This window comes from Eurosta solidaginis, chromosome 5, assembly GCF_040869045.1.
Source record: "Eurosta solidaginis isolate ZX-2024a chromosome 5, ASM4086904v1, whole genome shotgun sequence".
NCBI classification, from domain to species: domain Eukaryota; kingdom Metazoa; phylum Arthropoda; class Insecta; order Diptera; family Tephritidae; genus Eurosta; species Eurosta solidaginis.
Window position 1 is genome coordinate 5,042,270 of NC_090323.1, and position 72,089 is coordinate 5,114,358.

Below are 72,089 nucleotides of genomic sequence, written 5' to 3' on the forward strand. Positions count from 1 at the left end.
TTACTTTATATGTGTTTTTAATTTAAAGTTTTTTTTTCAACAGAAAATATAAAAATAAAATTTTAGTCAATGGAAATTGGCCACATCACTCAAGCAACCAATCATTATTGGTGATTCTGTTACTTTTCGATTTCTGGAACAAAGTACTGAAGTGTCGGAAAAATTAGTATATCAACTCACGTCTCTCAGAGTTTCCAGCAGCTATAGCTTTTAGAAACATATCTTTGCTAGGTAGTTCATGGGAAACACACCGGTACCACGTTTTTAAACTTTTTTGGTCTATATTATAGGCTTTGAGCGGATAAACCCAAATTAAATATATATGAGTTTACATTTTAGTCCAGCGGTTTAAATAATGGAAATTTTCTGGATTAAAATGTAAACCGAAATGTCACGTTTTAAACTATGCGAGGTCTGCATTCAAAGAAAACATGTTTATGTTTGAACAAATTCATAGGGCAGTTGTGCACAACGCCGAAGAATTTTGGAATACAGAAGTATTTTTTTTGTGGTAGCTTGTGTTTATATGGAGAAAGTTTAAGCATAGAACTTACGTATGAGATGTTTATTGCTTGCTTTACTGAATATCTATCGCTGCGCTCACACGACATGTAGTTGAACGCCGAATAGTTTTCCGAAACTCTCGAGTGCACCTTGAAACATTTCTCTTCTATAAATTTTAAGTTAGAAAAGTTTTTCAACTCACCACTTTACAAAACAGGAATTCCATCCGTGTTTGTGATTATTGGGTCCAAAAATTCTTTTAATAATATCAAACTGATTCAAACAATTAAAATAAACAAAACATAACAAATATTTTTTTGTATTCGCAGCCATTTTTCTTTCAATTTATGGGCAGCTGGTTTATTTCTGTTTTAATTCAAATATATTCTATATTCTTGCTGCAAATTCTAAACAATTGACCGTTTTCTTTATTGTATTGCATGTTCAGTTGTTTTTTTATTTTTAAACATTTAGTAAATTTATATTTTATTTTAACGCAGCTTTTAGTTTTTTCGTGGGCAATTAATTTTTGTTACACTGTTTTTTTTTAACTATTTATTTAATATATACTATAGATTTTTAATTTGAGTTATTTTTTAGATTTTGATATGGACGAGATTGTGCATTTCAATGTGACAGACTGTTCCATTAGTTTTTGTTTATAAAGATTATAATCTTTATAAAAACCCAGTTTTACATATTTATGTTTGTTTGTTTTAATGGTGTGATCAATTTGTGCTTATTATTAAGAATTCATGAGCTTAACACCGGCTTATAATAATTGAATATTGTTTTTCCAAGAGAAACTGAAAAGAAAAAAAGAAACATTTAATGGCATATTGCGATGGTACCATTTCGAAAATCGCCACGAATTCATCGTCAGGCAATTTCGTAATGTTATCAGAGGTTTCACCGAGATTCGAACCGCGAATCACACGGTGAAACTGCAGTTGCCTTAACCACTAGGCTATCCTGCTTCCCGGTTCGAATCTCGGTGAAACCTTTGATAACATTACGAAATTGACTGACGATGAACTCCTGGCGATTTTCGAAATGGTACCATCGCAATATGTCAGTAAATGTTTCTTTCTTTCTTTACAGTTTCTCTTGGAAAAACATAATAATTGAATATTCAATATTAATAATAAGTACTTTATAAAAACCTTAATAAATTTTAGAGAAATTTTATTGATGTTTTCATATGGCGCAAAAAAGGGAGTTTTCTTTAAGTGGATTTTGCATGCTCTAAAATTTGTTAATTTTAAAACAATTTTAAAGTCACCGCATTTCAAACGTGATTTAACAGCCAATGGATTGCAAAATTCACAGCGCTTTTAAAGGCGCACGCTTAAGTGTTTTTTCAAGTTACTTTTTTACTGCTCCTTACTTAGCGGTTGAAAAATTAGCTGATGAAAAAAAAAATATATTTATTACCTCATAAAAATATTTAAAAATGTTCGAAAGTATTTGAAAATAGATTAACAATATTGGGACATTATTTGAAGTTTACGCTGTCATCACCTTATTTTTGTTTAACAGTTTTTCGTTGATTAGCCTTGGTTTTTTTTTTTGTTTTGTTACATATACTTATATATACACGTTTTCGTATATGTATATTATGTACTATGTACCTTTATAGGTTATGTATGCATGTATATGACGCAAATATGAATATATATTTATGTTTATATGTATATTGCTATAAATAATCATATATGCTTGTATGTATTGTATGACACCTACTGCATGCTACGGACACTGAGAGAGTGAGAAGTTTGTTAATTTGTTTTATTATAATTTTTTTTTCATTTTTATTATTGTTTGCTTAAAAAGTTAAAAATTTTGTTTCAGTTTTTATTTTGTATTTTTTATTTAAATTTATTTTAATACTTTTAAATCTACCTAAATCATTGCAAGTATGCATAAATATTTTGTTATGTTTGTATAATATTTGTTCGTGTTTTATTTCCTTGTTTTCTTTGCTTGATTTAATAATAGACCACCTAATTTTTTCTTTTTTTGCTCTCAGATATTACAATAATTTATTTATTATTATTTGTAGTTTGCAATTTTTGCTGAGTATTTGTTTTGGTTTGTTTCTCTGTTTTGTTTTAGAGGCAAACATTTATGCGTGAGCTTTCACTTTCGCACAAAATCTATTTACATACATTTGATAAACATGCACGATTTTCAGTTACTTTAACAACTACGCTTAACAATATTCAATATTTCTTCTTGTTTTGTGAAGTATATTAAGTCTTTCTTGTAAGAGTTACCAGAGATTAGTTTTTGTTTTAATTTTTAGAAAATTTTTGAAGTTTGTATGTTTTTGTTGTGATTTTGTTGTGTCGTCATAAACGCAAAGTCAGCACGCAGCTTTAAACCAAATTTTTGATGAAAGGTCCTCTTAAAGCTGTTTTTTTTTTTGAAATGCATAATGGCACAATTTTTAGGAATTAGCTCCAAGTTGTTAGAATAAAATTTCCGTTTTGTTTTTATTAAGTAGTTTTTTTCTCCTGTTATCTAATGTTTTGTGTTTTTTGTTAATATTTTATTTAAAGTACTAAATATTTTTTTTTTTTATTAAATATTTTCAACGTACACAGAGATTAAATTTAAAATTCTAAAGACACACCGAGAAATGTTTGTTGAACTTGTTGGTTATTTTGTTTAAATAATCTTTTTCATATTTTGTTTACCTATTTTATTAAGTTAAATTAATTTATTATTTATGCTTCTGCATACTTACAAGTAAATACATTAAACGATTTTTCATATATACAATTTCAAGCTTTTTTGACGAATTTGTTATTTCTGTAGTGATGTTTTGTAGTGTTATTTTTTCAAAATGTACAAAAGTAATTCTAGAGAAATAAAAAATTTGTATGAAGTAAAGTTGTGCCAAAAATTTTATATTTTTAAAAATTAAATACTTTTGTATATTTCTTTGTACTTTTGTAGGCATAATATATGTAAACCTAGGAGAATCTACACGAGGTTTATTTCAAAAATTGTTTATGGCAGGCTGCTTGTATGAATATATTTGTATTAGAAAATCAAACAACTTCAAAGTTTGTGAAATAATTTTACGAATACCTGTGGGTTTAAATTTCTTGTAGGGGATGCAGCGAAGTAGTCTTGACGTTGTTCCAGCAGTAGCCATTGCGACGTTGATATGAAGCTTAAAGCTTAGCGAGCTTTTACGCGATAGTGAACTCTTTTTGTGTGTCATTGTTCTTAAATTGGCAGAGTTCATTTGGAAGTGATGGTGTGGTGTTTCAGCTGAACCAAACACGACAGCATTTTATATGGCGGTGATCTGATACTCAATACTTGGCTGAAATTGCCTGGAGCTGTCAAGAAACTTTCTGCAACGCATTGTTTTCCAGTGGCAGCATTTAGATTGTTTGGGCACGGCAATGATGGACGAAGAAACTTGGTAAAAGCTCCTACTATAAAATCTATGTGAATATTTAGATAAGAGGTGCTCATAGATAACCAACGTCTAAAAAATGTGCATGCATGCCAGCTCGACAAATTTTTCGAAAGGTTCATAGTTTTATTATTTAAAATAACTTTCTTTACGTTAAACGAATCTGATAAAAAAAAAATGATGTTTTAGGGCGCCGAAAGCTCTCAACCGATCTTTATGACTTTTTCTCAATTGGTTCATCTGCTAAATACGTAATAACTACGTTCAAAATATGCTTGTTCATATACTTCTATATTGCTAGCAGTGAGTCGAAGACAAAGAAGCGGCAAAGAAATGGGAGAAAGGGATGATAAGGAACTGTGCGTGGGGAGGTAGGAACGAGTTAACGTATGCAGCGATTGATCCAGCAGCACTTAATTTTCTAACACAGACGCTGAACGTCTGTTAAAGAAATTTTTGAAGCAAACGGTATTAACAATTGTGCAACGAGCTTTTGTACTGTCAGTGTGAGGCTGTATGCAGGAAAAGCTTTCACAGGCGCGCTCGCCTTTTATGCTTGAGACCCATTGTCTGTAGAATCAACTCTTTGGTAATCCACGATATTAAAAATAAACTAGTTTTCAGAAAGTCATTCAAATTTGAAAACCGGCTGGAGCGATATACTATTTCCCTTTATTTGACAATAATAATGATTTTTCGCGAAACACCATTGAATAGAATAAGGCCGAGATTCTGTTGCTCTTTGTGGTGTGCTGCTTTTCAGTTTTTCGTGCAAATTGTCCGACCACCTTTTTTTGTGCCGACTTCAAAGGCTTTGAACTTAAATAGCCATTACTGACTGACTTCGATAGCCGAGCAAATAATTGTTGCATGCTTTTAGGCGCCCCAGATGTGTTCTTTAAAAGACGTTGCTAATTTTTTTTGGGAAAAACTGGGTATGATCGCTTCTAAAATTAAGATTTGTATTCTTTCTAAAAAATTGTTCGATATGCTTTTCTAAATAAGTAATAATGATGAGAGGAATATCATTTTGTTATTGTCCGTCATTGATGTCACGCAAATTCTTTTTAAATTCATTCTTTCTACAATAGAGTTACACCTGCCTTCTAGGCCTTACAAACGCAAATTCACAAAAAGTGTACAAGGCTATTCACACCTTCAGCAATAATGTTGTAATTCGTTGTGCAGTAAACTCGACTTTGTTTATATAAAATCTCATAACAACCGAACAGTATCTTTAAAGAAATCGTTCACATACCTGTGCTGTGAGTACAAAATCAGGGGCCAAATCGCAACATCCGTGATCGTATAACTCGTCACGTAAAAATATGATTTTCGGATTATGACATACGTGAACGTTCTACTTCGATTGTAATTTTGGATCGCAACATACGTGACGAATGGCTGAACGTACACGTAGCGTTCCACTTTCATTCGAACACAAACTGGCGATCCTATGCATACAAATTTCAATGAAAATGTAAGAAAATTGTTAAATCAGATGAACAAGTAAAATATAATAACAAATTTCAAACTCTTATTACTAAAAAAGGTCGAAATCAAACAAGCTTAATCCAAGCCAAAAGGAAATATTGGCGGAATTCTTGGCGAGACACCCGCTTAGGTATCGGCGTGCTTCAAATTTAACTTCTCCAGAAAGTAACTAAAAGCTTTTTAAGTTAAGCGAAATCTCTTCAAGAAACTGCAATAATTTTTTGTTACAATGATATAATACATAAATGATATGCTTGCGCTTTGTTCGATAAGTCCAAAAGGTTACTGCACTCTCTTGACCGCCTTTGGACTATCTTTTCATCGCCTTCGCTATTACTGGAGCTCAAACAAAACAATAAAATTTGATCCATCGCAGTTATTTACCTTATTTTTTTTTATTTCGGCAACCAATTTGACAGTTCAAAATTTATTGTTAGCTAAAAATACAATCCAACCTAATGTGGATCGTAGAATTTATTGTGAATTGAAAATAAATTACGTTCCGTTTGCTATCGTATGTTATAATCCCATTTTGTTTAAACGTTTGACGTATCACGTAATTTTCTTTCGTATGGTTGCTGATCCGTGATCGTATATTACGATTCGGGCCCAGCTTATTCATTACTTTTCTTCTCGAAAGTACTTTTGCAGTGTGAACGCATAGCGAGCAACTGCAACTTTGCCCCGCCTGCCGTGAATACCACATACTTAGGTGTTTGAGCATTGCCGATGAATTGTGAGTGAAATCAAAGAAACCAAATCAGCGAAATATGAGTGGAGCGAAAACAAACCAATGTTTACTAAACGAAATTTATACATAATAAATAAATAAAAAACACAAAGTGATTTTGTTGCAACATAATACGTTTTTTGTTTTTATTAAATTTTTTTTTGTGTTGAAATTTGGTTTTTGTATTTTTTGTAATTTTTTTGCACAATTTTTTGTTTGTTTACATTTTGCTTGCCGTTCTTGTTATGAAGTTTGTTGTTCAAGCCTAGTTTGTTGTTGTGTACTATTTGGAATTTTTTTTTGTTAAAAGTTTTTTCTTTTGGATTTTGCTACGCACACAACAAGAGTGAAAATTTGAAAAATTATTTAATAATACATAATTATATATAGATAATATTTTGCATACAAATGTAATAACTTATTTAAATTGTTAATAGTAATTAATTGAATTGGAAAAAATGCCTATATAATCACGCGCACACGCATACAAAATACAAACTGTTTAATATTTTTAATTTGATATATATATTACATAGTTAATTCTTTTTACTTCATCATATTTTTTTATATAAAAACAAACAACTAATATGTATTACATGCAATAATACAATTAAAAAATACAATAAAATACTATTTATGTTTATTTGTATGTACTCGAAGTATGGTGAAAGTTTGTTAAACGCTAATGGTGAGAAACATTTTTTGTGTTTTTTGTTAAATTATTAATTTTTTTCATAATTTTTTCATATTTTAGTTTTAAATATTTTTCTTGTTTTGTTTAAATTTGAATTATCTTGCTCTGTTAATATAAATTACATATATCTTGATATATATTCAATATAAGTGTGGGTTTTTGTGTTTTTGTTAAATGTGGACGTGGTACATAGAAGCTGAAGTTGGGGTGTCTAATTTGTGTATTGAAATTTTGTATGGCTCATTCCAGGGTAATCTAAATTTTAGAGGAGTATTTGAATGGTTTAAAAAATGTATTGAAACTTAGCCGTCACAAATTTCCATCACTCTTACGAGGGTAATTTGAGGGCAGTGCGTTGCCATATCGTCCGGCTTTACGTAACCAAGCCAGTTGCTGCTACTAAGATGCAACCCCGGTGCTTTATTTTATGAAGTAGTTAACTTGAACAAAACGGATAGCCCAACAGCGGGAGTAAGAAGCACGAACAGGTCCTTGCTTGAAACTATTTATTATGTCCTTAAAACGAAATCTGTTAAAAATTTATGTCACTACTGTCACAGCTGAAATACTGGGCAGGATGGATATTTTATGCATTCGTAAAACAAAATGTAAAACCATTGGTAAAATAATTTTATAATAACCTTTTTTTCCATGGCAAATGTGTCACATCGGTCATATTTCAACTTTTTATATTATTACTGCTAAAGCAAAATAGTATGGCGCCTTAATGCAGAGCAACTGTGATACAGTGTGACAAATTTGTCACATCCGTCACACACACGTAAGTCATTTGAAAAAATATTTTTGTTTAAGGTTTGTTTCTACAACGGACATCTGCCATAAGTTGAACTCTGTATGCAATTTTTTATTCTATTTTTTAAGTAAAACCGCATGAAATATGCTGAAGCATCGCACTCTTCACTTTGGGATGAACCTTATTAAAATATGTATGTTTGATAAAAAAACTGACAAGTATAGAAGATTTAGAAAAATTTTCGAGCCGCGTTTTTTGAAAAAAGAGTTTTTACATTTTGAAAGTTTCTGTAGAAGTGGTTTTATAGTGGTTTACAGAATGTAGATATAGTTTTTTGAAATTGTAAATGCATGACTTTTTCTTTAATAGTCTTGAAAACATTTTTGCTTTTGTGTGTATTCATTATTTGTTCAAATTCTGCACTTTCACCTACTATATGTTCAAATATCTTACGCTGCAGCGCCCTTGCTTTTGCAACAATTTTTTTTTTTTTTTTGAAACAACTTTGCTTTCTAAGTAGGGCTTAGGGGTTCTTCTCATAATTTGTTTTGAGTTATTTTGTATTTTCAAGTTTGCTTATTTGCTTTGCTCATAAAATCTAATTATGTATTTAAGTATTTATATATATTTTTTGTTTCAATTTAATTAATCAATTAATTATGTAGGTAATTTCATATTCTAAGCTTTAATAAATTAATTTGAATAATTGTTATTCAATCACATGGTGGGATAATCGTTAAATATTGTTTTAACAATTGTTGTTTAAGTTGATTACTAAATTTTTTTCATATACACACATATAATTTATTGTTGTTGCTTTTAATTGTTTTTATTTTTTGTTTAACAAAAAAGTAAGCTTAATAAAACAAAGTTATTTGTTTATTGTTGTTGTTTTCTGCGCTATGTTTTTGTAGTGGATTAATAATTATTGTTTTGCGTACATACGTATTTGCTACACTGCATTTGGATTTTCGTTTGTTTTACTGTTATTGTTGCTTTAATGCATATACCTATGTACTCAAAAATAAAAAAAATAGGCTATTGTTGTTGTAGTTTGTTTCGTATATATTTTTCTTGCTGCTAGTTGTTGTTGTATTCTTTGAATAAACAGTAATTAGCGTATGAATATAATTAAAAATTAAGCAATGTGTTTGTCTATTAATACTTTGCTGCTGCCATTAATTGTAATTGTTTTTTTATGTTTAATTTAAAAAATTTGGGTTTGCTTGCTAATTTCCAAAGTTTAAAACACACAGATTTATATATATTTAAATAGACATACAAAGATAAGTTTGGAATATTTTTTTAAAATACTAATACTTAGCTTTCGTTCATTAACTGCAAATTTTTTTCTTTTTTTTTGAATATAAGGAAATTATTTTTACAATTTCTGAATTTTTTTTTAATGTCTGCATATTTCAACGTTTTGTTTCGTTGCATGCTTGATCTTTTTTCTTATTGTTTTACAAAATACTTTGAGGAGCACTGGACGTGATAGTTTTTTGTTTTTGTTTTTTAAGCCTAGTTTGTTATTCATTAATTATTGTTAAAATTCTAATGCTAAAAATTGCGTGAAATGAGTGTTGAATTTTTTCAAGTGCATGTATCCTAAATCAGAGAAATTCGTTGATTATATGTATGTATTTTTTTTTTAATTATGCAAAGTGAAAGCTAGAAAAGCTGCGTTGAAGATTAAAAAAACAAAATATTTAAAGCAACAATTCAAATCACTCAAAACACCCTGAATGCGTTTCATTATTTTTTTTTTATAACTTGTTTACTGCAATTTTTAAACAAAATTAAGAATTTATTTATTGCAACATATAAAGCTTTTGAGAATAAAAAAAAAGTTCTTAAACCGCCAAAATGGCACTGAAGTGCTTTAGCTCTGCATTTTTTTTTTTTGGTTTGCTAATTTTTTGTCGAAAATACAAAAATGATGCCTCAATAGCGAAAGCGCATCGTGAAATTTACAAAAGTAGTTTTCCCGAATTCGCAATTGATAAAAGCTAAAAGCGCATGTTCCTTCAGCGTAAAAGCTTTCGTTACTGCTGCGTGCTTACACGAAAAGCTTTTGCGCTCTGCAAATAAAGCGCAAGTTTACCGCAAGGAAGTATGTTTGCATTTTCACTTTTATTTTTGTATATTTTTTTGTTTTTATGATAGTTTTTTTTTCACACTAGGCCTAATTTAGTTTATTTGCATCAATTAATAAATACATCACATTCATGGTTCTATTTTTCGCTTCATTTTAATTAATTCACATTACATTTTACATTTAACTTTTGTTTGTAAGTATGTACGTGTATGAATTTTAGATGTGTGTGTATGTGTTCATTTGTAAACTGTTGTGATTATGAATTATTAAAAAAATGTTGTGAATTTTTCTTGTTTTAAATTTTATTGCTTTTATTTCTCAAAATGTACGCTTTCATATATTTAAAAATTATTGCAGTTCGAAAAGCTCAAAAAAGTTAAAAATTAATAACTACATATACTAACTTAATTTTTAAATCTATTTCAAATTGGAGATCTTTTGTAAAACAAAGTGTCTATGTGGAAAATTATTTACTTAATAGCTAAACTAATTATTTTAAATAATTTTTATATGCAATTGTGGTAGCGAAAGCTTATAAAAGCTCAAAATAAAAAAAGCTTACTCATGTGAAATGTGCTTTTTGTTTTATAAAACTGCTCGAATTCTCAAATATTTTAAGTTTAAATTCACATGAAAATGTGGAATTGACAGACATTTGAAATTTGAGATCTTTTGCAAAAGTAAGTTTAAATGTGGTAAATAAAAAAGTTGGAACGAAGTTATATAAAACAATGTTTAAAGTAAACTTAAGCTAATAAAAGCTTTAATCTTGAATACAGCGCTTCTCTTTTCAATTTGAGTATCTAGTAAAAACATGTGAAATTAGATTTTTTTTGAAGCTTCGATTTTAAAGAAAAAATGAAATTCGCTTTTGCATATAATGCTTAACACATTGGTTTTAAATTAGAGCAGCTTTGAGCTTTTCGTTAAATAACGTATATTCGGAATTTGTATGCACTTCATATCGTTCGTATTAAGATTACACAATTTGAGCAAATTTGCATTTGCAAAGTTTTAAAAAGCTCATAAAAAATTTGCATACGTGTGGAAGCTTCTTCTGAAAGCTACATTTGTTTTTATATCATTGATATATTTATATTTATTTTAAAAAATAGTGAATTTTAGCCAATAACTGCAATAACTTTTTAGAATTTAGTATTGCTCACCTGCACATTTTTCACGATTTTGCCGGATTTATGAAAGGATGTGTGTGTGTTTGTATATTTTATTGCAGTTGTTGTAGTTATTATTGATTATTTGTTACCTATATAAAATGCATATTTAACTTACATTAAATATTAGTTAGTTTACTTTGTTTTTGTTATTTTATACACTAACTATATCATATATCATAATTTAAATATCCTAATTTACATATGTATGTAATATAATTATTATTATTTAATATATATATATGGGGTATTCCATCACATTTCGACCAATTTTGAACCCGACCCCTTTAGAATTGGCTGAAAGTTTGAAAAATTTGAAAAACTTCTGAAAAACGTCTTTCGTAAGCTAGAAAAAGAAGAAGGGGTTGGGTTCAAAATTGGTCGAAATGGGATGGAATACCCCATATATATATATATATATATATATATATATATATACTCATTATTTGTTAGTTAATACATTACTATATAACACAGATGACTTTATCTTTTGCTTTCTTTTCTTACACACCTTGCCGTCGCTCTAAGAATTTCTTTCCATTTTTGTTGTAATTTTTTTTGTTTAGTTTTTTTTTTTTAAATAATTTTTTATGCACAATAAATAAAAACACCATCCTACATATTTCCATTAACAACCTGCAGACATCCTAAACCTTCATATTACATTCCTTATTGATTTTTTTCGGACTCGCACAAATATATGTATATTTGAAATTTTTTTATTTTTGTGTTTTGCTGTCCTACTACACTTATTTTCACTTCATTTTGACGATTTGTTTGTTTGTTTTTTGCTTAAAATTAAGTTTATATATACATTTTTTAAATGTGTGATAGTTTTTTGTAATTTTTTTTCAATAGTTATTTTTTGTTAGCTTAAAAAAGTTTGATTCTCTCATCTCATTGGTTTATACTTATGTAGGTATGTATGTATGTTTAGTTATTGAATATCTTACTGAGCCGTGTTTGGTCTATTGTTAATTTTAGTAGTAGATACAGAGTTGATATTTTTGTGAATATACTATTAATTGTTTTTTATGCATTGAAGCTATTGTTGTTTATATAAGCTATTGTTTTTTGTTTTAGAATAGTTTTGTGGCTATTGGAATAGTTTGAGTTTTCGCTAGTGATTTTTGTAAGTTCAATATATTTATGTGCTTTTTCGTCTTCTTCGTCTAATTTAAATAGGCTAACATCTACGCTACACTACTTGCGTTATACAACTACATACACGCATTTAGATTGATTGAGTTTTTTATTAAATATAATATGTTTCTTTATGTTTGTGGGTGTGTGTGTGCCTCAAATGAATGATATCAATTTAGTACTTAACAAATGTCAAATTAATTACTAAATTTAGATTTTGCCAAAATTAAATTACATTTTAACTACATGCCAATTAATGTGCGAATCAATGTTCTGACTATAAACTAGGTCACGAATTTTATTTTGCTGTGGGTAATTCCACAGATAATTACATTGCGCATGAGTGTCTAAAACTATATAAAAGCGCTGAGTTTAATAAGTGTGGGGCTTTTTAAAATTGAAAATTTAAAATTGTTAAAAATATAAATGCAAATAAAAGCTATTTGAAATAATAAATTTATATAAAACTGCATGATTGAAGTTTGACCAAAGTGTGTAATACTAGAAGAATTTCTGAAATATATAGCGCGTTGTTGAAGCGTGAACTTGACTGAATTATACAGTAGGTGTTTCGTGTAAAGAGAGAAGGAAGAAAATTTATATTAACCGAAAACCCGAATAATAATAAAAAGCTTTGATTCTAAGAAACCTCACAACAAACTTTCAGCAATGCTATATCTCACAAGAATTCACAAAATACCTGCTCTTGAAGTTTAATGTGCCTACGAACTTCGCCAGCCAAAAAGGTATTAAAAGACTAAGTAAAAATAGGAGCTTTAAATTATTTATTTATATGATATTTTACTCCATTAATCAGTTCTATTATGAGGCCAAAATGTGCGAGGAATGTTCTACGATGTGGCAGAAAAATAAATCAAAAGCGGTTCAAAAGAGTCATAATTGAATGTTTTTTTGCGAGGATTTGCACAAGACTCATATAAGATCGTTCTCTCAGTACATTTTTGGGAACTTAGTCGAATTTCTTCGAAGAAATTTAAAGCTCATATAAGAGCGCTTTTTTAACAGAGTTGTTCATTTTTTTGTGGGTTGTTTGTGCAATGTATTTTTGATTAGTTCTTGGGTATTCTTTTTTTGGTTTTTGTACAGTTTCTTGAATCCTTATTTTTTGAGTCATATTGCAGCTTTTCTTGTTCTTTTTTCAGAATCTTTGCTTGCAAATTTTTCATTCTCATAAACTCTTTTGCTTCATGTTGACATATTGTTAGAGAGCTTTTTATTATTTGCTTGCTTAAGTTCGGTTAATTATTTTTTAAACTGGAATCGTAAGCAAATCGGTTTACTTCTACCTACAAGGCTGCAAAAAATACCTAAAAAATAAGCAGGCTCTTTAAATATAACTCTTGATGACAGCGTCATGGATGAAAGCAAATATCTTCATATTGAACTCTCCTAAATATCTTGTATTTTTTATCAAAGAGAATGGCTTGCTGTAGTTTGTGCAGTACCCCATAATTTAGATATTAATTTGCTGCGTTGTAGCATATTTTTATACTCAGCTGAGCAGAGCTTGCAGAGTATATTAATTTTGTTTCCATTGGGTTTATGTCAACTCTGCTTCTACTTTTTTCCCAGCTGCCGCGCCTTTCGTCATCGGCGCTTGAAAAATTACTCTGCTTTGAATTTGCATTAAAAAAAATTATATTTCAACTTTACACTAACTTAATAAAATTCGTACAGATAAAATTAACATGAAATTCGTGTTTTGAAAAGTATTTTTGTGTATATTTTTAGTTTTAATTCTTTTTTTTTTCTTATTATCAAACATTTATGTATTAATTAATATCACATCGACTTTGTTTGTTTTTGCGTTTTTTGCAATCGCATTTACTTAAAGTTTTAAAGAGTTTTTTATTTGCATTTTTTTGATTTTCCCTTTCTCAAAATTATTAATAATTTTCTTTTTTGAGTTTTATTCTTTTCGAAAAAGATCGCTATTAAATATTTTCACTGTATAGAAAAAAGAAATAAATTTAAACAGATTAATAGTTTTAGTTTTACTTTGTTTTTGTTCATATAATACTACCGTTAAATACAGTGCTGAACGCGTAGAGAAGGCGTTTGCTTAAATTTTTTTTGCATGGTTTATAGAAATTTTTGAAAATTTTCTTTGTATTTCCTTTAACGAATGCAGTTATCCAAAAAATAGTTATCAACACTAATTTCACTGCTTTTACTATGCTGTGTGTCAATGAATGGTTTGAAGACCGCTGATTTGTTGCGCCGCTGGTGTTTCGTGTGTTGTTTGTATGTTTCCAACGTACGCTACATACTCTAATTTTACTGCTAGGCCTACCCCTTAGCTTGAAGTGTACTTTTTTCGGTTCTCTGTTGTCTGTAATTGTTGATTCAGTTGTTGTTATATGTGCTTGTGAAGTACTTGCTGTTGTTTATGTTGCTATTTTGTAATTATGGTTATGATCTTTGTTTAATTGCTGATTGTTGTTTTTGTTTGTAATACGAAATTGATTTAATTAATCATTTCCACTTATTTAACGAAAGAAATGACTTGAATTTCTATATTTTTGGGGTTGTTTTCGCCGTTTTCCATATTTTGTTTAATTTTCCTTAGCGGTTTCATTAACCTTTCTTAAACTATCATAATTTGCTTCCATTTGTTTGTTTTTTTTCTTCAACATTTTCTTACATTTTGTTTTGCCTCTTTTGACTTTTTTAATATACTTGTTTGCTTTTGCTTTCTTGGTGTCCAGTAAAAATAATGAAATTCGGAGGGATTGTTGAGAAAATAAAGTATTCTCATTATGCGTTGTTCCTGCTTTTTGTTGTAGTACGTGAGTACATAATTATTTTTAATGATTTCATTTGTTTAGTTGTTGTATGTAGTTAAAGCCACGCCCATTTCATTAATATATTAAGAAAATAATAAGTATGAATAGCACATTTGTACTTTTATTTACGTTGGCTATTCCAAAGATAGCAATTGACCAAATTTTGCTGCCCTTCGTTTTTTCTCAGGTTTATCGCAACTTTTATTGTCGCTTGTACATTCAAGTGGCTGCATACAGTAGAGAGTTAAATGAGATCTCTGGGTAGGTATGTATTTATGTATGAATGTATTAAAAAATTAATAATAATAACTCTCTTCTAGCAACCCATATAGCTGGAACTTGCTTAATCGCAGGAGTAAAGCTTGTTCTTGGTCAGCGTGAAATCGGGGCTTATCAAAATGGTATTGCTGCGTGTTAAATTTCTGTAATGAAGTGTATAAAACATTTTAGGTTAGACCTTTGTTTTGAGCAAAACAGCATTTGTGCTGCAATATTTCTCCTTACGTACTTGATAAATTGTGGTAGTAACGATGTCCAGCCGCTTTTATCTTGCTTCAGCGTGAGATACAACTCGAAGGTGGAGACGGTGTAGTCGTCCACTTTGAATGAGGCAATACGTCTGCAAGAAATAGAGATTGAAATTTAGTGTTAGGAGTAAATTGCTAAAAGCATCTGTGATCTTTTTTTTTCTGTGGGATGTCAGATGATAAGGACCGCCTTTATTTTGCACCGCGACCCCAACCTAAATCTGACCAACTTTTAAAATGAGATTTTTCGTTTTTCTCAAGTTATGAAACTTGCCCTTTTTAAGTACCAAGTACCCGTGAAGCTCAATGTGTTATCATGCACAGGTACGTCTAGAAAGCTTATGTCTTTTAATTAACTAGCGCTCGCCCAGAGGTTGCAGATAAACTTCAGAAGAGGTAACTTTACCAGAAACAAATAACAACAAACAGCGTCGTCGACTTCTTGTCGGCGATAACGGAAACTGACAAGTTAAAGCTTTATTATCGACTTACTGTTGAAAGCGAATATTAGCGGCGAGATATCGGTTTGTTATCAGCTTCTTATTGGTTTCTCATCGGCTTGTAATCGTCGGGTTACAGATGTGTCATCGATTTCATATTGAAATTTTGTCGATAGCTGTTTCATAACAAACCGATGAGTCGTCGTTAACAAATCGATGACCCGCCTATGAAAATTGGTAAAACTCCGATAAGGAATTGATAACTTTTAATTACAAATCGGTGAATTTTTTTAACCATCAGATAAATTTTCGACAATAAATCGATAAAATGCCATAGTAAATTAATAAATTTTTGATAAAATATCGATTTACTGTATAATAAATCGATAAATTTTTGCATAAAAAGCCGATCACATTTTGATAACAAGTCGATAAACTTGTTTGATCAAAATACCCTCCTAAAAGGTATTTTAAATACCAAACGAGTTGAAATCTATTATTTGAAAATGTTTGAAGAAAAAGTTTCGTCTAAATGGTTGACATTTTCCCAAACATCGAGATGCATTATTTTTGGGATGGATTGAACTGTCCAAACAAACATGTTAATTGCATTTACTTTGATTGAATTATTCTAAAAAAAGTGTCGATAAAATCATATATATGTTGCTATTTTAGTCTTGCTTCTCTTCTTGTAGTTATAACGATACTCCCCGAAGGTTTTGGGTTGTATTATTGATGTTGATAGTCACTTATCCTAGCATCATTACGGTACTAGACCGACCATTTTGGAAACAATTTGACGTGACCCCGCTGAATCATCTGGATCACCTCACCCTCGGTGGGGAACTTGGTCCCTTTATTTTTTAAACGAAACCTGCGTCCTTGAAAAACTTAGTCGCTATATTTTCTGAACGATTCCTGTGTTTACTTTCTACCTCAACTTGTGTGGATGATTTTGATTCTGGTGCGGAATATCTTTTGTCCTGTCCTAGAATATAGTTTTGAATAAATGTCCGTGCTGATGTCGTATTTTAGAACCTGTACAAGCCCACTGTGCAGCTCGGTTAAGTACAAACAGAGCTAAACTAATTGGACCCTATTGAGAATGAGTATCCATAAAAAATTTACCGCTCTAGACGAATCCAAAATTTATTTCACATTTCACCTTTGCTGCTTAAGCTGTCCAATGAGGTTTTCATTTGGTAATAAATATTTTAGGCACGAATGTTCATTTCGATCACATGCAAAGCGTTTTGTCCCCACCCCTAATTACTAGTTAATTGAATTTTCCCCACTGTAAGCTAGCTCTTATCATAACCCTCACACCCCAATCCTTTATCTTTTGTTTAATAAATTAAATAATTCAAATTAACTATAATTTTATTATCTATTACTTACCTCACATTGTTCGGGTCACATTCGAAATCGATGTATAAAGAACAGCCGCGCACGCCACACGGTTCACGCTCTGAAGCTTTGATTATTTCGGCCGCAATACGCGGCATGAGATCATATGGCAGCGACACTTCAGTACAATCTAAATGACGTTTCTTTGCATCACGCAACTCCGTTTGTACTCGATGAGCTAACTCATTGACAGCAGCGATATCAACATCGGTGGTAGCACTACCAAAGTAGCTGCCAGTTGTTGGTGTGCCACCGGTTGGTGTAATTGCTGCTGTCACTGGTGGTTCATAATAGAACATATTATTGTTGTAGGTGGCCTCCATTGCTGTGTGTTTTGTATTGTTGATTTGTTGCAGTTGTTGTGATTTATGTGTTTGTTTATGTTGTTGCTCAGTATATTGCTGTTGATTGTAGTGTTGTTGATGATGGTAATTGTTGGCGTGTTGCTCTTCTTCGTGCTGTTGGTTATAGTGGTGCTGATAGTCTTTATTGTGTTGGTGTTGGTGGTGATAGTTATTGTGGTGGGTGCCACCGTAATGGTGATTATTATAATAAAAATGATGATGTCGCTGCTCTTGTTGATAGTAATGATGATTGTAGTTGGGTTGTTGTTGTGATTTTTGTGGTGCTGACCAATTGCCCCCGTCAACACAATCACTGCCCCCTATAGCGTCTTCTCCGTACAACTCGTCTATGTGTTGTTGCTGTTGTTGTCCCGCCTCGTCGTCGTGGTTTTGTGTTGTCGCCTGGCTGTCGCTTCGATTGCTGTTGCGTTGATTGTGCACAACGTGGTCGCTGGTGATATTATTGCTGGTTGATAATTGTGATGATGATGGTGGTGGTGGTGGTGGTGGCGTTAATGGACTCGTCCAGTCTGCTGATTAGAAGAATCAATAATATTTAGAATTAAGACAAAAGTTTAAAAACAATTGACAAGTTTGTCTATTGAAAAATACAAAATCAAATTCATCTTCGAAATATTTCAGGGATGGAAAATAACTGTTATAGGTCAAAACATAAACCAAAGAAATCAGACTTAAGAGGGTACTGCCAATACTTATACACAGCCTATCGATAAATAGATTGAGTTGTTCATTTCTTTCGGAAAATAACAGTTTTTTGAGTGTTTTATATTTCTCAGAAAATAAAAGTTTGTTTCTTATTCTTTTTCTCTTTTTTCAAAAAATGTTATTTTCATAAGCAAATATGTTTGTTTTAGAGACAGGGATCTTTATATCTATTCGATCAACTTTTTGTACGTAAAATAAAAAACTCAAAATTTTTTTGAAAAGTAACTGCTACTTTCCGAGCTTAATAAAATAAAAATAAATAAATAACAAAATGTTTTAAAGTAGCTGAGAGAGGAATCAAGAACTCAAATAATAACTTAAATATTTCGAGCAAAATAAAAAAATTGTTTAAATTACTGTTATTTTTCGATCGAACTAAAAAAGTCAAAAATAACTTCTATTTTATGCGAAATAAAAAACGCAAAAAATTACTATCATTTTTTGACAGAAAAAAAAAATTAAAAATAGCTGTTATTCTTTCAGCAAAATAAAAACATACAAAAATAGTTTGAAAAATAACTATTATTTTTCTAGTAAAATAAAAAAATCAAAAAAAAAAATAATAAAATAACTCTAACTTTCGGTGAAAAAATGACTATTATAAAAAGCAATTTTTGTTATAAAACTCATAATTATTACAATCCCCGATAAAAATTCTTTCGAAAATTTTGTTGTACTTTTTCTCTGTCCACGGCTTTATGTGGAAAAATCTATATGAAACCTCATTACTTTCAGTTTTTCAACTCCGTCAATCATTATATACACAGTGTGTATCTGCCGGCCGGCTAATAAATCTATATAAATATGTATATGAAAAACAAAAACAATTCAACAGAGGAGTATCTAAAGGTCAAAGTAACAGCGCATATAAACACACTCACACCACACAACAGCAAATTTATCTTGTTACGGATAAAACTAAATAACAGCTGTTAAAAGAAAGAAGAGAAAAAGTCAAACAACAACCGACCGAACAGCTGATAATCAGTGAAAGTGAATTAAAAGTGCAGCGGCGATACCTCCCCAAATAACACATTTTAGACGACTTTGAGTGAGTTACATGAGCTAAAGAATAACAATAAGCTGTTATTAGCAGAGTGAGAGAGCGAGCGGGCAAGTGAGAGTGAGTGCAATTTATTATAGAGCGCAGGCGCTGCAATTACAGTGCAACGTGCCCCAAACTGTTACAGTTATATATGTAGCATTGAAACAGCTGTTTCATGAGAACAGCTGAGTTGCTTAATGCTTATGTTACGTCTACGTACGTATGTATGTGTGTGCACTTGCTTAAGCGCCTATAAGCAAGTCATGTTTCTATGCACTTGCGTGTAACTATGCACATTTATACTTATGCATGTATGCATGTAAGCATGTAAGCATGTAAAACAAAGTAGTTGCATAAATGCCGGGCGGCGCAATGAGACGAAATCACCTGGCAACTCAGCTGGAAATCAGCGGATTTTTTGATGGCGTGCCAAGTCATGGGCTGTGCGTGACATTCGCTGATTTGCACATATACAAATTTACTCGCTCGTTTGCTTACATATATGCAGTGTGTGTATTATTATACGTACATATTTGTTTTTGTAGTCGCCATGTTGTATCCACTAAATAAATATTGAAAGTGAAGACGAACATTACTCGCGCGCATATACATATATACATATGTAACTATTACATTCAAACCTATCTACGTGCTTACATATGCAATTATATTTATAGATATGTATCTTTATGGATACCTATTAAATATACATATTCTAAATCGTAAAGTTTTAGAATCAATGTGGGAGTGATTAATTTTGAGCATGTACTGGTCCTCGTAAAAATTTAAAAGTATCTAGCAGAGCTAGGCAGCAACTTTTGTTCCGAAAAGTGATGTAGTGAAAAAATTTGTTCCTACATTTGACGAAGTTTTAAAATAAAATCTTTCGTTTCATGACTTCGCGGAACGCAACATGGTCTCCCTGCAGTCGACATTAAATTCTATAAAAAAGTACATTTGACCATATATCTAAAACCACGTTTACATATGCACTAATCTACAATAAATCCTCAATAGATATCCTACGTGTTTAGATATATTCCATACCTAGGAACTAGATTACTATCTACAAATTTTCTCGTTTCTATTTTATTTCGTACTTCAAATTAGAGATTACACTCTAGAGGTGGTAGTTTTTCTATGAAAAAATAAAAATCTTAGTCTCTAAAACTTGTTCATAACTACCGATTACCAAACGGAAAGAATTATATGGAAAATCTAGTTATTTAATTAACGATTAGGAGTTAAGTGCGAAGGTATTTCAATATATCGAATCACGTGAGATATACGAATTCAGTTGTTACCGAGCTAGCCCAAGAATTTGGTTTGTACGAAAAAGTATATAAAGTATCCAAGTTTCGATATCCAAACATTTAGCTTAAACCCATGCTCTAGAGAACTTTTATACCTTAGAAACTCATATACTTAGAGTCCGAAGCAGCTAAGTACGATGCAGAAGAAGCGGCCCCATAAGAATAAGCCCAACCTAGTATAAATACGTAGATAGGGAAGTAGGTGAATTGGGCACTTAAAATCAACTCGACTTTCTTCTTTACATATATACTCTTGTTGCTGCAATATAATAGCTATCTCTAAAAGCTAGTTAAAGCCTTTAGTGCTGGTTCAGCAGTCTCATGAGTCATTTGATAGCAATTTTATAGCTCTCATCAATGTCAAATGTGTTGCATGTGTATGAATGGGATGTTTTTAGTAGAGAACATAATTAACTACACATAGATATCTCAATGAAATTTTTTATCCTCGGATATACAGCCGAAATTGCTTTTTTAATTGTAACTCCACTATTTGACAAGCCATTTTTAAAATTGACACGTGATTAGTTTAAACGTAAGAAGCTCTATAAGGAATTATGTATTTTTGTGAAATGCAGTCGTTTTTTCTTAGTTTGCAAATCGAGAAGTATATTTTAAGGAGCTACAGCCATTTTAGCACCTAAAACTTTAAGCATACGACTTGAGAATTCAAAAGAATATAAAATGGAAATATAGACCTTCTCAATGCTAAAATTATGTAACAGTAAAAAAACGAAAAGTATAACAAGACCCCTTAGACATAAGCTTGAAGGGCTTTCTCTTAAACACTGAACTCTCCTGTGGCTAGAGGATCCATAACTATAGATATTACACAAATAGATCATCGAACGTGTTTTGTATATGATACTTATTCCAAATAAGTATTGTATTTAAAAAGTAGACATTTCAAATTGCTGCATCATGAACGCAAGAAATTTTTTTCAGCCTAGACCAAAGAGGATAAATACAATAAGAGCCGTCACTCGTTATTTTTTTGACATTTACTCGATGTATACTGAGAGGTAGTCGCTATTTTTTTTTTGGGCGAGATGTTTATAAATGTCTTCTGTACATTTTCGTGGGGTATTTGTGTTTATTTTTCGACTGTATTTAATTAATTTATTTAATTCTCTTTCAAAAATCACAGTTGCCCAAGGGACCTACACGGCATGGATAAATGCGAGACAATTAAAAATGTCTCTCTCAGAAAACATTCGGCATCAATTTTTTCAATTTCCAGCGAGATACTCGCCACAAAATAACGAGTGACGACTCTTATTGTATTTATCCTCTTTGCCTAGACTAGTGCGGCTCTGCAAGTATATTTTTATGGAAAATATATCAGTACCACATTTCGGATGTAGGCTATGGATATGAACTGCGATGTATTAAACATTGTTATTTACTTATAATTTTATTACCTCATGGCTTTCTTGATACTTGAACAAATTAGCAATATCAGTATACAAAAAGGCTTGCACATTATAAACTATTAATATAGAAAAAGATGCTACCCAACTTGGAATAAAAAAAAACACTTGTCCTTTTTTTATTTGCACTTTTTTGTTTGAACTATTAAATCACTTGTTGTCGTACCGGCGACTTGTCCATCACCCACAACAGCCGACCACCCACTGTAACCTAACATAACGCTTCCACTTGTTAGCGCACTCATACTACACTACATTAGCAACTATTGCACTCATGCTACCCATACTGTCTCTTTTTAACTGCTCTCATTTAAACACAAATATATAACAGTGATGTCTATATTATATATTCTACTACTTCTAAGCATTGCTGTGTTGAAGGCTCCAATGCAGTTCATTCACTGTAATGGCAATGAGCCTAAGCAACAATTACTACAACAAATATCCAAAGCAACAAAAACAACGAGGACAGTGTGCAACGACTGCAAAAAATACATTAAACCACCAATGGCACCTTCGTTAGCAACAGTCGCCGAAAGAATCAAATGAATGCAAAATATAAGAACAAGCAGTTGCTGCAGAAAAAAAAAGAACAAATATGCCTTATTAGGAGCTGAAAAGTTTGTTTGTTGTTGTTTGTTTTATTGGCTGTGTGTGGTCTCATCACATATTCAACAACATTAATAGCAACAAATCTGCATTAAATAGCGGCCCCAACATACCAACCAAGCAATAATTTTCGCGACGACAAAATGAAGGTGAAACTTTCATTAGACAAAGCGGCATTTGCTTTGTATTGTTGTTATTATTGCATGTTTACTGTTTTACTCATGCATTAATTTAGAATATCTCTTTGTTGGCAATATTTACATATTTTTTTTTTAATTTGTTCCTGTTTTAATTGGCAACACACGTTAAACACAAAAGGAGCAAATAACAAATGAAATAACTTAGGGGAAAATGAGGGTAGGGGAGAGGGGTTTAAGGAGGTGGCTAGTAGTTATGCATGAAAAAGGGGCTGACTGAGGGGTGTTCCCATAACAGCTCAGAGCAGGCAGTTAAACAAGCGTGCATTGCCTATCGAAAATCTTAAGCGCTGAAATCAGAGTCAAGTACAAGGAAATTAACGTACTAGGAATATTGCGGAGCTTTGACAACGAAACCAAAAGATTGTAACTTAGGATTGATTTTGAGTTCTAATTCCGATTTCGATTACAATATTTTTGAATCGGCTTTACATCTTTTAAAAAGTTTAAAAAAAGGTTAATTAATTTATGTCCGAGTTTTGATGTGAATGCGTCCGTTTTTCTATATTTTAAGGAGCTGGAATATATGGAAACTACTTCAGAGCTCAAAAAGACTGTAAAAAGAAAAAAAACGCTTCTCAAGATAAAAAAAAATATATATATATATATCTCTGTTTTGAGAACAGCACGTCAAAAAACTAAGTAAAAATTAAAACCCAACTTTGAGGATAAAACATATATATCTTTACCTTGTTCCGAAATTCAATTACATTTCTGTTTTGCACTACTATCCCAATAATTAAAATTTTAAAAAACTCAATTGGAACCTCGTTAAACTTACTTCCGTAACATGCCTAGTATGCCATTATCTATATTTGTAAAAACATGCATACTTCTACATACTTGATGGTATCTCTGGTATATTGCCATCGCTAACAAATGATGATATGCCAGAAAAGTAGATTCAACAACAACAAAAATGGAAAATTAACAAACAAACAAAATTGAGGCGAACAAAAATTTAGAACGAACCATAAAAAAATCAGAAACAAAAAAAAAAAAAAACCATTTGAATGATTATTGCATCACGTCACGTTCACACATTTGGCGTACAGTGTGTCGCTATTGATTAGAAATAAATTAATGCTTACAAAATTTTTAACAAAAATCCGATTTATATCATGCGCTTAATACTAGAATATTTGCTAGTGTATGAAGTGGATACAGTAAGCAATAAATAATCCAAACAATTTGCTTCAATAAGCGATTGAAAGGAAGTAAGTACATATAAATATAAAATATCGTATCTACCATGAAATTAATTTTACTATTGGTTTTAGTCACATAACGAATATTTTCAAATAAATGTCGAAAAGCATGTCACCATGATTATCAGTTTATCTGTATAAGAATAATTACTGACCAGTGTATTTTTTTTTTATAATAGAGCCAATAATCTGATATGCATGCCTACGTAAATACCAAAAATGTTTTATTATTAATTAACAAATAAGAAATTTTCAATCAAAAGGAAATATCGGCACGATGCCGAAGCAGCGCTAGAACCATGCCATGAAATTCATCCCAGAAACACTCACAAAATGAGCCAAAGACATTAGCGAGATATTCATATAGTATTTACGGACATTATCAAAAAAGTAGAAAAATTCAGGAAATTATTCCAAAATAATGCTGAAACGACAACAGTATGGAAAGATTTGTTGGTTATATTTTTTTCCAAAAATGGTGCAAGGGGATCACCTGGATCGCTTCCTGGGAACAGGTACTTATGAAACAATCTTTAGGTGTCCCCGAAGCAGACTCGAAATTTAGAAGTAGTACATCTAGTTTGGAAGATATTCCATAAAAGGTTCGGAAACTATTCCTGAGGTTGGGAAAATGTAGTGAGAGAGGGGGGAAGGTGGAAATCGGGGAAAGAAAGCGCCCATATTATGAGTTCGATACCAAAAAATTTTCATGAAATAAATGAGCCCCAATACTCATCAAAAATAAAAACCGTTTATAAAGCTTATTAATATCAGATTTCCATACGAACTTAAAATTATAAGAGCTTCATGCACCTTATTTATCTCTTATTATTAAGGGGTTAGGTTTCGTTTTCTTATGCACACTTTAAAATTTATCTGTTTCTTGTGAAAAAAAATAAATTAAATTTTAAGGTTCACATTAGGAAACGGCTCTTAGTGTTTTGGCGGGTGAGTGGTGGGTGGCTCTGTTCACTTTTTCTTGACCTAGGGCAATATAATCAGACTGATTGAAAATTAATTAAAAAGTTACAGTTCTTAACGACTAAAATATCAAATTTATTTAAGGGGTTGCCAGCGCAATTTATAGCTTCTCCAAAGCAATTGTCAACCTCATCTACCCGTGACAAATCCTGTTGCCTTAACAGCCGAGGCTCTGGCGACCCCGATTTCCTCATGGATCTAGGGGGTGGGAGGGCGGTATGACATAGATCGTTTCATGTGGTCATACTAAATCGTTCCAGAGATGGTCGGGTTGGTACATTAATGGTGCCGAAACGTGCCAGACCTGCATGCGGTAAAGGACATCGATAACAATCCCCAAAACCTTCGGGGAGTGTTCGTATCGCTACAACAACAACAACAGCAACCGTAAAACCTCTTTCACTTTTTAAATAGTTGATTTAGAGTGTCGCTCATGCCGCTTTACATGATTGGTCTATATAAAGCAAAATTTCCGAAAATTTTGTCAAAATCGTAATCCGCGTAACGTGTCTAATTTAGTTTAATGAACAAAAAAACTTAAAAACACAGCTCTCATATTGAGAGTTCATGCAATGTTCATTACAAGAAGCCCACATAAAGTTTGATCTATTCACCCATAAAACTTTTATCTATTAATTGTAATTTATATTTTTTGTATGTCCCCGCAGCTTATTTGCAGCACTGTGCAGTGTAAGTTCAACGAGCGCTGCGCACCAAACACTTCAAACAACAAATGAATGAGACACGCGAATGCTGACTAAAAAAGTTAAGTAATTATTTGTATATAATATGTAGAACACACATACATACATACCTCCAAAGGGGACTGGTGGGTGTGCTTGCTGATGTATCAAAAAAAAATTTTTTTTTCATATTATAAATAAATCCGCATAAGCTGTCAAGATATTGCATGTATATATATGTGTGTGTGTGCTGACTGCGATTTCGTTAATCTTTTTGGCACGAAACATACAAGACTTGACCATGACTGGAGACGGGGGGAGAGCCGTGGGTGCTTTAGCGGCAAACGAAAAACTTACTTGCGAGCTTAATTACAAAATTTTCAAAGCTAATTCAACAACGCGAAAAAATCGCACCATCAAAACAACAAAACTGTTATAAAACAAAGCAAAGTACTAAGCAACAAAAAAATGTAAAATAAACAAAAGCAAAAAAGTCCAATTTAAAATGCGCGTAGTTGTGTGCTGAACAAGAAAAGTTTAACAAAAACTCAATAATTGAGCTCCGGCGCGAGTTGCGTTGTTTGGCAGCAGCTGCTGTGCGCACAGTGGGCTGATGATGACGAGTAGCTACAGGGAGGGGTGGTAGTGATGCAACGCAATATAAAAATCGGCAAACTCAAAGGACCAAAGTACTAAAGCAATGACGTAAAACAGCACAGCCTGGTTATGATGGAAATGAAAAGACAAACGAGAGAGGAGAAGGGGTGTTTATGAGCGCTAAAGCATTTGTATGCAAATGTCCTTCAGACGACACATTCTATTTTTATTTTATTTGTTTTTTTTTTTTTGTGAATGCGTACACTCGGCAATAAATTGTGTAATTTATGCGGGTAACAACGTGTTCATATACATATGAGCGGCTGCTATATGCAAATGCCAAGAACAAATACAAAAAAAAAAAAACAGAAAAAAAATGTCGAAACGTTTTCAAAGAATGAGAAAGGAAGTGGAAAGTGTTTGAGGTTGAAAGGCAAGAAGGAAAAGAAAAAAGTTGGCGTGGACGCAGTCAGACATGAAATTAAATTGACTGCAATTTTCAAAACCACAAAAACCCGGACGAAAGGAAGCGCAAGTATACGAGGAGCTTTAAGAGGTGACAAAAAGATAAGCCTTACATGCGCATACATATACATACATTCAAATATTTATTAGTAAGTGTATGACTTAAGGAAGAGGAGGCACGAAGAGGACGACTCGTTGGCACTCAGCTGATTTTGCAGTGCCAAAGTTGACACAAGTAGTGCTTAAGGATGCGACCAACTTGGCAACAAAGCCCATAATCGTATAGACGTATATGTCAATATATGCATAATACAGCAACGCGACTGTCGTACTTGTAAACCTATCCATATTAGTATATGTGGATGTATAAGTGAATGTATGTGAATATACATAGATGGAATTTCTTTTCTAACCAAGCAATACAAACAGACGGAAGATGAAGCGCTGTGGCAGTCAGGCGCGAGTTTTGCTTAGACGGCATAAAATAATGGTAAACGAAATAGCGAACTCAAATATTTTTTTGCTTGGTAAATACTTTTAAGTTAAGATGAGGAGTAAATACCGCATATCTGTTTTTTTTTCAAAACATAAGTTAGTTAAAATAAACTAACACAGTAGCTCCCTTCTTAAAGTGTCTACATGACCCATTTTCCGAAAATAAGACACATATTTATTTACGTAGGTGCTCGTTAGAGGGTTACAATTTTGTGCAGATTTGTCCCCCGGAAATTTGTAAAATTGGTCTTCTCACACAATATTTTTGGCAAAATCTTACAGAAGGCCCCATAATACAAAATAACGAAAATGCGCCTTGAATTATGGTACACCTTTATATGATTTCTAGTATCGACATTCTTCTCATTGCCTATGACAGTTACTTAGGTTTTTGTAAAAATAAATTGCATGCTTTAAGGCGGTTTACTTATTTTGTTGGCTCTGTGGACCTCCAATACTTTGTGTAAACCTTTTAACGGTATCTGTTACACGAAACGTTCTAGCGACCATTCAACAATCATTATATTTCGCCTTTGAAATTTGTGTTGTACAAACGTGTTGATCTTTAGTTTTTTCACTGGCTTTTATTGAAAAAATGGATGCATTAGTCAAATTTATTCACGTTGCCAATAGAGATTTCAAATTATATGACATACTTCAGACAGACTTCTCAGAAGCGTTTTTTATGCGAGCTTTGTTCGCAAAAGATATCAAATTATAGTGAAAAAAATGTGCACCTAAAATTATGCAACAAATTCTTATGCTTTCTAATGTTGGAATTTTATTTAAAACTAATATACCTTTTGAATTGAAAACTATGCCATCAAAACAATAAAAAAGACACATTGCTATTAAATCTACCACGTGGCTTTCAAAGAAGAGAAAAAAATTATCGAAGATCGGAAATATATTTGGGTGGGGTACTACAAGTTGCTAAATGATACACACCCCAAGGAAAACATTCGGTTCAAAGACTAAGTTTTTTTCTTGTAATATGGCCTGCCATTTCTAAATTCTAGCTTGACTTAAAAATGTCTTCGAGGACGTGGCGCTAGCATACGTGAATATGCTCCTGTGCACACCGCCTCACACCTTATATGCCCACTTAGGCCTTTTTGAATGCTTCTTCTTTTCCTTGTGTGTTAGGATTTGATGTTTTGCCAGCTTTTCGGTATAGATTACAATTGCCAACAGCTTTTATACACCTTCTAAACTTGATTGTAAGTATGTGTCTATGTGTGTGTTTGTCTCAGTATTTCTGCGCTTTTATTTTGCTCTTATTCTTTTACAGCATATCACTTCAGAATTTTATTTGAAATTTCTTTTTCGTTTACCGCTCGTTTTCATAAAAGTTGTCGTTTGTGTTTATCCTCTTTGCGAATTTCGGTGTATGGTGAACTATCCCACACACACACACACATGCACTCATGTCTTTATAACACGGCAAACTATTGCATGCGATACTGTCTCGAGCTCGCCCAAGTGACAGGATTAACAGGAAGTTGCATAATCCCCAGAGCTTCATGTCATATTTGTTTGGCCACCGACTTTATAATACCAAAAAGCTCTCTGCTCTGTTGGCGCGCATAGAATTGCGGTGCAAAAGTCATACAAGGCTTTGTAATATGAAGCATCCACTAACTAAAATTGTCTTTGCTTTCGGTGCGATTTTGGTATAATACACACAGCTCCACAAAAAAAAAAAAAAAAAAAAAAAATTCTAAAAGTGCCACAAAAAGCCGCTATTGCAGTTGTTGGTTGGCTAGCTAGGAAAGTATATTCGGATGTCACTCATATCATTTAATTCTGAATTTTTGATTTAGTTTCGTTGCTGATTTTTAGTGGCTTTTAGTTTTATTTTTTTATTTTTTATTGGTGTGGTTGATAAAATTTTAAAATGCATTCAGTTTGTCAATGTGGCATGTGCTGTGTTTTTGTTGGGAGTTATTATAATGCTTTTGCATATTTATGTATGCATATCTACACTGAAAGAAATGGTGCTAGTAAAATCAACAAATCGGTTCTGTTGTTCTTGACTTAACGGTGATTCGGCGAAAGTGATCGAATTACGGTTAATTCGACCGAGTTCTTTGTCAAACGAACAAATTAGTCTAGTCATTTCAAAAGAAGAGAAATTGTCGCTCTTAAGTTAACAAAATTCTGTAAAATTTACAGATTCCTGTTCAATCTAACTGATTTTTCTGTTAACACAACTGATCTCACTGGTCATTTCAACAGCGATCAACAGTCAATACATAAGGAATTTTCAAAGAGAATTTTACGCTCACTGCGCTCTCTACTTTGTACTTATGACGATGGTGCCACTTGTTTAAAAAAATACCAAAATAAGAAAGCCACCAAATCGAAAAAAACACAAAATGGGAAAACAACAAAAAACTAGTTTTTCAGTTATCAATACAAAACGAAAACCCCTTTTTTGAATTTATTGTGCAAAAAATTATGAGATACTGGGACACCTATTTATCAGATACAATTTTGCAACTTCTCCAAGCGAAATGCAAAATTGCGCCCTCTTGTTGCAAATTTTTGTTTGAAACGAACAGGATTTTTCCAAAGTTAGTAACATTTTGTTCAAATTTTTACGAATTTTCACTCACGCGAACGAATTTAATAAGATAATAAAAAAACATCCTTTTTTAATGTTGATGTTTCCGACAAAATAAAAGTTTGACTTGTTTTGGAATCGTTTCAACTTAAAGTGTTACGAATTAAACTTGCCGAATCACATGTAAAGTTACTCCAGTGGTGAATTACCTTCTAGCGATATGATTCTTTACTTTTCTATAACTTAAAAGTTCTCTATTTAAAATGTTATGTCAAACATTTATACAAGTTTTGTTCGAAACATTCAAGTGTGGCAACTAAATGCGAGAGAAGAAATTGAGAATGAGCTGAGCTGCAACCGAAAGAATTGAGAATCAGTTTTGTGACTACTATTTTCATTTCTATTTGCAAAGCGAAGTTCAAAACCATACATTAAATAAATTATAAATATAAAATTTGGTGCAAGTGGGTTTACTAAAACAAAATAATAAAGTGTATAATGTTTAATGTATGCCAGCATATTTGATGTAAGCCCAATTGACGTTCGGTTAGTAAGTGCCACCGTGGTGTGATGGTGGTGTGCTCCGCCTGCCACACTGTATGCCCTGGGTTCGCACCCCTGGAAAAGCAACATTAAAATTTTAGAAATAAGGTTTTTCAATTAGAAGAAAATGTTTCTAAGCGGGGTCGCCCCTCGGCAGTGTTTGGTAAGCGCCTCGAAGTGTACATCTGCCATGAAAAGCTCTCAGTGAAAACTCATCTGCCTTGCAGATGCTGTTCGAAGTCGGCATAAAACATGTAGGTCCCGTCCGGCCAATTTGTAGGGAAAATCAAGAGAAGCACGATGCAAATTGGAAGAGAAGCTCGCCCTAAAATCTCTTCTGAGGTTATCGCGTCATACATTTATTTATTTATATGGCAACATAGGTACTTTCGTACAAAGTTGTTGCAACAACTTTTTTTGTCCATTTGACTACTAAAACGGTCAATTACGAATCAACGGTTTGTGCGCAGTTGATTCAACATTTTGTTGCGATGGATAAAAATTAACAGAAATTTCGGTTGAATTGACCCGTATTTCGGTTGATTTTACCAGTCTTTTTCTTTCAGTGTATGTATGTTGCTATGTAGATGAATTTATGTAAATATTTGAAAACATTTTTTAACCAAATTAGAAAGACAAGAGTTAATATTTTTCAGAAATTTCATTTTAATGCACACCACTCAAGAGGAATTTGGCGCATTCTTGATGCATTTTTTTCTACGAAGTACTAAATATTCGAGTAGATGGTGCTGTGCTGAAGCTTTTATTAGCATGTGTGTGCATATTTTTAAAGCTTATGAGTTTAGTTTTGTTTTCTAGAAGTGAAATTTTATGATCAGTATTAAAATTTTGATAACAATTTTTCTAAGTAAAAATAAACTCTGAAAACGTATTGGAGCAAATATAAAAATGTACGAGGTGGAAGATTTATTACTAGAAATATGCGTTTATTTACTAGAATCAAATGGAGCTGAAAGGTGTATTCAAAATTTTCTTAAATCTCTATATTATTATGAAATAAATTAAATTAAATTCTATATTATGAATAAAATTACGCGAGATAGAAAAATAACATGAGATAAAATTGTTGTTTTTTTTTTTTGGAAAAATTACATGAGATAAATTTTATTTTTTGTGTGAACAATTACATGAAATAAAGTTGTTTTTTCTGGGAAACATTGTTTTTGACCAAAACATTGCACGAGATCAAATTCGATTTTGTTTTGAAAAATTCAATAAGATAAAATTGTCGTTTACATGAGATAAAAGTGTGCTTTTAATGAAAAGTTAATGGGTTTATTTTTGATTTATTTTGTTGTGTTGATTTTCCGACACGGGTGGGTAAATGATGTATGTATATTGGAACTATTTATCGTTCCAATATACATCAGAGTTTATTTTTGATTTTTTTAAAAACTTACAGTTGTAAATTTTTTTCTAAAAAAAAATTACATAAGATAAAATTCTTTTTTTTTTTTTGAAAATTTCCATGAAATACAACTGTTTTTTATGAAAAAATTACATGAAATAATTTGTTTGTTGCTTCCAAAAAACTTACATGCGATAAAATTTTGGCTTTACTTGAAAATTGACATGAGCAAAGTGGTTTTTTTATGAAAAAATTAATAAGATGAAATTGTATTTTCTTGGAAAATCTCACAAGATAAACCCGCCCTTTTAAATTATATGAGATAAAATTGTTGTTTTTTCAGCGAAAATTACATGAGATAAAATTTGGAGGTATTCTGCATAATTAGTGTATTGTTTTTAAAACAAATTGCACGAGACCATTGTTGTTTTCTGTTGTAAAATTGCATGAGATAAGATTGAAAAAATTTAACAAAATACAGACTTAGCGCGATTTAGCTTCGGGGAAATTTAGGCCGAGATTCTTTTACAATTCGCCCCGTTTTTTTTTTTTTAATTTTTCGTACAATTTGGCCCCCTACAAATTTTATGCCGACTACGTACGACATCAATGAGAAATTTTTGTTGACGAAAATGGACACGGAATGTTTGCCAAATCACTGCCGAGCGGCGAACTCACTTAAAAAAACGTTTTCTAATTGAAAACACGTTTTGCAAAATTTTTCCATATTGCTTACAACCGGACTTGGAACCACGAGCTTCGGTGTGGTAGAGGAGACTGCTATCACCACAATACGGCGGCCACCCATCACACGAGATAAAATTGTTTCCAAAAATTTTGCTATTTCATAAATATTTATAGATAACTAAGAAAATACTGCAAAATTTATAATAACAGTATTTGTCACAATTTCGCTGACAATTGTCACCAAATTGTGACAATAACGACACAACAATATTGCCATGTCAGATGTATATCTATGTATAGAAGGAAAATTTTAAAATTGAAAGTTGAGGGAAAGCTCTCACATTAAGTAAATCTAAATGCAAAAACTTTTGTTTCTTGTTGAAAATAAAAGCGGAGATTGCGATTTTTTTTTACTTATGAAATCACCTTTGGTAAAGAAGAAGAGTATCAACAAATGTCTATACTATAGACAAATGTCTATAAAACAAATTTTTTTAAAACTTAAATTTTTCTATGAAAAAACGAGCATAGTTTGCGTGTAAAAATTGTTATTATCAAATTCATGAAGAACGCTCCCGCTAAATTTTGAGCATAAACTGGAAACCACACTATAAGCAAGTTTTCTCAAATAATTCAGATTATCTAAGTATTATGGTCTGACAAATTGAAAATAAAATTTCTTCTAAAACATTTTCAAAAAATATGCTTTGGTTGTTGGCGGGTTTGCTTAAAGCGCTTATATTCTTAGATCTCTATTTTCCCATCACGTCTACCGAAAAATGGTAGTCTACCTTTAGGCGCTTAAACTAGGTAGTTATGAGTGTTTTTTTTCGAAGGCGGTTGAAAAAATTTATTACGAAATTCTTAGGGGAAAATATAAATCATATATTCCTACTTAGCTAACTTATAAATACAAAATTTTCCAGCAAGGGCGATTGCATGCAAATCATGCGTGAACATTAAAAAATCCGTGCATACGTAATGTATATGCGCATTTGAGTATATAAATATTTAAACAGGCATTAAATGAAATTTTTACGATATCAATTTAATTGTCTTGAATCGAATACCGTCATGTTTTTCTAAGTTTATAATAAAAATAAAAATTTATAAACAAATTTAATTGCATTTCAGTTGCTACGCATAAATATTTATTAGCAATTTAGAGAATTCACTCGTGTCATTAACCAAGCAGCCTTAAATTTTTCGACTGTTAGTTTTCAACACAAACAGAAAAAGGCCAAATAAATTTGTATCCCCAGGAGGCACGTGTCTGTTTTTATTTAAATATTAATGTAGCTCTAAATATACAAAAAATGTAGATATGTGTGCAGATACTTTGCACATATATTTGCATACTAAATCCCATGCGATTATAAAAAAATTAACAGTTTCAACGAAAGACCAGCAGCAAAAATAGCTCAAAAGTTTGTTTTTTTTTTGTGCCGAATTTTCACTTTATACTTATTAATGCCTTTTTTTTATAGCTTTTCATAGAATTTTTGTAATAAATAAACTTGATAATTATCAATTTTTAGAAAACATAGCCATGCGCCATTTCTATAGTAACACGCGCTTAGTAACATTTAACAATTGTTGAGTTATAAAGTAAATAACAACAACAAACACAAACAATGTGAAAATTTATAAAGCTGTCGTCTGGCTGGTGCTTAGCAGCAATTAGGGATTTTCGTGGAAAAGAAGTTCCAAAGCGCTGAATTTTATAGACTAACAGAAGTAATGAAATACATTTTTATACTCAGCTGAGCAGAGATCACAGAGTATATTAACTTTTTTCGCATAACGGTAATCCGTAACGGCATAAACTAATCGAGATAGATATAAACTTCTATATATCAAAATGATCTGTGCGAAAAAAGAAATTCATTTAGCCATGTCCGTCCGTCCGTAAACACGATAAATTAAGTAAATTTTGAGGTATCTTGATGAAATTTGGTATGTGGGTTCCTGGGCGTTCATCCCAGATCGCTATTTAAAATTAAGGAAATCGGAATACAACCACGCACACTTTTTCGATATCGAAAATTTCGAAAAACCGAAAAAGTGTGATAATTCATTACCAAAGACGGATAAAGCGATGAAAATTGGTAGGTGCATTGCAATCTGTAATTTGGCAGTCGTTAAAGATATCATGACGGAATTTGGCAGGCAGGTTACGCCTATTGCTATATGTGTGCTAAATTAAAATTAGCAAAATCGGATGACGAACACGCCCACTTTAAAAAAAAAAAAATGTTTTTAAGACAAATTTTAACAAAAAATTTGATATCTTTACATTAATAAGTAAATTATGTCAACATTCAACTCCAGCAATGCAACAAAATACAAAAATAAAAGAAAATTTCAAAATGGGCGTGGCTCCGCCCTTTTTCATTTAATTCGTCTAGAGTACTTTTAATGTCATAAGTCGAACAAAAATTTATCAATCCTTCTGAAATTTGGTAGGGGCATAGATTCTATGACGATAACTGTTTTCTGTGAAAATGGGCGAAATCGGTTAAAGCCACGCCCAGTTTTTATAAGCAGTCGACCGTCTGTCCTGCCGCTCGGCCGTTAACGCGATAACTTGCGCAAAAAACGATATATCTTAACTAAACTTAGTGCACGTACTTATCTAAAGTCACTTTATCTTGGTATAAAATATGGCCGAAATCCGACTATGACCACGGCCACTTTTCCGATATCGAAAATTACGAAAAATGAAAAAATGCCATAATTCTATACCAAATATGAAAAAAGAGATGAAACATGGTAATTGGTTTGGTTTATTGACGCAAGATGTAACTTTAGAAAAAACTTTGTAAAATGGGTGTGACACCTACCATATTAAGTAGAAGAAAATTTAAAAGTTGTGCTGGGCGAAATCAAAAGCCCTTGGAATCTTGGCAGGAATACTGTTCGTGGTATGACATATATTAATAAATTAGCGGTACCCGACAGATGATGTTCTGGGTCACCCTGGTCCGCATTTTCATCGATATCTCGAAAACGCCTTCACATATACAACTAAGGTCCACTCTCTTTTTAACCCACATTAACACCTTTGATATCACATTCTAGAGTCACCCCTGGTCCACCGTTATAGCGATATCCCGAAATGGCGTCCACCTATAGAACTATGGCCCACTCCCTTTTAAAATAGGTCCATTTTGCTAAATGGTGATTTTCCCTTATTTTGTCTCCAAAGCTCTCAGCTGAGTATGTAATGTTCGGTTACACCGGAACTTGGCCTTCCTTACTTGTTTTTTAGCTATTTTGTTTTTAGAATTTTCCCGGTGCAATTAACGCAAGAACAAAAGCTTTGCCGAAGTGAGAAAATAAAAAAAATGTTTTGTGTGTTGTTAATTGGTGATAACGCTTGTGTAAGCAATATTTTTAAACAAGTTAAAGGCTGTACTATATTTTTTCAAATGTAGATACATTAGGGCATGACATTTCGCCAGACAAATTTTTTCCCACTATTATAAAAAAAATGCGGAATGCTTTCATACATAAACCATAGTTTATTATTACCCCATTTTAGCACTGCCTTTTATAAATAAATGTAAACGTAAGTGGCCTTAAGAGTTCTATGAAAAAAGAAAGATTTCTGTGGTAATTCAACACTATTCCTCTATTCAAAGCGATTTCGTGCTATGAACAACAGTTCACTAAGATCGGTAATCATGTCAGAAGTACTATTATTGAATCCAAATATAAACAGTCACAAAATGTTGTTCCCATATCTCCAAAATATAACTTTCAGAGCCGTCGGCAATTTACATATCTACCCTTCATATAAATCCCAGAATGTATGCTACAAAACGGCCTCATGAAAGAACTAGACTGCTTTTGATAATCACTCAATAATTTACAAGATTGAGAAGGGAGAGCTGACATATTTAAGAAAAAAATAATAAAATAAAAATAACAAAAGTAGATTTTTTAAAAAGACCCTATATAATTATAAATGGTTTTCAATATGTCAAAAAAAAAAGTAAAAAATTGCACAGATTCAGGATATTTAAAAATTTAAAGTGGTAAAGTTTTTATTGGAACCTTTATATGTTATAAATACAAATCAGAAACAAATTCATGATTTTGTCTTCTCAAATTTAGCAGTAGTGGACAATATGTTTTTAACAGTCTTTCGAGGGATCTACAGGTCAAGTGATTTCTAGACAATGGGCGTTCGTATACAATATGCAGTGAAATCAGCTTTAAAACTAGGAAAATAATTAGGATTGGAACACAAAAACTTTCGGGAAGAGTTGACTCAATCGATTTAGCTCATCAGTCTTACCTGATTTCTGTTCAAACGAGTTTCCGTCATCGCTTGCCAAGTTAGTTCAATATTAAAACTACATTGCCCGCAAATAAAATTTGAAAAGGTATGACGAAAAATCGCTTCAATATTCATCAAACCTGCATTCTATCGGAAATTTAACAGACCAAATTCTGTATCCTTACTTTTATCATATTAACAAACAAAAAACAAATGTTAATATACCATTTCATTTGCTTAAGTATAACTGACCTCTTCCTAAGAAGTTCACATAAACTAAACGTGTTCATAGTGTTTCCATGCAACCCAAAAATGTCACACCCTAATGCACATAACTGGCTCTTTGTGCTTTTGTTTTATGCTTTTATTGTTAGTGGTGCTCAAATTTCACCAAAAGTTACGCAAAAAGGAAGCTAACCAATTTTAATAACTGCCGCTAACAAAAGGTTATGGAAATGTAAATGAAAAACAAAAATAAATCGCATGGAACAATGAAATAGAATATTGTCAAAATTGTAATAATAAACAAGTAAGGAAGGCTAAGTTCGGGTGTAATCGAACATTACAAACTCAGCTGAGAGCTTTGGAGAGAAAATAACGGAAAATCACCATTTAGCAAAATGAACCTAGGGTAACCCTGGAATATGTTTGTATGACATGTGTATCAAATGGAAGGTATTAAAGAGTATTTTAAAAGGGAGTGGGCCATAGTTCTATAGGTGGACGCCATTTCAGGATATCGCCATAAAGGTGGACCAGGGCTGACTCTAGAATTTGTTTGTACGATATGGGTATCAAATGAAAAGTGTTAATGAGTATTTTAAAAGGGCGTGGGCCTTAGTTCTATAGGTGGACGCCTTTTCGAGATATCGCCATAAAGGTGGACCAGGGGTGACTCTAGAATGTGCTTGTACGATATGGGTATCAAATTAAAGGTATTAATGAGGGTTTTAAAAGGGAGTGGCCCTTAGTTTTATATGTGAAGGCGTTTTCGAGATATCGATGAAAATTTGGATCAGGGTGACCCAGAACATCATCTGTCGGGTACTGCTAATTTATTTATATATGTAATACCACGAACAGTATTCCGGCCAAGATTCCAAAGGCTTTTGATTTCGCCCTGCAGAACTTTTTCATTTTCTTTAACTTAATATGGTAGGTGTCACACCCATTTACAAAGTTTTTTCTAAAGTTATATTTTGCGTTAATAAACCAATCCAATTACAATGTTTTATCTCTCTTTTCATATCTGGTATATAATTATGGAATTTTTTTAATTTTTCGTAATTTTCTATACCGGAAAAGTGGGCGTGGTCATAGTCGGATTTCGGCCATTTTTTATACCAAGATAAAGTGAGTTCGGATAAGTACCTGAACTAAGATTAGTAACGATATATCGATTTTTGCGCAAGTTATCGTGTTAACGGTCGAGCGGAAGGACAGACGGTCGACTGTGTATAAAAACTGGGCGTGGCTTCAACCGATTTCACCCGTTTTCACAGAAAACAGTTATCGTCATAAAATCTATGCCCCTACCAAATTTATACATACAAGGATTGGTAAATTTTTGTTCGACTTATGGCATTAAAAGTATTCTAGACAAATTATATGAAAAAGGGCGGAGCCACTCCCATTTTGAAATTTTCTTTCATTTTTGTATTTTGTTGCACCAATGCAATGCTGGATTTTTTGTTTATTGTCAATTACTCTGTTTGACATTCCCAAGTGCTCATGGTTTATTAACAATTGTTTTTGTTTTTATCGGACTATTGATAAATCATTGAAGGTTCTACTTACTATTCCAAAAACAAAAATACAATTTTTCAAATTTAGAAAAACTAAAAAAATAACAATAATTATCATTAGAAAAAAATTATTGTTATGGCCTTGAGCTCGTTTCGAACCTTGAATGATTTATCAATAGGCCGATAAAAACAAAAACAGCTTGCAAAACTTTTAAGTTACCTTCTTTTAAAAGTGGGCCCATTGTACGAAATTTTACTACTTTCTATTTTGCGTCATAAGGTCAACGCACCTACCAAGTTTCATCGCTTTATCCGTCTTTGGTAATGAATTATCGCACTTTTTCGGTTTTTGGAAATTTTCGATATCGAAAAAGTGGGCATGGTTGTAGTGCGATTTCGTTCATTTTAAATAGCGATCTGAGATGAGCGCCCAGAAACCTACATGCCAAATTTCATCAAGATACCTCAACATTTACTCAAGTTATCGTGTTTACGGACGGACGGACGGACATGGTTAAACGAATTTTTGTTTCGCCCAGATCATTTTGATATATGTATAGAAGTTTATATCTATCTCGATTAGTTTATGCCGTTACGGATTACCGTTATGCGAACAAAGTTAATATACTCTGTGAGCTCTGCTCAGCTGAGTATAAAAAAGGTTCTTTAACAGTCACATATGGGCGAATACATGTTCGAAGGGCAGTATAGTGCGGCACGGGGATTCAGTTACAAATAGTATGTACATATGTATGTGAAGTGGTGGTCATATATCATTATCATTTAATGGGCGCTGCGAGCAGCTGAAGTCGAGTTGACCCTGAAATTTAAAGTCTCCATGGTATAAGCACATACACATACACATACGCCAAATATACGCTGAGTAATAAATAAGCATTGTGTATAAATTCAAATGAACTCAAAAGCGAAAACAAGTTGGTCGCAAACCGCGTTAAGCAAAAAGGGAGGAAGGGAGTGGCCGTAAGACAGGCTAAAAAACTATTAGAAAAAGTAACTTAGACCACTATAGGCAAAAAGCGAGAAGTCTATAAAGTAAGAAGTGGTTTGTTGGTGACTTCAAATGCTCGATGAATGTATGTATGTACATATGTATGTTTGTAATATATGCAGAGATATGTTTTTGTGTATAAAACATATGCCCTTTGTGAAATTATGTGTGCGTTTGCTGTCATACAAAATCCATGTTTAAGTTATTATGCCATGTTGTTAATCAACCGAAAAATTGCTGCCTAAAAGTTTACACAAATTTGACTTCATCAGCTAAAAAAATATAAAATAAAATAATTACAAAATCCGAACATGTAATTAATAATTTACGCTTGAGTGGACTAAACGAGTTAATTCATTTTTGATTTTAGTTTAGTCAGCAATTTAATTAGGTAATATCATAAATAACATATGTACTGTTATAATATTTGTGTAATTTTACTCTTATATGCATTTAAGCGTTGGCATAATGCAATTTAAAATATTTATGACTCCCATTATAATAATGGATTTTGTTAGGATAAAAAAAGGTTATTTTTAATAAGCGTATGCAATAATAAATTTTTTGCTTTTTTCATACAAAAATTTATAAATATTTTTGCAAAGTTCTTCTAACAAAAAAAAAAAAAAAAAAAAAAACAAGAAAACAGTTTTTGAGCCACACACATTGTATATACATTTAACCAATTGACTTTTTGATTTGCTTATTTAATAAATATTTAAAACAAACAGTCATTGAAGGAAATTTATATAGTAAACTCAATTTTCTGCACTACTTCTATTAAAAATAGTTTCCTTAGTACAAGATTTGTAAAATTATTCCTGAAAATATGCTGTACCTAAAACTTTTACTGAGACCTTCAAAATTTTAGATAAAATATTTTAGAAAAATGTTCTACAACCACTTTCAAAGCCTTAGCAAAAATTTCTTCATACAAATATTTAATTCCCTAAAAAATTGATTGATTACTAATTTAGTTTTTTTTTTTTTAATTCAGAAGCTCACAGTGCCATTTCAAAACAATTTACAACTTTTAGTTCCTTTTTTAGTTATCAGGCCCATTTAGCCTTGCAAGCAAAACAAGAGCAATAAAATTATTTTGTGGGACCTTGAGTAAGCTTTATCTGGTAGTAAATTTAACACGAGATATGAGCACCACAATTGTTAAGATAAAACTATTTGTTCATGTTTGCCACTAAAAACTTTTTAATAATGACTGGAAGAGATTTCGAGTTTTGAAATCAGGACGTAATGTCATATAGAGAATATCCCATTAACAACATTGACTCTGCACTTTCAATTAAGAAAAAGTTGGAAAGTACCTATACGGTTGCAGAATAAAAAATAATACAGCCTTATGGAATTGCTTAGTTATCGTTAGGGTTGTGACGAAAATTAAAAAATTTTTTTTTTTTTTGTTATTTTGGGATACTGCAAAGTGAATTTAATAGTTCAAATTAAATTCACTCATAATACTTGCAACAATTCTGGTAATATGCAAATATTGAATATATAAAAGCTTTTAAGGTAAAATAAAGTATTTTTGTGAGTGAAGACCATTTGATGTACATTTGATATAATTTAGTGGGAACCATTTAACTCCCGCACCAAAAGTTTCGTTGGAACTAGCAGACAATAAACCTCTCATGCTTTACAGTAATCAGGTTTTATTTATGCACCTCAACATTCGAACGATGTCAAAATTGGATTAGGAAGCTGAACGAAGAGCCAGCCTTAATTTTTCACAGACCCGTATATGAAATTTTATAAAATTAGGCTTGGAAAAAAGTTTACTAATTTTATTTTTTTAACTTGAAAGCTTGTGCGCCAACTGCCGATTTTTTTCATAACTTTTACTATAAATTGCGCAGTCATTTTGAAATTACAATGCAGTATTTATTTTCGTTAAGAGCGAAATATTGCACTGATTTCGTTTGTCAACAAAACAAGGAATGACGGAAAATCAACAAAGCAAAACGAATCATCTTTTTAAACACATCGAAACACAAAGCTCATTTTACACAGAAACTTAATGGAATCAAAATTTTTGTTAATGAAATAATTCATTTTTCTTTTCACGCAGGGCCACCCGCTTCATTACCGAACATTTGTTCGTAGCCCCCAAAAATTATTACGCTTTTTACAAAAAATAGTTAAAATACAAAACCTTAACTTGCAAATTCTGCAAGAATAAAGTTTGCATTTTTTTGGCAATTTCCCATTTTTGGTTAATTATTTAAATACATTTTTTTTAATGTCATTTGTTACATTGACAATAAAATACGAACCAGCCAGCGAAATCGACTAACTCCATTAGGCATTCAATAAAGCAATAATGATATAACTAAGAATTTGTATATTGTGTGGAAGACTGAGTTTAAAAACCTGACTAATTGTTCGATGAACTTTCTGTGTGAAGTTGGCATATCTCACATTGATTCCATGTTTGGCAACTATGATTACTCTTGAGACATACAAGATTTATCAAGTTTCTAAAATTAAGCTATTCTTTTCTTTTTTTTCAACATTTTAAGAAATAACTGTTATGAATTTTCCACTGAATCATTGCAAACCAAACTCTAAAACGTTTACGGGAATTCACTTAAATTTTACGAAAACTTCGAAATTTTTGAAATTTACCGATTTTTTAGAGTATGCAGTTTTGTAGTCAATCAATTTTAATCTAACAAGTTATAGGCCGCTCAAAACTCGCATTGGTTTTTAACACTTTTTTTCGGAATGGTGTTTTATATTTTCTTCCATTTAAAAAAATGTTTCATACTTTGAAATTTAAAAAAAATATATATATATATACTTAAGAATGCTGCAAAAAATTCAATAACTTCTAAGCTAACATTTAACTATTCCAAAACATTCATTCACCCTCAGAAATTGCTCCTTATATGAATTCCTTACGGGTCCTTATTTCGAAGCGCCTGTCTTGGTTGGCAGATTAACCTTCCGCACTATATTTATAAATTTTTTTCTACCAAATCATTCGACTCAAAATTCTAAAGACAAAGCTGTTTGGACATTTTTTCTCCACTTTTTATTTTGCTTTATAATATTTTTAAAAATGTTCAAAGTGCATCTATTTTGTGAGTAAATCTTCAGGAGTTTAATAGTTTCAGAGAATTTTGAGTATTTTGTTGAATGTTTGACTGTTCATCTAAATAATATTTTGTTGTAATAGAATTTTACTACTAAATTTCGCTATTGTTGAATACGTTGTCCTGATCATCTTCACTTAAAATAATAGATTTTCGATTTCATACTTGAAGCACACTCAAAAAAATTATCATTATCACATCAACTTTACCTTTTCCCTGTACACAATTCAATTTATTTTAAAAGAAAGGCCTGAAAAACACGCTCAACCAAGCAACACTTTAAATAAAATGTTTGTGGAATTTTTAGAGATCAATCAACTTTAAGATTACTTTTCGATAAACAAAAAAAAAGGAAACCATTCCCTTTTACCAAAAATGGCAATATGAAAGGACTCAAAAATTCTTGCACAATAAAAATAAAACTTAATACTAGTTATAAATTCTTAAAAAACTTAAAATAACACACAAAATTTAAAAATAAATTTAAAATACTCACCTTTAACTTTGCTCGAACTAATAACACCAAATTGTCCCTGATATTGATTTTGTACTGACAGCACTTCCATCTTCTGACGCAACTCCTCAAAGACTTGATCGATATGGCGTTGACGTTCCAGCTCGGCCTCCAGTTCGATTTGTGCTTCGAAATCGCCAAGCGCTTTATCACACGCGCCCTCTACTGCAGACAGTGTCAATTTGTCGTCGTTTGCTCTAAACGCTTCAAACTCAGTTTCAATTACGATTTCAGTCTCGCTGTCGTTGTCAAAGTCCCTGTTTTTGTTGATATTGTTGGCGCTATCTTCAACTTCTCCGTCGCACTCAACGCCTTTGCGGCTCTGCCTGCACGCTTCCACCTCGTTTTCGACTTCACTTTCAGGCGTTTTCTCAGCCTGCGTCCTTTTAGTAATTTTTCTGTATGCCGCAACACGCTTGCTAACAATGCTTCTGGCGCTGTTGTTGTTTCGAAAATATTGCGCTGGTCGCGCTCTGTGTTTTTGCTGTCTTTTGCTATTAGCCGCTTCGTCCAAATAATTTGCGGTCTGATCGACTGTGGTTGCTTCAATGGCTGTTTCCGTAATCGGACTGGGCGGTATATCGACAGCTGCACTAACGGCGTTAGCGGTACTAACAAGCGTAAATAGTTGCTTAATGCTTGTTGTTGTGGGTGTGGGTGCTGTGGTGGTTGAGTTGGTGTTGTTGGTGGTGTTGACGGCGCTAAAGCCGTTCGCGTATAAGTTTGTGATGTGGCGGTGATTAGTGGTGGTTGTGGTGCTATTAAATGTGTTGTTGGTGATGGCGTTCGCTGTGATCCCAGCTGCTGCTGCTCCAATTGCTGCTTCTGTTTGGTTGCTTGCACTTGCAGTTGTAGCTGCTGTGGATGTGCAATTGTTGTTCCGCGTTGTTGTGGTGTTGCCAATTTTAATGTTTTCTAGCGCTGCAGACTTAACTGCAGCGACGACGTCGGGTTGGCAAAATACAAATTAAATTTTGATGAAATGGAAAGTGCGCGTTGCAGCTGATCTGAGTTGATTTTGTGTTGAACTATTTTTATTTATTTGTTTGTTGTTTTATTAATTTTCAGAAATGCACTTATTTTAAAAAATTTTCAAACTTAAATTAAACACTCAATTGCACGTAACACAAAACTGGACAAAAATTGCTGTGATCCTTCGTCTCTGGCTGCTGCTACTGGAAGTGCAATCATGCGACTGGTTTGTCCGTCTTCCTTCGCCTTGCTTCTTGCGCTCAGTGGTTTTCCGCTAATTAAATTTTTTTGTCGCCTGATTTACGGCACATTTTTGCATATTTTTCCTTTAAGTGCGCTTTCGCCGTTAAAACTGGGTTGCTTCGTAGTTTTTTTTTGATTACTTTGTTTTTGCGTAGTTTTTTTTTTTCTTTAAAAAGCAATTATTAAGAAGTGTCTATTGGTATTTTTATATCAATTTTAAATAATTCGTATTTTACTGCACGAAATCGAAATTTTAAAATAACAACTAATTTCAATTTGAAATGGTATTTGCTTTATTGCCTCCACTTTGCTGTTCTCAATTTGTTATTCTAATTGTATTTTTTATAATTATGATGTTTTATTAAATGTCTATTTTTACTTAATTACTTATTATTATCAATAAGAATTTATAATTTTTTTCTGTTTTTATATATTTTTTGGGTTCATCTATTTTTTGTATTTAAAATTTGATGTATGCAAAGTTTAGTATTTTTAAATTATTTTGTTATTTGTTTGCTTAGTTTTCTATTGATTTTAAAAAGGCGTTCAAAAAGGAGTAGTTTTTTATTTTTTGTTGTTCATTCTGTATCTGCTTGCTCTTTACGTTTATTAAGTATTAGTCGCAAAAAATTTTCTGAATTTAGAATTTCAGTTCGCGACCCCACAAAAGTTTCCAAAAGTATAAGATTGTTGTTTTCACAGAACCTTGTTTTTCGCGTTTTGTTGTTCAATTGCCAGTTTCCAATTATCTAGAACTTGCTTTAATTTTAAATTTAGTTTTTATTATTTTTTTTTAATGCTTTATTTTATGAATTTTTTGTTTTAGTTGTATTATTTTGAATTTAATTTTATAATTTATATTTGTTTTCTTTTTTTTTTAATTTTTTATAATAATTTACATTTGGTTTTTTTTTTTAAATTTTTTTATTAATATTTCTTAAAACAAAATGAAATGATTTTTATCCCTGAACTTGTTTGTGTCGTTTACGCTAAAGCAAAAGTTCGCTACGCTTGTCTTTGCTGCCTGCTGACGCTTGTTGTTTCTTCCTTTTCAGTAATCCTCCAACCTCTGCTAAGTTTTCGAAAATTTCAAATTAATGCAATTTGTTTAATGCAATTGTCTAAAAACAGTAATTCCAAAATTTTTTAGAAAACCGAATTTCTGACGCGAAATTAGCTTTTACTGTTGCTTTTTCAAAATTTCGGCATCGGTTTTAAAATTAAACAGCGTTTTCTGTTTTCGGCATTATTTTTCCTTTGCCACGATATTTTTTTTCTACGCTTACAGCCTTTTCAAATTTCCTGATTTTTTCTGCTTGTTTTTTTGTCAGCCTTTCGTTTTGTTGGCTTTCTGCTTGTGGGTGTTTCCTTCCACTGTTTATTATTTTTTTTTTATTTTGGGCTTTGGTAGGCTTCTTTGTCGTCTGTTCCTCGCCTGTTTCAACAAAATCCAATTTCAGTTTTATTTTCACAGCACTAAAATATCACTTAATTTATTTTGTTGCATTTGTGTTGTGTGGATGTGCTTTTTTAACCTTTTTCACATTTGCATTTATTGGTTGCTTTTTTTCAACAAATTTTATTCAGCTGCTCACTCAGCTGTCTGCCTGCCTGCGCTTTATCGACTTTTTCTGCACATTTGCCGGAAATTTTTCGTTGTAAACTTTTTTGTTGTAAAATATTTATTTGCCTTTTTCCGTTTCTGTCCCGTTTATACTTTTGTGCTTTTTTCTCGCCTATTCTTTGATTCTTGCTGTTCTGTGATTTCTACTGCGTATTTTCCTTCTGCGTACTTTTGCGGATCCTTAGTTGTTGTCTGTGATGTCTTCTTCATTAGCTCTATTTGCAGTTTTCATTTCTTATTCGTTCTGCCCATTCATTTCATTCATACATTCATTCACTTTTAGATTTTTTGTGGGTTTTACCAATTTTTCTGCTGCTACCACAAAATCAAATGGCAAATGCGTAAAGCTCTGGCAAAATTTCTTATTGAATTCGTGGCAAGTTTTTTTTTTTGTTTGTGAGTTTTCATGAAAAATTTATTGAATTCCTAAAATTTCCACTTCCTTGTCCGTTTTGTAGCTTTTTTTTTTATTAATCAATTTTTCTTACCGGCTGTTCATCAGTAGCTTTTTTTGCTGTGCTTTGCACGAGCTCCCCTTACGTCGACGTAGTTGTCGCGTTTTTTTACCGTTTCACCAATTTTACTAACGTTCTTCACTCCACGCTCTCTCAGCTGCTACTGACTTGGTCTATGGCTGATACTTGGCTGCTAAGCTCTTGCCTGTCATTACAACTGCTGCTGCTGGGGTTGCTATTTGGCTCAAAAGTTTTTGCTATTACTGTGGCTGCTGCTGCGCTATGTGGGGCCTGTTTGCTGATTCGAGCCTTCTTTTATTTTTCTTGTTTCAGCTCTGGAGATAATGAATCAGTTGCTTTGTTGTGGAGCCTCTTACTCGCAGCTATTATGTTCTTTGAGTCTGTTTATGGGCTGCAACTGCTTTTTAGACGTCTTTTCACTTATTTACTGTGGAGCTTGTTTGTGTTGCTGGTCTCACTTCTGATCGATTTTGAGTGCATGCTTGTTTGTATGGTTGAAGTTGTTGTTGTTTTTCTTGTTGTTCTTGTTTGGTAGCTTCATGTGCTGGTTTTTGTGCTCTTCACTCGTACTTGTACTCTCTGTGTTGGATTGACGGTTGCTTGTCTCTGGATTTTGGAGCAAACTTAAGAACTTAAATTTTTCTTTTGGTGTAAAAATTTAATTTTCGAACTTTTTTGTTTGTTAAATAACAAGTTTTCAGTTTTAAAGTTTCAGCAATTTTTTTTATTTTTGTATGAAAGTTTTTCATAAGTCTTTTTTATCTTTTTTTTTAAGTTCTTCAATAAATCATTTCGTGCAGTTTTTAAGTGTCTATGAAAATGTCTGCTTCTTCTTTCTACCAAATAAAAACTTTTACACCATAAATATTTTTGCAGTCATTCAACAAAACTTATTGCATATGTCAGCTGTTTTGCTGTATGACTGTGATTGTGTGTGTGTATTAATTTGGTACGCATATGTGTTTGTGTGTGTAATTAATGGAAAGCTCGAAAAACTGGCTGGTTTTACTTTAACATCTGCAGGAATCGAGTTTTTGGTTTTATTTGTCAGTCGTTTTGTTGTTACTTCTTTTGAGCTGATTTACAAATCTTTGCAAAATTTATAAAAAAATTTAATTTCAAACTTTTTTTTTAAGTTTCAAAAAATTCTTGGATAAACAATTTTTTTGTATGAATATCCAAGAATTTTTCGCCCAATATTTTTAAGTGAATATATTTATCTGTCCTTTGTTGGGTTGTCCGTTTGGGTTCTTTTTCGTATGCAAGTTTATTACAGTTGTTGCCTTACTTAGTATGCATGTACGCCGTACGTCTGTGTTACTTTTTAATTCTTAAATGTTCCTCTTCTTCTAGTTCTTGTTCTTGTTCACAAACCAATTTCCACGTTACGTTTAACCAGCAGAGTTGTTACGAAGCTACTGGATCCGACCGGCTCAAAGTGCTGCTATTTATAGGGCTAGCCAGGCCGTTTCAATCAACGATTTTTCCATGCACACAGAGACGGGCCAACCATAGAGCAGCAAAGCAAAAGCAACCCAACCAAACGAACATTCAACTACACATACAATTAACCAACAAACTAACGATAGCAAAACTAACAACAAACACAACGAACGATTTGTATCTGACAGATCCCTACACGCTTACATTACGCCAAATGTAACACAGTTACATACTAGTTACCTTTATGTGTTTGTATGCCTGCATACATTTATTTAATTTGTACTTTGAGTGACTTCTTGAATTTGAGTTGAGTGAGGGCCTTTTTAGGTGAATCTCCCTTTTTTTGGGGTATAAGTTCTATAGCTACATAGGTCCTCTTTGTCATGCGCTAAACCTTGTCTGCTTTGAGTATACATATTTGTTAATTATTGCTCGTACTCATTTGTTTGTTTCGTAGTTGTTAGCTGATGGCCGTGGTGGTGGCGTATGAGTATTCAACACTCTCTTTAACAGCTGAAAGCAGCATGGAAACATCTGTTTTTGTATGACAGTTCGAGCAATCAGCTTCTTTTTTGTTCCTCAACTCTCGAAATGCGCACGCACAGATGTTTTTCGTGGAGTGATGAGCGTGAAATTGAGTTGGAGATGCACAAATGTTGAGTTGCTTAAGATAAGCACTCAATTGGCTACACAGAGTATGTGCAGAGAAAAAAAGTAAGTGCTCAATAAGTAGAAAACAAATTAAAGTAGGTATATCAGAGAATTTAGTTGGGTAAAGAGAACATATACTAGAAAATGTAGGCACTTTAACTGTGTCTAGCTCAAATTGTTACTCGATTTCTATTCTCAAAGTGAACAAAACTGATATGGCTGCTTTAATCTAGCAGAAACTGAGCATATAGCCTGAGTGTAGTAAATATTGAAGAGCACGTACAAACGAGTCAAGAGAAAAATGAACTAAGTTAGATTTAAGGAGTTATTCAATCTATCTCTATTTTGCTCTGCTGAGTATAATATATTTAACAATTTAACTTATAAGTTGAAAATCTGATAGACAGCTTTAAAAATCCATAAAGAGCCAAGGTATATAAATTTTTATGGAGTAAAAACAAATGTGGCTGATTGAGCGCTTTCTTATTTCTTAAAAGAGTAATAAAGTAATAAGCAAGATTGTAAATATTTTTGTAGTAAGAGCACATAATATCAATTTTTTCTGCCTACTGAAGACTTTTCCTAGCAAATCTGCAATTTTTGAGCGCTGAGAAGTTTTGGGCTGAGTAATTTATAAGCATAAGTCAGTTTGACTGTTATTACCTATAACAATTTTATTAAAAGAGCCAGAAATAGTAAAGTGAATTCTAACTTTATGGGTTGCATTAAAATCACTACTTTCGGCGCTCTGTTTTATAAATTTAGTCAACTCAAGATAGAATCTATGTGACTATTCAAAATTAGTTTGAATTTCCATTAAGCTAACACTCTAACATTTAGTTTCTCTCTACAAGAGTACTACTTAATATTTTTTTGCCAGTAGCCGCAATTAAAATTGATTTTTCCACTCACCTTAAGCCAACTAAATAATCCACCCTCATAAACTGTTATTGTGCTCATTTTGCTTCAGTCACAACAGCAATTAATTGATTTTTCCAAAAATATATTTTCTCTTTAATGGCTCATTCTCTAAATTTAGCATTTACTAGGTACATATGTTTATTAATATTGTCACTCGTTCTTTATTAATTTCTCACTAACTCGAACTTACGTACGCTCGCTCAATCTGCTATATATCGCACTTGCTATCTTTTGATTTCTCCAACATGACACTTTTATGAATGTCTCTTTAGTTTGTTGATATGCAAACATTTTTTCAAGTAGTCTTCTTCTGCAACGAGTGAGTTGTTTACTCTTTCACACATATTCATAAGCTTTCTCTCTCTCAAAGGCTATGTGCATGCCTTCTACCAAATATAAGTTCTTTTAAAATTTGTTTGCTCAATCGCTCAGCGGTTGTCCATCTTTGTGCATATACATACACACATCCATATATAAAACTATATAACTTTCATTCACTCATTTCCATCACTGATGTTCTTTCACCCACAAAACAACACTCAAGAGGGCGATTTTATGCAGCCGAACTCTTTGAGCTTTTCTACCTCTTTGAATCTTTCTTGTAGATAAATACAGACATATATATACCTATCTAAATCATTAGCCTTAGATATATGTATATATATATATATATAAATAAGTCTATATATAAATATTACAACACACAGCTGATTTTGTTTGTTGTGTATTAATTTCGTGTTCTCAATGAGTGTTTATTTTTTATTATTTAGTTACATTCTATATTCTCTCACCTCACTCTATTGAGCATGTATGTATTTTCTAACTTTTATAAATACTCCAGTTTTACCCAATCTTAATTCTCTCGCAAAGTCATCTAGCCGGTTTCGTTTGTTTCTGTGCCAGCATGAGTTTTATTTCCTATTTTTTATTGCTATTTGTAATTTCAAAGTGACATTCTGCTTTTTGTGTTCTCTCACTCGTCGTTCGTTGCCTAGTTTTGCCGGTTACATGATTTTCACCGACCTTTAATATTTTGTAGGTGTACGATAACATTTCACCTCCTTTTCATTTTTCTTTCTACTTTGGTGTGCGAGCATGTTGGTTGATTTGGTTTGCATGTGCTGACTTGGTGTTGCATGCGAACGGTTTTTATTGCATTTCGAAAGGAAATTTTAAGTGTTAAGAAATTTTGTATTGAAGAAAGTTCATGGCATTTCTCTTATTTGTACATGGACATGGGCATTTGCAGAAAAAAAATTAAAAGAAAATTATATCCTACTGAAAATTGTGGAATTTAAGTGTTTTCGGTTTATTTGCTCATGATTAAAAAGTTTAATGCAGGACTTCGATTGGAAACAAACATTCGTTAGAAAATAAAATTTTTGTTAGAAAGTGTGCGAAGTAAAACATTGCCCAGTTATCTACATAGAACAAAACCTTTTAAGATATTAAAAAAAAGTTGATATCTTTTATAAAGTGTACTGAAAAATAACAATGATTGTTTGTTGTTGGTGTAAATTGGGATTGGAACAGCGAACATTTTTTAAGAAAGCAAACCAAATCCTTAAAGAAATTCTCGAAAGAGATTTACACGGAATACACGAAAAATTTCCTTGTTGAACGTCCTGCTGCTTTTCAGGCTGACTGAAACAACAACCACAGCGCGCTTGTTTAAAAAAATTTAAGTACGACATAATAAATAATACTTGTGGGGCTGTCAACGAATATACATAAAGTTTTTAGCTCATATTTAACCCAGTTATCCTTTTTGCGGCCGCCGTGTTATGGTTATAGCGTGCTCTGCCTACCACACCGAAGATCCTGGGTTCAAGTACCATGTAAAGCAACATCAAACATTCAGAAAACATTTTTTTTTTTTTCAATTAGAAACAAGTTTTTCAAAGTGGGGCAGTGATTTGGCAAACACTACGAGTGTTTTTTGCTATGAAAAGGTTCTCAGTGAAAACTAATCTGTGCTCTTCGGAGAAACTAAAAGGAGCACGACGTTAATTGGAAGAGAAGCTCGGCCTGAAACTCTTCGGATCTATATCATGCCTAGTATTTTAATTAATTTATTCTGCCCACGGTATTACCATCGCTTTGCACACAGAGCATATTAAGGCCCGGTTTGTCAATACAAGTTCAGCTCAATTTGCCAGTTAAACTACGCTTAAACTTATTCTGCAGTTTTTCAGTCTACTTTAACTGAAATTTAAGCTGAGCTTAAGCGGCCGATCTGGCAGGGTGATGATTTGCGTTCGTTAGAAATGGCGTCGTACAATCATTTGAGCTTGTGTACCATTAGAGCTCGTGTTGATAACTAGCATACCTCTAAAATCTCAAGATTTGTTACGAAACAGTGGCTCAACTTGAGAATCATAGGGTACTCAGGAAAAGAGAAATTTTTTTATAAAGCGAAAAACACTATTACTTAAGTTGAAAAAATGGTAGTTCCTAACTTGTGGTTCTTTGACTGCACTCAAGTGTAACATGATAATACTACTACAGTATTTTCACAAAAATAAAATAAAATATATATTATTTATTTTGGATAAATTACGCTTCATTACTGATATCAATCAGGTGTTTATTACTCATAATAAATAGCTGTGGCCTTTGGTGGTACCACCTCGGAGATTTTTCAACTTCACCTCAACTCGATATCCAATGTAGGATATCAACTGGAGAAACGTGTTGAATATTCATTTGAGTACTGTACATTTCTCAAAATCCCCCAAATAATAATAATAATTTGAAAATGATCTGACGTTGGAGACCAACTCGAGAACTATAAATTTCACAAAATTTCCCAAAGGTTGAGTAGTGATGGGAGAATGAAGCTGGATATCAACTTGAGAACTATCTGATTTAAGAATAACTAGATAATGATGTTGGATATCATCTCCGGAACTAGATACATATTTCGCTCGAGAAATATCTTTTAAATATTTGTTGGGTAAGCAAAATCCAGCCGTTGTGGTATTTAAAATTATCTAGATAATAAAAAACCAATGTTGCCGTACAAAAAAGCCTACCCCAAAAGCGGTCTTAAACTGTGACTGAAAAACTGCTCAGTAATTGACTAGAGTTTAAATTTGACTAGAGTTTATACAAACTTAGTTTAAGCATAGCTTAACCAACAACTGAAAAACCGGGCCTAACTTTGGTAACATAATGGTTGATCTTAATGGAATAAACGAGTCGAACTAAATATAGACTTCCATATATCAAAATGCTCAGGATGAAGAAAGGAATTGATTTAGCCATGCCCGTCCGTATGTCATTGTACATGGTAACTTGAATAAATATTGAGATATCTTATTGAAATTTTGTATATGGTTTCCTTGGCACTCATGTCCTATCGCCACTTAAAATGAGCGAAATTGGGTTACAACCACGCCCACTTTTTATTTATATAATGTTTTGGAAAACACAAAAAACCTGAATAAATAGTAAATAATGCACCTAGAATGTTGGAATTTGATGCGTGGCCTCTTGATAAAACTTTGAAAATCTCTTTGAAAATGGGCTCGCTATACAAATATTATTAAGCATAAATCAAAAACCGTTAAATCCATCATAATATCGACATCGAGAGAGAGGTTGCCTTTACTATCAAAAATGCTTCGAAGAAAAATTAACTAAATCCATTAAGGACTACGCCCAATTTTGTGTAAAAGATTTTTAAAAGTGTCGTGGACGAATAAAATTAGTAATATCTTTGCAAAAAAAACTAAATATGAATGGTACTTCTTTTCACGAGTGGATTTTAATAAAATAATAAAAATGAAGGAACTACAATTCTTGAAAATGGGCGGTGTCATGCCCCTATTTCGATCAAGCATTACACAAAATTTCTAGAGCAATGTAAGAAATAAATGCCGCGTAACAAAATTCGAGAAAGTAGTTTGTCTGAAATTAACTGTACAATTGAAACTCACGCTGAGTATATAATGTTCGGTTACACCCGAACTTCGACACCGTTACTTGTTTTGTATTAGGTTGGGAATTTGAGATTTTAGATCTAAATTAGTTGTGCAAATGCCTACTACATGTATTTGAAAACTTAAATTTTAAATTTGTGAACGTTGTTGGTTATCAAATAATTCCCCTACACAGAATTCACAAAAATGTGGAAAATAGATGACTTTATCTAATGCTATTGTCTTAAAACGAAAATGCTTGTGAGATTTTATTAAAAAGTTCCAGCACTTGAATATCTCAAATAATAATTTATTTCAGAAGTATGTAGATCCACTTATGTACATATTTACTAACATATTTGACATTTTTATTAGCGTTAAAACCTAGACCTAGATTTTTTATTATGACTATTGTTTGAAAAAATAATTAACATTTAGTAAACTTATAACTAACAAATAAACAGAAATATCTCGAATGTCATGTAAATACGCATGGAAAAAAATTAAAATTTTGAAAAATGTTTATAAACGTACGTATGTAAATACACCTGTATGTATATTAGAACGAAGTAACGCAAGTAGAAGTTTTTGCAAAAAAGGGTTGGACCACAGCAACAACTATACCAACAACAAAAACGTGATGCATACTTTTGGCATGCTCTTTAAGTTCTAAAATAATGAAAATATAATATGAAAAACAAAAATTTGTTTTTTTTTTTTAAGTACGTAGTAATATGTAAGTAAGTATGCCTGCATATGTTTCCAAGTCTGTTACACAAAGTAATAAAAATGTTTATTTATATTGAAAAGTTCTAAACTGCAACTGCAGCAAAGAAAAAAATGGAATATAATTTTTGTAAACAAATAAAAATTTATTATTTTTCTTTTCTAAACAAATTTAAAAAAGAATCATACAAAAGGGTGGCACGGCACGTCAAGTGCTGGGAGGGCAGTTGGTGGGGGTTGGCCTTTGCGGCTTAGGTGTCACTGGCTTGCTGGGACAGACCTTCAATTTATGCGAATATAAAGCACCATGTTTGTTCTCCAGCCAACAACAACAAAACAACAACGGCAAGAGCAAAACAATAAAAACAAAAGCCAACAGTGTAAACAGCAGTCGACTGGCTTATTGTAGAACTAAATAATGTGTACATATGCCCATTTGTGTATACAGATATATCTATGCATACATATTGGCATGTTTGTGTTTATGTGTAATGTATATTTACATATGCCTAGATTTACGAGCTTGCACTTGCTACGAGAACCCCATGTTGAAGTCATTTGAGGGCACACATGTTTCGCTAATGCCATCAGCAGCAACAACAGCAAGAGAACTTCAATAAAAACAAAAAAACGCTCCAGCCAGCCGGCTGTACACAGCGGCCCTCAAAACCCCTCACCGCCGCTCACAAATAGCTTCATCAAACAAATTCCCTTAATAACGCTCGAGGCAGCCGCGTTTGGTGTCCAAGTGTTCACACATTTATATCCCCCAATGTAGCAACTAATCAAACAACCAACGTAGTATACGTCTAATGGGCTGACAACTCGCCATTTAGGCAAGCGTTGTGCCAATCTGCCAGATATTTAGACCAGTCAGTCCAGCTAGCCAGTTGTTTTCACCGCCATACGCTCCCCATGTCTCACCAACAAACACACATACGCACATATGTAGTTGCCACCTCGATTCAACTCTTCTACATCTATCGTCCATCTGCCCATTGGCATTCGCGCCTTATCGCATTTAATTAAATTTATGCCTGATTTAGCTTTTCGTTTCGCATTCGCTTTGGTATCGTTCATGTCCGAAACGAGTTTAGCTGTTGCTGCGTTGTTATTTTTTTGTTATTGTAGTTCAATTGTGTTTTTGTTGTTGTTGTTTTAATGTCATGCGGGTGCGAATTCACAGTTGACAGCCAAGCCGAATGATGTTGCCTACACGCACATGCGAACACAGACGAATATATTGGGTCTTGGCGTAAAAAGGATGAAGGGGCGTTGAGAGGTGTAATTGAGTCATGTTCGATGGACAAAATGGCATGTTCGATGGACAAAATGGCCTCATTCATACACATTTATTCATATGCACATTAGACCGCTTCAAAAAAAAAAAAAAAAAAAAAAAAAAAAAAAAAAAAAAAAACGTGACAGAAGATGCACTCTAAGTTTAAAGCTTGTGTTGAAAGTGTTACAGCCCCAATTCAAACTTTGTTATTTAAAATTAGATTTTTAACCTTTTAATGCCACAAGTTTGGTCTTGAGATGCCCTTGTTTCCAATGTCATTTTATGCTCTGAACTTCATCCCACATAATTTTGCCTGGTTAGTGCCTTAAAGAATGCTTCTCGTTTCACAAAACAATGAAAAAGGGACTATGCGAAGACACTCGAAGAGCTGGAAAGGATATTAGCAGGAATTACAAAACTTATCAAGATCAAAATTATGGCATATCAACCTCATTTCTGCTGTCTTTGCAAAGAACAAAATAAAAAGTTCAGCGACCCTTCCAACTTAAGCCGTGGTTACTCACGAACGTACGTAGAAAAAACGTGTCAGCTGACACGACCTATCTTATGAGTGTGCAATGTAAACGAAAACTCACCGACGTGCAACGCCCGTACGTACGTAGCCCGGAACGTCGAACTCAAAACAATTTTGATTTTTTCCGTAAGAACGTGTCAGCTGATCGCTCTCTCACTAGACAGAGTTGCCTAGTAAACTATTGTGCGCTAATTTTTGACCGTTTGCAATTTTATGCAAAAACGCCTAATTAAAGTTTGAAAAATTGTGAAAATAATTCGAAATAATTATGTAAAAGTGCTGATTATAAATATTTAATCTATTTATACTTATTTAATAGTATTCGAGCCTTTTACAATATCAAAAATTAAATTGGAAAAAGTTGATGTTTCCATAAGCATACATGCAAAATGGTCAATGGCAACAGTGCTTATCTGTAAACAATACACACACAAATATCTTATGTACATGTACACAGACGCACACATTGATTCCTACGGGCTTGAGAGTTCGGTCAAACGTGCTTCGTACGACAAACGTCCTTACGTACGGCACACGTCGGTGGGTAACTGCCGCATTAAGCTTTAATTTAAGGGACGGACTTTTGCAATTTCTCATTTCATAAGAAGACCGATCCAGTCGAATGTACATACACACGTATGACAGATAGCTTGTTGCTTGTGCCAGGTAAATGTGCTGGATTTAATGAAGCGTTGTGTGGTGAGTAAACAATTTTTGAAAACCTGGTTTAAGGGATTTTGCAAATCGAATTTCGATTTTATGTCACAAAAAAGTTGTGATGTTTAACTGGATTAAAGTGTTCCAAAATCAATTTAAATTGCGCTTAATTGAGTTGATGTATTGATTTGGGATATTTGCAAAATGTATTGCAAAGAGTTTTGTGGCTGTGGCATACATTTTTTCATACAAAAATGCAATGCTCAGTAAGACTTGGCCAAAATAGGATTTTTGATTTATCACAGATATCGTTGTTTAATTGATAACTGTCTGCCTTAAAGGCACATAATTTCTACGACGACGGTCCTGGGTTCAAGCCTCAAATTATATAAAAGTGCGCTGCAGAGAAAATATGAGACAGTCATGCAAAGCACAGGTTTGACACTACAATTTTATTAACTACCTCCGAACTGGTGCTTATCGGATGCAGTGCGGGACAGTTGGTAGCCATACATGTACCAACAGCGCTTAAGTCTGAGTTATGTTATCTTATAACCATGGCGCAACGATACAAGGTTCCAGCATTGGACAGCTGATTACTAACTTTTTTTATTTGATTTGGTACTTCAACTTCCGGCGCAGTAATATTTTGACATTTGTCCATCGTATTTACAAAAACAAAGTACATGAAATTTTTATTTATGTTTGTAGGTATGTCACCATGCTGCCACCTTGTAACGTTCCGCCATGCTTATAACTTTAAACGAGCAATTCTTGTATATTTGTATGTTTGTATAGCCGAACGATCTCGTGAACGGCGCAACCGATTTAAATGAAATTTGGCACAGAGATAATGTATCACCTTCTAAGACTTTCAACCTAGGTGTTGCCACTCGGAATGTTTCACAAGGTTTCCACGTATACGAAATTAAAAAAAATTGCATGAGATATGCCGATATGGGTATCAAACGAAAGGTATTTCACTCCGCATTACAATAGGGACATTTTTGAGTAGGGTTGCCTTTTAGGGTTGCCACCTATTCGAAATTGAAAAAATTGCATGAGATATGCCGATATGGGTATCAAACGAAAGGTATTTCACTCCGCATTACAATAGGGACATTTTTGAGTAGGGTTGCCTATAGGTTACCCCTATTCGAAATTAAAGAAATATTGCATGAGATATGCTGACATGGGTATCAAACAAAAGGTATTGCACTCCGCATTACAATAGAACATTTTTGAGTAGGGCTACCATTTAGGGTTGCCACCTATTCGAAATTAAAAAAAATGCATGAGATATGCCGATATGGGTTTCAAACGAAAGTTATTTCACTCCGCATTACAATAGCGACATTTTTGAGTAGGTTTGCCTATAGGTTACCGCCTATTCGAAATTAAAGAAATATTGCATGAGATATGCTGACATGGGTATCAAACAAAAGGTATTTCACTCCGCATTACAATAGGAACATTTTTGAGTAGGGTTACCATTTAGGGTTGCCACCTATTCGAAATTAAAGAAAATGTATGAGATATGCCGATATGGGTATCAAACGAAAGGTATTTCACTCCGCATTACAATAGCGACATTTTTGAGTAGGTTTGCCTATAGGTTACCGCCTATTCGAAATTAAAGAAATATTGCATGAGATATGCTGACATGGGTATCAAACGAAAGGCATTTCACTCCGCATTACAATAGGTAAATTTTTGAGTAGGGTTGCCTTTTAGGGTTTCCACCTATTCGAAATTGAAAAAATTGCATGAGATATGCCGATATGGGTATCAAACGAAAGGTATTTCACTCCGCATTACAATAGGGACATTTTTGAGTAGGGTTGCCTATAGGTTACCGCCTATTCGAAATTAAAGAAATATTGCATGAAATATGCTGACATGGGTATCAAACAAAAGGTATTTCACTCCCCATTACAATAGGAACATTTTTGAGTAGGGTTACCATTTAGGGTTGCCACCTATTCGAAATTAAAAAAAATGCATGAGATATGCCGATATGGGTATCAAACGAAAGGTATTTCACTCCGCATTACAATAGCGACATTTTTGAGTAGGTTTGTCACCTATTCGAAATTAAAGAAAATGTATGAGATATGCCGATATGGGTATCAAACAAAAGGTTTTTCACTCCGCATTACAATAGGGACATTTTTGAGTGGGGTTACCATTTAGGGTTGGGGTAGTTAGACGAAATAGTACTCTACTTACTCATATGCTACTAAAGCTTTAAAGGAAAACATTAAAGTTAAAAATCTTCGTAAAAAATCTTACACATGATTCGACTTAATTTTCTTAATTTCAAACACGCTAATAAAATTGAAAAGCAATATCAAGGGACCGTGGCTAATTCTAGCGAAATATATTTAAATGAACATTTTTGGCAAATATGAAATGAATAATTGCAATTTCTCACAGATTACTATTAGAAAGATTTCTCACCATAGGAAAGAGGTAGCTCACCATGGTAATTTGCTACCGTTGAACACTAGAGGCATATGTTCAATTTGAAAACGAGATCTAACAATTTAACTACTTACCAACAGATGGGAAGGGAAGTAAGTTGACAATTAATTAAACTAACTGATAGTTGTCATAACTGACAGTTGTCATTCGTGAAATTTTCAAGATTTTGGAATGTAATAAAATTGTGAGACTTTCTTAGTGTATAACTAAAAAAATATTTGAAATTAATAATTCGGCGCATGAAGATACTCGACCTAAATAACTTAGTTCCTCGATTTCACTACTTGCCATAGCAATCCCTTATACTATAGGCTGGAATTACGCATTTCAGATTTTTCATTCCAGTGCATTTTGCGGTTAGTGTTTGATATGTTTTTAAAATTTATTTATAAAGAAATCAAATATTGGTAAATAAAAATATATAATACATGTACATATAAAAAAAGTAGAGTTTGATTAATGGTGACATGTTGAACTTAGTATGTTATGCGGCATATTCGAAGATTGCCGAGCAAAGCTGGGTCGCCCAGGTACTATGAATTTAATTTAATTACTCAAAATAACCAACCAACTACCACTGAACCAGTTGATAAAGCGTTAAAAAGGTTTGCAAATGAGGAAAATTGTCAGTTGAGAGCACAGAATTACTAGCGCAATTCGCTGCAGGGTGATGCTAGCTTCCCATTACTTTGCGAATCACTAGGTAGCAACAATAAAGTAACGTATAAGGTAGATTTTAATCTTGGGCACTACCTCCGCAAAGCCGCTCGAAATATTAACTCTTTGTGATTGCAAAAGCTGGATGAATCCAGCTAGAAACGTTTGAAATTCCTAAAATCCTAACAGTTTCCGCTAAGTGCTTGTAATCAAAAAATTAACAGAAGAGTACAAGACCAGTTGAGTTGAGCTGTCAGCCCACCACTTGACTAGTTGAATCCAGACCCAGATTTCCAGAAGCAAAGAGCAAGGGACCAACGGTAGTCAAAAGTTGCTATTAGCAGCCTAGTTCCATTGGAAGGTAGCCGCCCTGGTTAAAGGATGTTTTTTTTATAAAAAGCTAACTCGAAACAATCTCAAGTGAGATCAGTAAATGGAATATATCCTCCTGTTAAGACGAAGCCGAAAAATATCAGAATGATAGAGTACCCATGATTCTAAGGCTAAAATGCAGCATATCGAAGCCTTAAAATAGCCTGTGGTAAGGCTATTTTGTCCAAGATGTCGACCTAATGGAGGCTTTTTATTGCGTGCAGTACTAATAGAGGGGTTATACGACACTTATTACGCCATTCGCTGCTTTGATGACATCTTCATGAGAATCAGTTTGACCATCACATCATAGAGATATCCTTGAGAAGACCTCCAGTGTTTACCCTTCTCCGGTAATACAAGTAAGTTTTTATGGCAGTTTGATGGGAAGGATGATCCCAGAGGAATGGGGATATGGCAATATATGGCGGAAGACTGGACATCAAATGGCATCAAATCAACAAAACAGATTGGGAGATAAAACAGGAAGATTAAAGGATCGGTGACACTACTCTACGGTTAACATTGAGACGGATGCCCCTTTTAGCGAAAAAAGAAATGTCGCAATTGGAGAATGTTGCTTAAATTCGGATTTATAGTTGCGAACTCGAAAATAGCAGTCGTAGTTCTTACCAAAGCGGAAAAATTCGAAAATTCGTAAAAAAACTTATAAAAACCGATTTTCAAGATATACTCAAAAAAATTCAGAAAACTCTAAATAAAAAGCTCGCAATTTCGGTAAAACTTCTGCGAATTTTCGAATTTAGTTTTAAAAAGTATACGGTCAAGTACAAACGTACATATATATCGTAGGCGAATCACCACAAATTTAATTTTAATAGGAATACAGTATGTAAATTTGATATTTTCGTAAATTCAAAACAGTGGTGTTTTATATAACCCTTGCAGTTGTAAGTCTTTATAACAAATTATTCATAAAATTACATTAAAATTTCCAAATCACGTAAATTAATTAAATATTTTATTCAATCTATACGAATACCCAATTTCGTATTTCAATTTGAATTAATTAAATTTTAGCTACCCAAATCACAAAATTCAATGAGACACATCTATCTGAATAAATTACATACAAACATATGCATGTAACAACTCATATCAGTTTAATCTACGAACGTGTCTAATTTTTAAATTTACACCTTGATTAGTTGCTAACTGTTGGTTCCCACAATTTTTAATGTATTTAATGTATTTAACATTTTTTTGAAGTCTCCTACGATTTTATAGCAAAAATGTTCGTTTATCACGTTTTAAAGTAAAACAACAAATATGTGAGATTTGAGTTGATTTGGATTTTATAAAAAATAATAATTGGAATATATTTCTTATTGTAAAAATTAAACGAACGAAAAATACCAGCTTACGTGTATTAAATTTATTTAATTTAAATTCAAGAAAAGGTTAACTTCAATAAAAAGAATATATGAAGGCAAAGGGTAAAGATATTATGTTTGAAGAAAAAATTCATTCCTTAATAAAGTATAGTCTTTTTTTTTTAACTAATTTTAAATGGCTCAAGGCATCTAAACTTAGACTGTCACGTTGCAAAAGTATGATACATATTAATATATTGAACCCTATTTACGATGTATATACATACATATGTACATGCATATATATATAGAAACGTGTGCAAATTGAATTCGATACAACAATAAAACTAATAATTTTCTCATTGTTATAGTAATACCACAAAATGTATGCATATAAAGGGTGTCCAAAAATGTAGAGTAGATATTTGAATCAAATCGATTCTTTAATAGATTTACGCTATATACCATCGGCTTATAATGTAAACATGCTACAAATATCATTTTCAAGTCAAATTAAACTTTCTTCAATGCAAGTTAAACTTTTGTTTAATCAAATGAAACCTTTTTTATTTCAAACAAAACTTTTTTCATTTAAAATTAAACTTCTTTTAGATCTACTGAACTTTTGTGTTTCAAATGAAACTAGTCTATGGATTTTGAGATGTACAGCTGAGATATACAGCTTTTACAACCTAAATTAATGTGCTATTAAAGATCGGTAATTTCATATATCGACTCCTAAGTGGAGTATCACCCTATCTCGGCAACCAGTTCAAAAAACCATATATTTGTATTCGGTTGAAAAACACCCTATCTCAAGGTTTTTTTTATAAACGCCCCATCCTAAGTCACTGAATTTATGATCGACATATCGTTTTTAAAACAAATTCTGAAATTGGGTGATTTTGAATGAAATTCTGAGATAGATTGTTCTTCAAAAGTTTTCTAAAATAGAGCATGTTTGAAACGAAAGCTGGCAGTCGAAAAAACAACCAGCGTGGTGCCCTCTTCCCCGATATCAAATCTCCTTATATTTGCCGGTGAGATCTCAACGTTTTGAGCCGCACAGCATGATACCAGGAAAAGAGTCTTCCTCTTATTTCGCTCGATGACTACAACCACTTAGGTTATCAGGGATGGAACTGGCCAACATTAAATAGTGTAGGCGTTTCCGATGGCAACAGCATTCACCGTGCCTTCCGATTTCGCCAACCCGGAACTCTTGCTTCACATAGAAATGATGGTTCTCAGATCAGCCTTCCGTCGAACGAAACTTCTGCAAGTGTTATAAGGAACCCCTTTGATGCCGCTTTAGTGGTTTGGAAGCGTATCTGTAGGACCCGCAGCATCATTAAGGCTCTTGGTGTCCTTTTCTATCGCATCCACTTTTCGCTTGTTATATCTGTTCTATTAAGGACTTCCCGATGTGAGTTAAGAATAACCCAATTTCAGAACTTCACATACTTACATCCCCTACTTCCTTGTATGTTTTCGCTGACCGCCAAATCTCAAGTTGGCCTCCAGCCAAATTTCTCCTAGGACATATTCCTCTTCGAACCGGTTGTGGTATTGCAGATTTTTCTCTGCAAAATTCTTGCCTCATTGCTTCTACCGAGCTGCGTATCTTCGTAACGCTTCACAATTTTTAATGCCAAAAGATGAAGCTCTTTTTTCTTCGTACAATTCTACGCTCTTCTTCATTGTTGTACCTCAGAAGCCGGTTTCTTCTTACGATTTTTTACTAGTATCACTTATCAAGTACGAATAATTATATTATTTGTAATACTTAGACCTTATCTATAAGGGCAGGCTCTTATATTCCTTATAATTTTCTGTTAATAATAAATACATATAGGCAATATTAAGACACCGAAACAGCTTCGTCCAAATGCTTTGGCTGCAAGTCATCCACGCTCCGCATAAGACTCTGAGTTGCGTGGTTGATAGTTCTTGGTACCCGTCTCCTAGTCATCCTCCTAAGGCTGATTAATGTGTAGGTGTGATCAGCTATGTCACCCATTGCCAAATTTGGTTATACGAAAGCGTTCAGGAATGTGTCTGTTCTAGCTAGGGACTTACTATGCAGCAGAAATAGCTAAGCACTTTTGAATCACCCTTTATTTGATTTGATGATGGTAATAGAATCTCTATAACAATACATTTGTTCACCAGATGTTCACGTTTTCAGTTTGATTTGAAAATGTGTCGCATCACTTTGACTTGCCAGTCAATTAGCGAAAGCGATGAATGTTAATTTATTAAATCAACGAGACAATTGCTAAAGCAACGAGCATTATTTTTTGTTATGCATAGATAGATAGATATTTAGATAGACGTCGCTAGTTTTGAACTGTTTGAGGTTGCTATATGATCATTAAACTGTTGTTGACTTTGATGTTATTGTGGTTTTTTGCAATGTTGCACGAATATAACGAGTGATTGTTTTATTTATTAGCTATTTTATTTGTTTGAAATTATTGTTTAGCTGTATTTTTTAATTAATTATTTTCAAAGGTTGATGACAGAGAGCTTTTGCGTTTAAGTTTGTATTTCTGTAAATAAAATAAGCACATTGCTTTGTTAAAAACCAATTAATTACACGCGTATTCGTATCACCTGAAAAGACATTTTAGAACTAATAAAAACGAGTTAAAAAATTTGAGATATTTGGCAAACAATTTAGTTTTTATTTTGGCTATTCGAAATTTTCACTCTCCTTAGACGTTGTTAACTATTTAACTATTGCTTGGTTTTAAAATTTTATATTAAATACTGTAGAGTTCAAAAAAGATAACAAATATTTAAATACTTAAAAAAATTATGCATATTATATTGTAACGAATAATGCACATATCTTATCTGAGATGCTCCCAAAAGTAGGCAATAATTTGTGCAAGTAACACTCACATATACACGCGCATATGAGAAGCTATAAACGTAGTTATAGTTGGTAATTTTATAGTTGCTGACTAACTAGTAACTTCTAGAATAAAACCGCCTAGAAATATGCCAACGAGGAAACCAAACACTATAAAAGCGGCAACAGTTGACGGACGAGAATCAGTTTGATTTAAGCAAGCTATCAGTTGCGAAGTATAAGTGTTATTGTGAAGTACTTTAATAAAGGCCATTTGGCATTATTGAATAGTGGAGTTATTTATTCAACAGTTTAGTGATTCGAACGTTAGTAGAAGGTTGCAAGTAAGCAGAATTTCAGTAAATTCGTTACAATATTATATACTATTTTAACCATTCTGGATTTTCTAAAAAAAAAAATTATCGAAAAATCCCAATTAGTGAAGTAATAAAAATCGAGTAATTAAATTTTCTTGATTGTCGATGCATTTAAAACGCTAAACTAATTTCATGCATAAGCATGCATATATATTCTGCAAGATCAGTCTTTCTGTAAATCTAAAAACTGTCAAAATGGCTCACGTTTCAAGCTGCACCAAATTATATTAGCGCATATGAACCAATCCATTTAAAATGTTGTGTTTTATTATTTTTACTCATAATCACCTTTTATTAATGTTTGGTCATGTACTTAAGTTGCGATATATATGCGCCGTCATTTGATAAACAAAAATTCTGGGCTGAGTTTCATACACGAGCTCTCGTCTACATTGAAAAGATGCGGGCGCCGAGCAATCAAAAGCTTTCGTTTTGTAATTTAATGCTGTCAAGTTTTTTTTTGTTTTTTGCTTTATTTGTTGCACTCAAAGTAGGGATATTTTATTATAAATTTTTTTTATTTGTTTGTTTATTTGTAAAATAATACCCTCGTAGAATGAATGCGAGTGAATATCAGAGTCTCAAACGTGATGTGCTGGAGATTTTGCTTGAATAGCTTTCAGTGAGTATGCGGTGTATATTTTAGTATATTCAAAATATTTAGGTATGCTTCTAATTAGAATAAAAAATAAAAAAAACAGTTATTTTATAAAAAAACCAACCATTTACACGCAAACATGTACATACCAGCCAAAAAAGAGGCTACCGTTCGTATACGTAACATTTTTTCAAACTAAAATTTTCTCCAGTTTTTGTATTTTTCGAAAAAGTTTTTGAGATTGGTTTTCATAGTTTCTATTACAAATATTATAAATATTTTTTCTTAAAATTTCGATAGTACAAAAAGATTAACTGTCCCACATTCACTCTGATGCCTTAAAAGTAAGAGTTTTCAAGCAATCGGCAAATTTTAAATGTTAGACGCTGCTATATCGATGCAGGAAACGTTCCTGCTGTTAAAAAAAAAGAAAAGGAAGTTGATTGTCTCTAATCGCAAGTGGTCTTAACATGGACGGCCTACTTTGCTGCTAAGAAATAATTTTTTTAAAGCACCCATTATGTATATATTTAGTTGAAATTCAGAATAGGAGCATCCGCCTAGAGAATCCACCTCTATACATTTTAGTGCAATTATTAGTTTACTTATAAACTATATTTACTTAGTATGTATGTCTGTACTAATTCTAGGCTTTAGGTGTGGGAGTAACCACATGTGTCTTCTGCATCTACATATATCAGTACTATATAAATATATACCAAGCTTAGTATGCATTAGCTGAAATAATAATGAGGTATTCAGGCGTTGTTCCATAATTAGATATTTACTCGTAAGCGTAAGTATTCCTGTTATTGAGAGTTTATATAATTTCGTATTATTAACTTATCAGGATAGTAGTTCCAGACATTTACACACTTACATACATCATATTCTATAATGAGTATGGTGAAATTATAAGATGAAATCGATATAAAGTACGTATGTGATATGTATGTATATATTAGGTATTTGAACGTACTGACATTAATAACCTCATCGTAAGCTTCTTATGTGCATTTGAAGGCATGAGCTTTATATCGGTTAACAAAAGGAATACTACTAAAGGCTTAAAAGCTAGCCATTGTTTCACATATCTTAAATCTCAATTAAGTTGCAGGAATAGCTGATCTGAATCCAAGCGTTTCTCCAACAAAATTGTAGGTAAAACAGCAGCAACAGGAGTGGACCTTCTATCAATTACAATGAAATAGTTACAACTAGCTGAAAGAAGTCTGCATAGTAGTAAGACAACAGTCCCAGGATTCGGAAGCTGTACAGTAAAGCGTAACACGATGTATGGGCTAAAAACAATTGGCAATGTGCCCCCTGCGTTAAATCACTTACCTTGTTAAGATCGCCTTTATGATACCTGTCATTGCCCGCGCAGAAAAAACACTTTCGCATCCATAGAAGTTAGGAACGCGTTGACATGGACTTTACGTGAACTTTTGAAGTCCCATGATACATACGGTGCTTTATCGGGAGCTATCTAACCTAGCCTCATACACAAAATCGCTGATAAACTCTACGCGAACTCCGACCGAGGAACCGGGCTGTGTTATGTGAAATGTACAAGGGAAAATTTTTAAATAAAGACTGAGATTATATGTACATCTCATAAAATCCCGCATTTAACAAAGCAGCTCAGGAATCTCTGCTGCTAAGCATGCTGATGGCAAACATCAAAGAAACATTAGAAAAAAATACTACTTCGGTTGTCTTCCTGCCACTAGCTACTGTAAAGGGACTATGGTGGTAGACTTGTGATGCGTCAAAAGTCCTTTAACAATGGTGTGTCACGGTTAGGCAGAGTTCGGATATTCACATATGAATTCCAAGGACATTGTTTTAGCTTAATAATTTATATATATAAAAATGAAATGATGTTCGTTCCTGTCCATGTTTTGGGGCCGATACGAGGCCAATTTTATTCGTTCTTTTTTCATATTATAGGGATCAAATAGGGGAAGGTTTTTAGCAAAAAAAATTTTTTTCTAAACTGCCTAGGGTCTTGAGATATAGGTCAAAACGTGGACCCGGATAACCCTACGATGTGTTTGTATAATATGGGTATCAAATGGAAGCTTCTGATGAGTACTTTAATATGGGGTACTTTTCATACCCCTAGGTGACTAGTATCTAATAAAAAATAATAATTTAATAATAATAAAAATTGCTAATTTAAAGGTTGTCGCAATATGCCTTCCGTAGGAGGTGATCAAAATTCACAGAACCGAAGGTACGAGACCAGTCCGGCAAGAATCGAAGCGTAACGAATTCTTAGCTGGAAAATAATTGCACACATTCGCAACACTCTTCTAACTTTCGATGGTGCTTTTGCAGCTACTACAATAACTGTCTAAGGATATTTTCAGGACTCTTTCGGTATACATTTGGTATGGATTCAAGACTGTTTCTGGGTAAATGCAAAACTATTCTATGATCATTTCGAAATTATTTTCATCATTTCTATTATAATTGTTTACATCATCATCATTTCTATTCTCATTGTTTACAGAATTATTTTAACACTGATTTAAGGGCCATTTCACCACTGTGTCTGGATCATTTAGATATTTTTGCTGACCATTTCGTCGGTACCATGGTAGACTAACCCATTTCGTTATTTGCATGAAAGCCCAACAAGTTTTCTTATTCGTTTATGGATTTATCCGCGAAACCTAGCGGTACTCCAACTTTACTTTTTGAGTCGTGTCCGGTTTTGCATATATTTTGCACCTTTATAAATACTTAGGTTCTAATATAGAAAATATTTTTTAATCTTTGAATAGCGAAAACCGAAAAATTCTGGAAAATTTTGGCTACTATCCCATAGAAAAAGTTGAGTTGTTGGGTAAGGATCTACTGCCAGGATGACTCTTGCCGATAGTGGTAAGTCACCGTCTGCATCCTGATAGTAAGTTCTAATTGTGGATGCAATTTAACATATTCAACTTCTTTTTTGGAAAGTTTTTGGCATTTGTCTGAAGGGTACGTTGTTAACGCAGTAACGAAACGATATTAAGTACTACTCTTAATCAATGAAAAATATTAGATTTATAAAGTGCGTGATGAGTGCAGACTCAGCCTATCTAGAAAACGAGTTTCTCAGAACTTGCTTGAAGATAACTCAGAGCTTTTTTGCTGGTATTTTGCTTTTGTTATTGGGCGTTTTATGGCGACAAATTATGAGAGACAAGAGTTGGAGAAGGTAAAGGAATATAAGTATCTAAGAGTAGTTATAATGTACAATGTATCGTACCATAAACATTTGTCAAGTAAGATTAAAACAGCAAAATACGCTATAAACAGCATCTGGAGATCTGTTTTGTCTAAAAAATATATTCCTCATAGTCATAAGTACAAACTATTTGAAGCAGCTGTACGAACAGTATTGGGCTATGCATCAGAAGTGTGGGGAATTGAATATTACGTAGAAGTAGAAAAGTTGCTGAGGTACTTTATTAAAACGCTGTTCAGATTACCGCGCAATACCCCGAACTATATGATTCATCTCGAAACCGGACTCCCAGAATTGTATATTGACTTCCTAAAAATACATTTCAATTATATTTGCAGGGTTATGGAAATGGGTAATAACCGTCATCCAAAGCTAATCACAATGCACTTGCTAGAAACTAAGTTCCAATATTTCCAAAAGTGGGATGCGCTTGCCAATGAGTACGGTGAACCAATTCTAATAAATGATAACACTTTGTGGAGGCATTGGCACCGCAATATATTAGCTAAAATATATGCAGTGAAAAGGGAACATTTTCTGTTAAGAGCTCAAGCTAGCGAAGTAAGATGAACTTACCCCGTCCTCGAACATAATCTTTGTGAGTTTAATTATTTTAGAGGTGAATTTAGCATACATATATGGCATCAGAAATTTGTTTCGCGTAAGAGGAGAACTATTGAAACTAAATTATGAACCTCATCTTGAGTGTTCAGATAATTGCTTTCCAATTTGCAACTCAGGAGACGAAGAAAACGTTTTACACTTTCTGGATAGTTGTCCCATACTTATGTAGTTTAGAATATTATTTTTTAAAAAAAGTGTATTAACACACCAAGACATTAATGAATACCTGAATGGTAAAAACTGGATCACTGGATCAGTACATTAAATCAGCGTTAAAATATAGGAAGCAAATTTTAGAAGAGGAATTCTGAAACATATATTTAAGAAATATTTTATTATATAATGTACAGAAAAACTACAAGTACTTATAAACTGACGGCACTACGCCAAAGTTTAGTTATAAAAAAAATTTTATATTGTAATCAACTTTGTTAAAAAAAATATTCTGTTTAATAAAACGAATTACTACTACTACTACTACTTATGAGATAAAGTGTACTCCAAACGATTTTTGAAAAAGGCCTTAACAAAATTCTGAAGTATAGCGTTTTAAGAAAATATTTCCATAACTCAGCGCATTCCACAACTTAAAAAAAAAGTGAGCAACAACTATTTTTACAAATATTAACACAATAGTAATGGCAGAGTTCTAAAAGCCATGAGCAAATCAAATCAATTATTATACTAAAAAAAAAAAAATAAAAATAAAATATTTATTCAATCAACGTTCAATGCAATAACGTTCCGGTATATTAGGGAGCAAAATTAATGGACTTTAGACTTTTTATGTAGCGGGCGCAACGTGCCGTGAACCAAAAAAGCTTTTTATGCCATTTGCATAAATTTAGTTAATAACAGAAATGAAAACACTTCAACCAATATTAAATGAAAATAAATATATAAATGTACTCCCATTTCATATACTTACATACATAAGTACAACACACAAATATGTAAGTATATTGTACTGCCTACATTCTCAGGCAATAATAAAAACAAATTTCAACAAATAGAAATGGCGAAGAACTCAACAACTAAATTTACTTAAATCAAATGCTTTACGAGTATGTTTATGCAAATTGCTTTATGTTATTTTTGCGCTATTTTTGTTGTTGTTATATTTGGTTTTGCCTCCAGAGCGACCTTATCAATTAGTGAATTTGCTATTATTATTATTTACTTTATTTTTAATATATTTGTATGTTTGTTTGTTGGTTAGGTATGTAAGTAATGCTCGTATTTGCCTGCCAAACTGGAATTGGCTGGGCTAGAGGCTATGGGTCGCAGTTCCTTCTTAATGCAAGTAACTCATGCGTCATAAGTTATTCAGTAAAAAAAAAAAATGTAAGCAGTGTCTCAGATAAAATCAGGAAAAGCTAAATGAGCGCTTATTTGGCAATGTCCTTGTCGAGTATTCACAATGAAAATATTGCGCAATAATTTAGCAAGACTTAAATCGCGTTAGTTTCTTATCAAGATTTTTTACAAAATATGATTTTACGAAAAATTTTTTTCTGTGACGTTGCAAGGCTATTCTCCTGTTTGAAATAGACAAGAAATACCCACTTCAATACTTTAACTAATTGGTACCAATATTTATATAATCGAGGATATCTTAGCCTGCGCCCTAGACGTGGGCTCTTCTGTTCTCTAATATCAAAGTGATGTAGCAATATTGATGATAAAAACTTTTCTATCGGTCTCAGATTTAGTTGTTTGTTTCCTCGTTGTTAATAGTACGTAGACTATTTTCATATAATGATTTTGCATACATGATAAACTCCTCTCTATCATTAAGAAAATGATGCTGCTAACGCCACCTAAATTATTCTGTCGGGAATTTCTATCACATGATATCGCGGAAGTCCCAGAATATGTGCAATTTATATCAGGTCGAACTACAGCAGCGTTGGACGTTGTCTCAAGATTTAGTTTATAAACACTATTGCGAAGGAAGAATAAAATAATAAAAAAAAAAAAAGATTTTAAGTTAAACGGTTTTATTGAAAAAAAAAAAAAAACATACATGAAGTAATAATAATACTAAAATCTAGAAAATAATCAGGTAGGTCCTAGGTACTAGTCATCACACTCATCATAAATCTAGGGCGTTGATCAGACAATTAAAAAAATTATTGGGCGCGTGAAATTTCTAAAAATGTTAGGCGTAGCATAACCTTATTAAGGTTCAGTTGGCCTTATGTATGACTATCAATAGAAATTTGACGCGTCCAACGCTTTTATTTAATTGTCTGATCAACGGCCTAGATTGATAAGGAGTGTGATGACTAGTACCTAGGACCTACCTAATTATTTTCTAACTTTTAGTATTATTATTACTTCATGTAAGTATTGTTTTCAATAAAACCGTTAACTTAAAAAATTATTTTTAATTATTTTATTTTCAAGTTTTTAGTCTTTATTTAATTGCCTATTATTTCTCATTATGAGTCACTATCATTTAGTTCATTTAGTGACTCATTATTACACGGACTCTTTCCTGACAATTTGTTACAAAGTGCTCAATACATAATCCTTCCAAAGACTACTCGAATCTGCGCCACGTATGCTTGTCCCTCCTCGCACTCCAAAATATTTTGATGTCACTTCTACCGGACTATATGTAATATTTGTTCCAAATATGAGCCAAATCGGATATCATAGGTCGCTTTCTATTCATGTATGTATTATGTGTTCCAAAAATACGATTTTTTGAATATCTCGATCCTTGCGCCACCTATCGGCGATTTTTTCACAAACCGTTTTCTGTTCATGTAAGTATTACGTGTTCCAACTATGAAAAAAATCGGACCACAAATACGATTTTTTGAGATATAGCTTATCGAGAAGTTACTTATATTTCAATTACAAAATTCGTGCCAGCCAGCCTGTCAAGTCAAGCTAAATAAAACCGTTTAAAACTACGAAGTCAAACGAAAACCTTCGCAGTTCGGCTTCGATGCCTATC

General features: G+C 32.7%; 1 protein-coding gene and 1 long non-coding RNA gene across 10 annotated transcripts; one reads left to right on the forward strand and one right to left on the reverse strand.

Moving 5' to 3' along the window:
* Window positions 1–2,198: 2,198 nt before the first annotated feature.
* LOC137254075 (putative mediator of RNA polymerase II transcription subunit 12) lies at window positions 2,199–47,863 on the reverse strand. 7 transcript variants are annotated; one of them, XR_010953970.1, is made up of 5 exons: window positions 43,107–44,084; window positions 17,195–18,080; window positions 15,338–15,448; window positions 14,067–15,251; window positions 2,199–13,990 (listed from the first exon to the last, which is right to left on the reverse strand). XR_010953970.1 is itself a non-coding variant. In XM_067791773.1 (5 exons), exons 2-5 carry the CDS (start codon window positions 43,174–43,176, stop codon window positions 15,173–15,175), a joined length of 1,146 nt encoding a protein of 381 aa, XP_067647874.1. In that variant the 5' UTR covers window positions 43,177–47,275; window positions 47,814–47,863; the 3' UTR covers window positions 2,199–15,172. The 7 variants fall into 7 exon arrangements, 6 of the variants coding, with proteins under 6 accessions (XP_067647874.1, XP_067647872.1, XP_067647873.1 ...); XM_067791773.1 differs by adding an exon at window positions 47,814–47,863 and having other exon boundaries at window positions 2,199–15,251; window positions 43,107–47,275; XM_067791771.1 differs by adding an exon at window positions 47,728–47,862 and having other exon boundaries at window positions 2,199–15,251; window positions 43,107–47,289.
* Window positions 47,864–64,505: 16,642 nt separating this feature from the next.
* LOC137254077 (uncharacterized) lies at window positions 64,506–69,396 on the forward strand. Of its 3 annotated transcripts, XR_010953972.1 has the most exons (4): window positions 64,506–64,625; window positions 67,210–67,384; window positions 67,444–67,676; window positions 67,775–69,396. It is a non-coding gene; the product is annotated as an uncharacterized lncRNA (long non-coding RNA). The 3 variants fall into 3 exon arrangements; XR_010953971.1 differs by lacking the exon at window positions 64,506–64,625 and having other exon boundaries at window positions 66,668–67,384; XR_010953973.1 differs by lacking the exon at window positions 64,506–64,625 and having other exon boundaries at window positions 66,668–67,384; window positions 67,468–67,676.
* The last annotated feature ends 2,693 nt before the right edge of the window (window positions 69,397–72,089 follow it).

What these genes read in the sequence shown, in the direction of transcription:
- LOC137254075 (XM_067791773.1), bottom strand. Translation starts at nt 43,176, where the DNA reads ATGGAAGTGCTGTCAGTACAAAATCAATATCAGGGACAATTTGGTGTT. An exon ending in TAGTTCGAGCAAAGTTAAAG is followed by an intron (nt 18,081 to 43,106) that starts GTGAGTATTTTA and finishes TCTTCTAATCAG; the next exon opens with CAGACTGGACGAGTCCATTA. An exon ending in TTACTACCACAATTTATCAA is followed by an intron (nt 15,252 to 15,337) that starts GTACGTAAGGAG and finishes ACTTCATTACAG; the next exon opens with AAATTTAACACGCAGCAATA.